The following is a 63,447-nucleotide window of genomic DNA, read 5'->3' as shown; positions in this document are numbered from 1 at the left end:
ATCTGCAGGCAAAGAGCAAAACCAATCAAGTGTAGGACCATCTAAAAAGGATGGAAAACAACGGCACAAAATAGGGTCAGATGCACCGTTAACGATCATAATAGATCGGAATTTTTTAATATGCTGCTTTGGATCTCCTAATCCATCATATGGAGTCAGAGTTGTTGGCAGGGTGAACTGTCTGGGAAGTTGAAAATTCATGATGTCGGCCGTAAACGGGCCGGCAGAATTGTCGCGCTCTTCTTCCTCAGCCTCTGGTTGGGCCTCTTCTGTTTGGTGGGCCTCCTCTTCTTCCCGTTGGGGTGTTTCAGAAACATGGGTTGGCATTGATCGACGTTCATGATTTTCCTCTCGGTTATGATGATCATTGTTGTGCTCCAGCCGAGCATTAACTAATTGCGCAATTTGATCTTGCATTCTTTGATTTTCCTCCGCCATTTGTTGATTTGCTTGTTGAAGCTCGGTCACCATCCGCAGGAGCTCGGATGGGGTAGGGGGAGGAGCATCAGCCATGGGTGTATTTTAAGGGTGTTTTGGGACCTTTGTGAATGGTATTTCAAAGTTATTCGGCCCCACGGTGGGCGCCAGATGTTCTTGCCTGATTCTCCCGAGGTATAGCTCGTCTTCTACTAAGGTCGGCCGACTTCCAAAGTGAAGCAAGGTATATGTCAGTGGTGAATGATCGGCGGGGGAGGGTACCTGCAAAGGCACTCCAACGCTCAAGTCAGAATCGGGTGAATAATAGATTGTACTTTGGAAAAGTGACATACCTCTTTTTGCTCTTTCGTCTGCTTTATATTAACGAAAAAGGTCGGCCGTTTCCCTTGAGGTATAACATCTAGGAAGAGGATTAATTGTGAATCCGATGTTATTGATTTAGGACCATTCATAGCCATTATGAAATCGTCGGTTATGATCGGTTCTCAAGTGTAACCGAGCTATAATGTGTAATCGATGTTTACTGGTCATATCAACCTCAATGAAAAGAGTTCATAAAAAAGGACATTGTCGCTATTGTGGTGAATCTGGTCACACAAAGAGGAACTGTCATAAGAGGGCCGTTGATGAAGAATCAGCTGCTGTGGCGGCGGCTGCTGCTGCTGCTAATTCTGATGCTAATGGAGGTGAGGTCAACAATTCTGCTCCAACTGCTGCTGTAAATGGTGGTGATGCCCCAGCTGTGTCACAGGATCAAGTTGAGATTTAGCTTGATCTTAGTCAGCCTATTATGTTAGAAACGGATGACTCGCAACAGGTGGGTAATATTATTTACCCATATATATACATGTATTGTGGTTATACATTAATTTTTCTTAGTCACATTAAATTTTTGGTGTTTCATACATAGGTGCAACAATCTCCTGTTCGGCCATCGAAACTGCCTCCTAAGAGAAAGTTATCCACACCCAGTGCTATCACCCAACCATCCAGCACCCCATCTGCAAGCACTCCATCTCTTCCATCTGCAAGTACTCCATCTGCAACTACTCCATCTGCAAGCATTCTCCCAACAAGTAGTCAGCCTGCAAGCACTGAAACAGCAACGAATCTACCAGCAATGCGATTTGTGCCTAATCCGGGATTCAAGCCACCCAGAACCAAGAATTAGTGACTTAGTTTTTTATATTTAGGGACAGTATGGTGTCTTTATTTCTCTGTTTTGCTGAAGTAATGTACTGTGTATGCTTTCTTGCTTACAATTCCAGTGTTGGAGATTGAAACTTATGACACTTATGTTTTGAAAACTCTGATATAGTTGGTGACTATTGTTCTGGCTTTATAATGCCTTATTTTGGATGTAATCACTACCATATGAAATACGAATTATGACTTTCTTGAAGAGATCTGTGACAAATTTTTGGTTTTATTTTGTACTCTCATATGCAATTAAGATGCTTTTCAAACACTATAAACTCCTATTATTCTGCTCCAACATATGCAAGCACACTAGTCTCAATCACTTTAATTTTCATTTCTTTCAAACAAACTGACAGGTACAACTACAGCAACAACATGCATAATTCATGTGTTTCTTCCCAGATACAATTGGCCAAACTACCTATCTAACTTTAAGACAAGAATAGCTACTGTAACCAGCAGCATAAATACAAACACCAAAACTCCACCTACTTTTAGAACCCTAACTTCAGACTCTAATCTTCCAAGTTTCCAAGCAAACTTCATCTTCCACTCTTCATTGTCAATTGAAGGGCTTGTTCTACCATCACATGTGATCACATCTTCTTCAAGAATTTTATCAATCCACATAAACAAACCACACCACTTCTTGCCTACAGTCTGCACCAAGGTAAAAGAATCAACCAAATTTATATCCAAAATTACAGCAAACAACAACAACAACAACCACTTACATTGTAGTTTGGGCAACCCACGAAGGGTCTCCCTGGATTAGAATCCGTCATTGACCATCGCAGCACTGGTCTCAAACCGCATCTGCACCATTCTGGCAAACGCGAATCCCTATTCCTGTTCATTCTTCTCATGATGCTTCCAAACGATCGTGGGTTGTTCGAGCTTCCAGCAGCATTGCTCGCGCTAGCCATTGTCGTCTGGGTATCAAGATGCTGCAGAGAAACCAACGGAAGAGACCAGAAGAGAAGAGAAGGGCACTGGAGGTTGATCTTCGGATTTAGGAATTAGGAATTTTAAACTTCGAATTAAGGACCAAATTGGGTCAATAAAATTCGTTCTTCCACCTCAGCTAGCCGTTATGATTGCCCGCGTGTCACCAAATTAGCCACATCAGCTTTCCGATGACGCCACCTCGAGGAAATGTGCTGGAAGGACAACACTGAGTCCCGGCGTCTAACTTCAGGTACCAATTTGGGTAATTAATAATTTTAGGGACTACTTTGAAGCACGAGTGTTCAATGATTCTGGAATAGGAAGAAAAAAAATGGAAAGAAAATGATTATTTTCTAATGTTTGGTTGAAAAAAAAATGGGAGATAAACGAAAAGGAATGAAAAAAAATAGTGAGATTTATCAATTTTTTTTCCAACATTGGTAGAAAGATGAGGAAAAAATTAATTCTCTCTTTATTTTTAATATTATTTTTTATTTTTTTATTAATATATTTTTTAAGATAATAATAAAATTATTTTTTATAATATTTTTTTATTTTTTTTATTTAAACACATTTAAAAAAAATAAAAATCTACTTAATTTTTTTCTATTTCTTTTTTCTCTGTTTATAATTGGGGATACGATTAAATGAGACATTCATAAAAACCGATATCATATTTGCATCTCCGTTTGCCAAGCATTAACGGAATGCGTCTCTAAGCCTTAAACCATACCAATTTTTATTTTTTTACCAAAGATATGAGATTTAAATTCGCAATCTCTTAATTAAGTATAAGAAGACTATGCCATTTGAACTATTATTCATTAGTTATTAATTTTTTATTAGAAATAAATATTTTAATATTTTTATTTTTATTTTTATCTTTATAATAATAGTACTAGTCAAGATAGTTAGAGTCGTGAATTAACTCGTGAAATTACACGAATTTACAATTTTATTCTCTTTTTTCGTCTTATTTATGTTCTTCAAGAGTTCAAGTAAAAGAGTGGCATTTGTACAAAATTACCCAAAAAAAATTTTAATATTGCCGAAATCGCACTTCTACAGACGAATCACATTTAAAAAAAGAAAAGTTAAATCCAAAAGAATATTTTATTGGCCTGTTACAAAGTCCAATCCAAACTAATGGGAGTGAAATCTCCAAAACCTTAGTCTTATTTCTTTAGTCTTTCCTTCTAAAGTTTTCATGTTGCGTTTGTTTTTTAACAAGTTTTATTTTTTTTTCTTCCATGGTCATTACTTATGGCATTCTCTTCTTTCATTTTCTGTCAACATTGATCATTTTTTTGTTCTTTTCTTTTTTCTTTTTCTTCTTATCTCATTGTTAGTGTTTTATTTTGTTCTATTTTTTATTTTTGCTATAATCCATTAATTAATTGGTTTAGAGTTAAATAATTTGATAAAGTAAAAGTATTATTAATTTATTATTAAGAAAAATAAGAAAAAAAATACTTAAATCACACAAGAAAAAAAAAAGATAAGAACATGAATAGGAAAATCTTAATTTTTGAATTTCGATTTTTTTTTAAAGGAGTTAGAAGAATTATTAGTATTGAATTTGTTTTGTTATATTTTAAAGGATAGTGTCTATTCTTTTCGTTTTCACAGTTACCGAATGGGTTAAGAAAAAACAAATAGAATCAAATTTAAATAGGAAAATTGTGATAGTTATTGATTTTTATTAATATTTTGGACAAAAATATCGGTTTGTTTCGGTGGAAATATTATATGTTCTAAGATGTTTTTAATAATAATTAGATAAGAAAAATAATATTTTTATTTTATAACATGTTATGATTTATATTTTTGCACAAATACTTATTAGATTAATTTCTACATATAAGTATTTTGCACTTATAAATTTTATAAGTCTGAAGAGAACGAAATTCCATTACAAGTTTTACAAGTTTGAAGGGAACGAAATCCCATAAACGCGCTGCTTATGTTATGAGCCTTTTTAACAGACTTTTAAATCAATCTAAATCAATTAATGCGTGAATATATAACTCCCATCTTACAAAAGATTTCGTTTCCTTTTTCGAGTTTCTTGCTAAATTTGTTCAATCTCTTTCGTGCATTCTCTTTTTGCCTTCGATCTCCTTTTATTTTTTTATTTTTATGGTTTCTGAAATCAAGTTTTGAAATTGTTTTGAAGATAATGAAAGTTCAGAAATACACCCAAACGATCACAGAAATACACCCAAAGGATTATAGAAATATACCCAAACGGTTTTAGAAATAAACCAAACGATTACAAAAATACACCCAAAGGATTACAGAAATACACCCAAAGGATTTAAGAAATACACTCAAAGGATTTAAGAAATACACCCAATATTAGAGGAGAGACAGTATATTTCTTCTTAAAATCTTTTAATGTTTTGCTGGTTAATGATGAGGCACATAACAGAGACAATCTAGAAAAAAAAATTTAGAAGAACAGTAAAACAGTACCTTGAATAATGTTTCTTTATTTTTTCTAGTGATTTTTTATGGAGATTTGTATCTTTTCTTCTTAATTTCTTCTACCCTTCACAGAATCGTAGTTTGTTTCAAATGTCGTTTGAATCTTGACGGTTTGCATTTTGATTGAGGAAGAAGAGGAAGAGTGCGGCATAATGAACGTGTTGTAAGGCGTGTGCGTTGGACGCTCAATTTAAAGGAGTGGTGCGCGTGTTTTTTTCTTGGACTATGACCAACTTGTATAGCTTGTAAGACAAAAATGCTTGTATGTGTACCAGGCCTCATATTTATTATAGATATAATTAATTTATCTATAATTTTACTTTCAAACTTGAAATGAAATGTGTAACAGACGCAAAACATCATATACCAATTGCTTTTCTAATGATATTAGTAAAATACTAGGTTGTCGATAAATTTTTATCAGCCTTTTAATATAAAATTTAGTGTAAAATTGACATGTTATTATTATAGTTATATATGTTCTTATTTTTTCATATCTCTTTTCTTATATTTCAAGAATATTATATATTTTAAACTGTTTTATTTGCATTTACCTTTGAATAAAGATAAAACAATATATTCAATACGTTTATTATATAATGATGACGAGAAATTTATGATAATAAAATATTATTTTTGATTTACCATGTCAAATTAAAATATAAACCCGTGCATCGCACGAATTTAACACTAATTTGACTTTGTACTGCTGAAAAGTTTAGCCTTATATTTAAAAGATAGCCCTCAAAAGAATGAAATGAATTTTCAAAATAATTCGTTTATATGGATCATTTAAAGTTGAGACCAAATATTAAAATAACATTTTCGAAATAAATGAGATAGTATCTCTATTTATTCATTAAAAAGACATCTTATTTAAAGTTGGAATAGAATTTTTTTATATCTAACATAATGAATCAAAAGATCTTTAAAAAGTGATAAGTTAGGCGAATCTTTAGAATTATTACTACCTTTCAATTCGTCTTTGATCATTAAATGAAATGTGAATAACTCGTCCCTCTTTAAAATAAGAGGTGTTTTTAGTTCTATATAGATATTTTTGATACATTTTTAATAATATTAAAGGTATTTTATTATTAATAAAAGTAAAAATTATTCATGATAGTGCCAAAATAATTTGGAGACATTTTGGTAGTTAATTCTAAATAAAAAATATAAAAAAGAAAAAGAGGAAAAAGGTTGAGTGACTAATCGTTCTCCAATAAAGATGTAAATCTATAAAGATTTACAGATATTCCTCTTTTGATAACAGTAACACAACACGTGTATACTTGTCTATTTTTGGAAAAGTATGTCACGCTAGGAGCCACTAATCCTTTCAGCTTGGCTAGCCAGTCAGTCTTATTAGTCACCGTTGATATAACATAGAGATGTGGCTACTGATTGGATGAATTTATTGTAGATTTTTTTAATTTTACGAAAATGGAGGTATTTTTTATTATGTGCCTCTAAGCGTACATATCCACTTGTTTACCTTTTACAACAACATATATTTAACCCTCTTTTTAAATGTCAAAAAAAAATCCCTCTTTTCATTTTAATGAATTTACAACATTTCAGAATATCAAAAATAAAAAATTTATTAAAAAATATTTATAAAAAAAAGTTTACATTTCTTTAATTTATAACGCTCTAATATTTCTAAATTAAGTTTAAACTTTATTTAATTTAAATTAGTTGTTGATATTTAAATTTTATGAAACTTTTAAAATAAATTTTTTATATAAAAATATTTATAAAAAATAGTAGATAACTAATTTTTATTTTTAAAAATCATTTGAAAATAATGAGAGTCTTGATCATTAGAATCAGAGACGAATCTATATATATTATAGTAGAGGTAACTTGTCTCTACTACAATTTAAAAAATTTTTTAGTAGTATATAATAATAATATTTATTTGTTTTCATTAAATTATTGAATTTGATCTCATAATAATTTTTTATTCAATTTTTTGTACTTAATAGTCAGTTTAAAAATTTCATATTAGATGTTTATTAGAATGATGAATTCTCAATTTAAATAAGATTAGTATTCTTTCTTAAAAATAAACTCAAAAATATTATTTATCTTTTTTTTAAATTAATTTTAGTTTTTTGGTAGCAATTATATTAATTGAAAAAATATTTTCAACTATAAATATCACTGTGAGTTGACTTTTAATTGTATGAGAAATGAATTTCTAAATAATTATTTAGTGATATATTATATATAAAAAAAAGAGACATTTCGATTGTATTACTTAAACAAAAAGATTACTCAATTTTTTAAAAATTATAAAATCTAAAAAATAGAATTATAAAATATATATTATTATTTAAATTATTATTTTAGTGTTTTAATTTATAAATTATATATTTTGAAGACTAATTATATTTTACAATAATAAAATATAATTATAACAATAATTATGTTATATGTACATAAAAAGTAACTACCGTATAAAATATATATTGAAATAGAAAATTCATATTGAAAATGAATTATATAATAAATATATTTATACACAAATACATAATGGTTAATGAACAATTTTATAGCTGATTTTTATGCAATATAATATTTTTATTATAAAAATTATTAGAGTTTATTTGTCTTGTGTCTTAAAGGTATATATTAAGATTACAAATTGAGAATATTTTTGTTGAAAATACAAAAAAATTAAGTTTTTAATGTATTTAATTTGCAGTTATTAAATAAAAAAAATTTAAAATCTTCCACTAATATTAAGTTTATGATATGTCATTAGGTATGTCTTTAGGACACATATTAGCTAAACCCAAATTATTATTATGTTATATATATTTTGTCCTCACTATCAAAATTTTTTGGATCCGTCACTGATTAGAGTCATTACTAATTAAAAAATATAAATAGACCTAGTGATACTAACATGAAAAATATGTATTCTAAATTATAAAGGTAAAAATAATGACAAACTTTATTCATATCAAATAATCATATAAAATAAAAATCAATTTATCTACATGGTGCCATTGTATCTATTTTCAACCACTCTAAATTTTAAAATAAAAAGTTTAATTAATCTATTTGGTCCTTATAGTTTCACCAAATTTACAATTAGGTTTTCATATTTTTTTTTATCTTTTCAATTGAGTCCCTTTGCTGCTTTTAATTTTGTAATTAGATCATTTTCATATTAAAAACGTTAAGATTAACAAAATATTTCTCTAAAAAAATATGTAGTCAATGATCTAATTAGATTTTTAATTTTGAATACCTTAAATTTGTGAATATTCTGTTAACTCTAACATTTTTTACATTATTAAAGACTTAATTACAAAATTAAAAGTAATAAAAAGACTCAATTGAAAAGAAAAAAGAAATATAAGGACCTAAATTTTTTTTGTTAACTCTAACATTTTTTACCTCTTTCCAAGTTGCTGTATTGATCTCTTCCGAGTCAACTCTTCGAGCTGTGTGCTTCCCAGACTTGTCATTTCACTGTCTTCAATTAACCCTCAAATTAGGAATTTTAACGTTGATCATTTTGCTTGACCGAAGACTTCAGATCAACAAAGAAAAATGTTTCAATGGTAATCCCAAATATGAATTCTTGAGCAAGTGCTTTGTTCCTAAGAAACAATTTTAGCCTTTTATTCCAGCAGTGATTATCAGAAAATACTTTTTTGTCTTAAAGGTATATATTAAGATTACAAATTGAGAATATTTTTGTTGAAAATACAAAAAAATTAAGTTTTTAATGTATTTAATTTGCAGTTATTAAATAAAAAAAATTTAAAATCTTCCACTAATATTAAGTTTATGATATGTCATTAGGTATGTCTTTAGGACACATATTAGCTAAACCCAAATTATTATTATGTTATATATATTTTGTCCTCACTATCAAAATTTTTTGGATCCGTCACTGATTAGAGTCATTACTAATTAAAAAATATAAATAGACCTAGTGATACTAACATGAAAAATATGTATTCTAAATTATAAAGGTAAAAATAATGACAAACTTTATTCATATCAAATAATCATATAAAATAAAAATCAATTTATCTACATGGTGCCATTGTATCTATTTTCAACCACTCTAAATTTTAAAATAAAAAGTTTAATTAATCTATTTGGTCCTTATAGTTTCACCAAATTTACAATTAGGTTTTCATATTTTTTTTTATCTTTTCAATTGAGTCCCTTTGCTGCTTTTAATTTTGTAATTAGATCATTTTCATATTAAAAACGTTAAGATTAACAAAATATTTCTCTAAAAAAATATGTAGTCAATGATCTAATTAGATTTTTAATTTTGAATACCTTAAATTTGTGAATATTCTGTTAACTCTAACATTTTTTACATTATTAAAGACTTAATTACAAAATTAAAAGTAATAAAAAGACTCAATTGAAAAGAAAAAAGAAATATAAGGACCTAAATTTTTTTTGTTAACTCTAACATTTTTTACCTCTTTCCAAGTTGCTGTATTGATCTCTTCCGAGTCAACTCTTCGAGCTGTGTGCTTCCCAGACTTGTCATTTCACTGTCTTCAATTAACCCTCAAATTAGGAATTTTAACGTTGATCATTTTGCTTGACCGAAGACTTCAGATCAACAAAGAAAAATGTTTCAATGGTAATCCCAAATATGAATTCTTGAGCAAGTGCTTTGTTCCTAAGAAACAATTTTAGCCTTTTATTCCCAGCAGTGATTATCAGAAAATACTTTTTTCATTTATCCCAAATTGGAGCTGCAGAGATTTAAAGGAGGAGTAAAGAAAGTAAATTACATATAAATGAAAATAAATCACCTTTATCCTCTGATTTAGCTTAGCTTGCTTTAATTTGGGTGATTATTATTTTTGGACTTTGTTAGCTAGAGAAGTCACTAACTATCTTTGTTTCAATTACTCTATCTCATTGGGCTGGTGTTGTTGTAAGTTTGGCTTGCAACATTAATCATAACAATTAAAAGCTAATTGGGTGTTTAACACATTAGATCAATATTTGTCATCATCAATTGAGTTAGTTAATTTCTTAACTCAACAATTTTTGTTAATAATTATTTTTATATTTTATTATTAATTTTCTAATATCAATATATTATTTTAATATTAAATAAAAAATCTTAGTAAGATTATTTTTTGATATCAATATATATTAATTGTTATATATATTAACAATGGTAAGATTTTTTATATTTAATGTTAAAATAATATATATTGATATTAAAAAATTAATAGTGAAATATAAAAATAATTGTTAATGAAAATTTTGGTAAAATTATAATTTAATAATTAAAAAATTATTGAAGGGTATCTTAGAAAAAATAATTTAATTATTAATTTATTTTAAAAATTTTGGTAAAAATACAATTTAATCAATAAAAAATAATTTATTAAAGAATATTTTGATAAGTAAAATTTAATGACAAAAAATAAAATTTTTGCTAAAGGGTGTTTTTATAAAAAATAATTTATTTTTTCTTGAAAAATGGATAAAGTTAATATTAGTTAACACAAAAAAATTAAAATGGATTAAAGAGGATATTTTTTAAAAGTTATAAGGGAAGATAATGTACATTTTACAAATAAAAAGAAGGAGAGTATTATTTTAGCATCTCTCAGAAAAAGGGAGTGAAATTTTCTCTCATTTATTTTTCAAAATTTTTTTAAATAATTTTTATATATGTGGTTACTTTTATTAATTAGGATAAAATACTAAATTGGTCATATACGTTTGGGCGTAATCCTATTTTGGTCCTTAAAGTTTAAAGTGTCCTATTTGAATCCCAAAAAAGTTTTATTTAGCTTCAATTTAGTCCCACCATGAGGTCAAAGTTAAATAATTAACAAAATGCCCTACATTACGGCAATATAAGAATAAGGTTGATAATTTAGAGAATAAGTACAAGTTCCAAAGGCACAAAATCAACCGTGTATGCATCAATACATTTATTTATCATTCTCCTTAGTTCTATAGAAAATATTTCATTTAAATTATAAAAAGAATGATAAATAAATGTATTGATGCATCCGAGGTTGATTTTGTGCCTCTGGAGCTTGTAATTGTTTTTTAGATTATCGACCTTGTTTTTATACTGCTGTAATGTAGGACATTCCGTTAATTATTTAACTTTAATCTCACGGTGAGACTAAATTAAAAGTAAATGAAACTTTTTTTGGATTCAAATAGGGCACTTTAAACCATAACCAAAATAGAATTACGCCCAAATATAGGGGACTAATTTAGTACTTTACCCTATTAATTATTAGTGATAATGATTCTTAATAAGATAAATAAAACTTTGATAAGTTTTTATTGAAATTTTATTTTTTCGATGCGTATTTTAGATCAAAATAAAAAAAAGTTATTTTAGTCAATTATATAATTCTCTCACTGCATTAACATAATATTAGTAAAAAAAAGTTATTTTTTAGGTGTTTGCTATGGTATGACGATAAATTTATACGTACCAGTACAATAAAAATATGGACAAATTAAAACACGACATGTGGATTATATTTTCCACGTCAATAATTATTATTATTTTTTTAAATACATATTATATCAATAATTTTACTAAATTACCCTTATACTTTAATAAAAATAAAAATAAAAATAAATTTAATTTAATTTTTAAAAAAAGACTTAAATATCTTTCTTTTAGTATTGGACAAAAACAACCCTAACTTTTTAATTTAATCAGAATTTCAATTAACTTTAGTTTTATAATTTTAAATTTAAATCAATTCAAAAATCAAAACCAAAATACATTTCATTATTCATATACACTATAAAATTATTTTGTTTATCATGAACCCTAAAATCCTAAATTCTCAACGCACTCCAATCCCACTCTCCTCTCCTCTCGAAAACTGAAAATTGAAAAGGGAACAAAGAACTCTAACACCCCCAACCTCCCGCAGCCCCGCAGCCACCGCAACCCCCGCAGTCACCGGAGGCCCCGTAGTCACCGCAGCTCCCGCAGCTCCCGCAGCCCCACTTCATTGTCATCGCGGAACCCTCCTCCGCTGGGAAGCTCCGTCGCCAAGGTAATTAATTTGTCACCAATTCCAACATGCATGCTTAAAGTTATATAATGTTATTGTTGGTTAATTGATGATTATATGATGAAGCAACTATAAGATGCGAGAGCAAGAAAAGTGTGGGTTCTAAGTACATTGCCATTGGGGTGCTTTACCAGGAGGTAGAACTGCAGCAGGAGGACCTTTAAGATTGTGTTCTGATATTGTCAATGGAGAAGCTCAATTATTCAATGGTCAATTAGCATCGACTATTAGTTCTTTGCAAGCCACACTTTCTGGTTCTACCTTTCAATTCATTGATTTCTATGTTGCACTGCTCAAGATCATACAAAATCCTTTTAGTTCAGGTTATGTGGCTCTCATGTGCTATTTAATTTGGTGGCAATTGATAATCACCATATCATGTATGTTTTAAGTTAATTAATCATTTCAGGGTCTATAAATGTTGCAAACGGATGTTGTGGGACTGGACTGGTAGGGATTGCAGAGACATATAACTCAGCCCTTTCAATTCATTGATTTCTATGCTGGAATCAATTGAGTTGTTTATGCCATGATTCTGATTTTGAATTGTTTATGCTGATTTTTCTTATTTGTTGATTTTGGTTGTTTATTTGTCTGATCTGAGTTGTTGAAGATACTGTGGTGCGGCGCTATGTTGGAATTTTTCTTTGTTTATTTTGATTTTTCTGATTGAGTTATTTATGCTGATGTTTCTTATTTTTATTTGTCATTTATGAGCATTTTGAGCCCGTGTAATTGAGGCCATGGCTTGTATCACAGAACAGGTTCTTTATAGATGCTTTTATTTTATGTATTCTAGTTCATAATCAATTTTCATACACTGGTTATTCATTATTTAATTTATTTTTCCTCACACATCTATGAATATGTTTTGAAGGACTACAAGATAGCTGAAAGAATAGAACAAGAAGGGAAAGGTTGTGTAATAGTTGTTAACAAGTGGGATACAATACCAAATAAGAACCAGCAGACTGCAACATACTATGAGCAAGATGTCAGAGAGAAGCTTCGAATACTTGACTGGGCTCCAATTGTTTATTCTACTGCAATAGCTGGCCATAGTGTTGACAAGTATGTTTTAGGTGAAATATTATTGATAAATTTAGTCTGCATCATATACGAATTGTTCATTCTGTGACTTACTCCATCTTTTCCTTAAAAACAGGTTCACCCTTCTACGGAGTTCATCTTTATAAATAAATATCAGCTTGAAATTGACATTGTGAATGAGCCCAACTTTTTATATTTTGTTGAAATTTAGGGTTTGCTATATAGGGATGGTGGAAGTTACATCATCTCCATTGCATAACTTGTCTATACTAGACTAGTGCTACCAAAACGATTTCATAAATTATTTATAGGGCTTGAGTTATGCTAATGGAAATGGACTCAGCTATTTCAAGCAAATTCTCTATTTCAGTTACAGCCTTACAGGCTTTCTTCTCCCCCTTATTATAGAGTGTAATTAATGTTTTAGATCAATTATAATGGTGGATAGGTTTCTTGGAGGTAGACAATAATTTAGTGCCATATTTGTCATGATATTATGACTTACTCAGGATTGAAATCTTTTATTGGAGTTGATCCTCTGAGAGAATTGCTGATTCCATATTGCTTTTTTGAACAAAGGATTATTGATGCTGCTAGTGAAGTTGAAAAGGAGAGATCAAGAAGACTTGGAACTTCTATACTAAATCAAGTAGTGCTGGAAGCAGTGGCTTTTAAGCCTCCTCCTAGGACACGAGCTGGTAAAAGAGGGCGTGTTTACTATTGTACACAGGTATGTTCATGTAATGATGCTTGTAATAGTTGCTATTGTATGCCTTTAGCTTAGATGTTTGTATGAATCCCTGTTTGTTGTCCTGTTGTCTTTATTTTTAATGCCGAAGTATTGCCCTTTGCATTTGTTAAGATGTTAAAATGAATAATGTATTTTACTGGTGAAAACTTTTACCAATGAGAGCATGAATGATATGATTAATGCCAACTGGATCAATCATGAGGTGGGTTGTTTCTGCTTGACATACTCACAAGTCATGCAATTTAATTACTTATTATCAAATACACTCTTGCTGGGTGTTGTTCCCTTGCAGGCTGCTATGTGGCTGGGGATTTCAAGTGTTTGGTTCATAGAACAAGTCAAGTGATTCTTGCATATCTGAAATAGTTTTAGTTGTTCTGTTCTTGGTTGGTTTTGTGTAGTGCAGTTCAAGCCTGAGGAAATTACTGCTATAATGAAATACAACTATTCATGTAATTCCAGTATTATATAATTCACATTCTACTATTCACTATTATATAATCAACTATTTAAATTAGGAAATTACTGCTATCATGAAATTACCTTGTTTTCAATTTGGCTCATTTTCTTTTGCAATTCTGAATTTGTGCACTATGTATAGGAAATGCTTGATTACAAGTAAAGCAAGTTGATTCTGTCTAGTTGGGGCAAAACATGCATCTTTTTTACCCTCATCAAGAGCTTCTTTTGGGCATTTCATTAGGGGAAGGGGAGCAGTGACAAATCTGGATTGAGTGCTATCTGGCAGCATCAAATTTGCACCAATAGGACTAACAAATATGCTCAATAATGGAGGTGTAATTCAAGAAGTGGAATATGTTGAGGGTGTTGCTATGCTCAAGGTTAAGGGTGATGGCCAATTTTTGGCTTACTCAAGTGAACCTCCAAAGAAGTTCCAAGTGAATGGTTCTGATGTGGATTTTGAGTGGCTTCCTAATGGCAAATTGATGGTTAACCTTTCTTGGATTCAAGAGGATCATGGTGTTTGTGATTTAGCAATTTTCTTCTAGTTTTTATTTTATAGGATTGTGGAGTGGAGTTTCTTATTTTGAAGTCCTAATTTTTCATTTTTAGTTTACGCTCAGTTTGGGTAAACAACTTAAATAAGCTCTTTTGGAAAAAGAGCTTAACGTATGAGGACTTTTATTAATAGCAGCTTATAAATTGTGTTTGGATTTTTAGTTATAAAAGTACTTATTTTAAAGTTGTAGCGTTTGGATAAATAACTCAATAACTTGTTATAACTAACTATAAAAATAATAGTAAGCTATACAAAAACAAAATCACATGTGAAAAAAATAAAATTAAAACTGAGATTTCATATGACATACAATGTTAAATACAAATTTAATAATAAAAATAGAGTGGTAAAATGATAAGAAAAATAATTGGAAGAAATATATGAAGTAGGTGATTCAGATGAAACATTGTTTTAAAATGGTGTTGGAAGGTCAATACTTTCATTAGATGAATCATCACGTGAAAGGTCAGAAGCATCTTCACAGAGTCAAAAATAAAAGTAGATATTTTATTTTAAATTTTAAAGTCAATTTTCCTAGGGAGATGATAGAATATGCAAAGCAAGATCTTCAGTTCCTCAACTTGTGTCACAGTGCAGTCTCCATGGATCAGGAAAATAATCAATTTTGCTCTCAGCATCAGACACTATAGCTGTTTTATCGAGGCACCTACATTGCATTTAAAACAAAAATCAATTGGAGTTATAGAAGGTGCTGAGCAGGAAAACCAGTTCTGAAGTTAATTGGCCTGTGAAAAATAAAAAGGGTAAAAAGGAAAAATTCTAAAGTAGCTTAGAACACTTGAGCCATTATCAATTGCATATCACTACGTCCCTACCAGATGAAATACCACACCGCCTCTTTTTAACTACTCTTTTTTCTTTCTGTTCTTAGCTAATCCAAAATCTCATACTAACTGTCAGATGAAATACCACATTAGCATTTTGGCCTTTTTCATGTTCATTTATGATTTACTATTATAACTTTTTCTTATTGACTTTAGAAGATTCATGAAAAGAATAAAGCCAGAGATAATATGGTGAGAGAAGTAAGAACTTCTTTGAGTCCAAATGAGACAAAAATAGAACAAGTAGAACAATCTTTGGTGATTGCAGCTTCTCATGTTAGGAAAAGTAAAGTGATCCTAAAAAATGATAAGCTCCTTTTGCCTATGGCTATGAAAAAGGCAGACATACATACATATACAAACAGTACATAATGAAAATAAGACATAGCAAAGTGTAGCTATATTTCAATTATCTTATTTGCTCTTATTATGAAGATACACTAATGTAAGAGTAATTTCATTTTTTTCTTTGGATCGGTTGTAGTATATTGCATACAGGAACTAGCCAATATCAACACATTGCACTATTGGACACTAAGCCCTTTGGAAAGGTAAGCATCTTCTTTATACAAAAGAATTAAATCTACCTTTATGAAGAGGAAACTAAGTTTATGTGGCTGTTACAGGCATTGGTAATTGATGAGAAGTTTCAAAGTGTTGAGACAGATGAATTCATCTACCATGAATGTCTTGTTCATCCAACCCTCCTTCACCATCCTAAATAACTCCCTCCTATATGCTCTTTAAGAATCTAATTTCATTCCCAATCCCATGTAATTTACCTAGAACTTTTATTCATTCAGCCCAAAGAATGTTTTTATTATGGGGGGAGGAGAGGGATCCACCGCAAGGGAATCGCTCAGGCATAATACCATTGATAAAGTTATAATGTGTGATATAGATGAGGTAAATTATATAACAGTAAGCATGCATGTTGGAATTGGTGACAAATTAATTACCTTGGCGACGGAGCTTCCCAGCGGAGGAGGGTTTCGCGATTACAACGAAGTGGGACTGCGGGAGCTGCGGTGACTGCGGGGCCTCCAGTGGCTCCGGGGGTTGCGGTGGCTGCAGGGCTGCGGGAGACTGGGGGTGCTAGAGTTCTTTGTTCCCTTTTCAATTTTCAGTTTCCGAGAGGAGAGGAGAGTGGGATTGGAGTACGTTGGGAATTTAGGATTTTAGGGTTCATGATAAACAAAATAATTTTGTAGTGTATATGAATAATAAAATACATATTTTGTAGTGTATATGAATAATGAAATGTATTTTGGTTTTGATTTTTGAATTGATTTAAATTTAAAATTATAAAACTAAAGTTAATTGAAATTCTGATTAAATTAAAGAGTTAGGGTTGTTTTTGTCCAATACTAAAAGAAGGATATTTAACTCTTTTTGTAAAAATTAAATTAAATTTATTTTTATTTTTATTAAAGTATAAGGGTAATTTAGTAAAATCATTGATATAATATGTATTTAAAAAAATAATAATTATTATTGACATGGAAAACATAATCCACATGTCGTATTTTAATTTGTCCATATTTTTATTGTACTAGTACGTATAAATTTATCGTCGTACCGTAACAAACATCTATTTTTTATTATGCTGAACCGTTATCAATTTTAAAATACTGAATATTTATATCGGCAAAACACCTATGTAATTCACCTCAAAATTTATAATCAAAATGACACTAAAAAAATCTACAAAACATATATGTAAGTCAAATTATTTTACCTAAGATGGTGCAACACCTATGCTAAACAATTCTTTTGTTGTTTAAAATATATAAAGAAAAATATTGTTACAAGGAGAGTTGAGTTTCGGGTCTACACTGTCTCCAATTTTTTTACCTCTTGTTACGAAAAATATCCAACCCATAGACACAAAGCCACTCGTTTCCCACACAATCCATCTCTAATTTCCAACAACGTCTAACACTACCTCTGCGAGCCGCCTCCAACTTTTCCTACACGTGTCTTATCCTAACGATTACAATAGAATCTCTTTATATCTGTACAATCTAACATCTGTACATTATAATTTTTCGTGAAATAATTATATTAGGTGAAACTCTTATGTCTTATCTAAGTCACTGTTACCTATATCTTCCTTCCAATTTCAACCTCCTTCCCCGCTCCAACTATTTTTTTAATACTCTTATAGTCTAGTCTTCTTATTTTATTAATTAATAATTAATTACTCTTTCCCTTTAACTTTAACTTTAATAATCAAAGATAAATAAAAAAACAGAACCATTAACCATTGCTTCATTCCTCTGTCTCTCTTTCTTTCTCTTAAATTAAGCTAAGCTTTGCGTTGGAAAAAAAAAATTTATCTGTCATCATCAGATTCATAATCACATTGCCAAATTTACTTCCTTTGTTGAAGAAATCAAATCTTCATTTCTGGAACCCAAAATAAAAATGCATTTCGCAAAGCTCGATGATTCCCCCATGTTCCGCCAGCAGGTTCTTCTTCTTACCATATCATATTCAATTTATTCAAACATCTATATCTATGTTGATTTTATCGTAATTCACGTCATGTTGAGCAGCACGAGGTGCCTCCTATGCAATCTCATAATTCATGCTTGATTTTTTTTTTTTTTGAGGATGTTTTAATATGGCGGAAAGAAAGCATTCTATAACAGAGTTTGCTTTTAAAAAATGGAATTTAACGAATGTGGTTGTGTATGATGGATGCATTTGCAGCTGCAGTGCTTGGAGGAAAGTGCAGAATCATTACGCATCAGATGCTGCAAATTTCACAAAGGATGTCGAAAATATACGTACGTTCACTCTTGGATTGGGATTATTCTCTGAATAAATATTTGATATTTTTTTAAATCTTTTCAGGGAAGGATTAGGAGAGGTATATGAAGGGGACGTGGCATTTGCTACTGCCCTTGAAGATTTTGGAAGTGGCCATAATGATCCTCATTTTGCTGCTTTAGGAGGTAAACCTCATCTTCTCTTTCTTTCTCTACTAAAATTAAATTAATATCTTTGGTTATTTTAGCCTTCAATTGATATGAAGGTTCAGGTTCAGCAGATCAGATGTGTACTCCAGTTGTTGCTATGTTTATTTACTCTTAGCTATGCTTTTAATTTCTTAACCTATGTGCTTCCGTTGACTATGAATAAGATTGCACTAAGGTTTATGTCTGTGCTGCTGACTCTGAAGAATTTTGCTTTGGTATTCCCAGAACCTGTGATGAGCAAATTTACTACTGCTTTGAGAGAAATCAGTACATACAAAGAACTTCTTCGGTCACAGGTAATGATTTGTTCCTAGTAAATCACAGGCTATTGTGCTTATTGGAATTCGTATTCTGTCCTGACTTATTGTGGTTTCTTAGGTAGAGCAGATGCTTACTGACCGGTTACAACACATTATGAATGTTGATATCCATGAAGTCAAGGTATGCTGTGACTTTGGTAGTAGATATTTACTCCTTTTTTTTTTAATGCATACACATAACAAAGTTGGTTATCATATGCTAAAACTATGGAATATTAGGATAATAGGATGTAATACTTGAAGATATGACTTATCTCCAGTGGATTATCAACAGTGGGAGAAGAGTTGAAATCATGATTTTGAAACAGTGATTAGAAGCTGTTTAGTGGAATTAAGACCGATCAATGTGAAAAATTAGTAATCTTTCACCATTTAATGTTCAACAATATATTCATATGTTCTTGCCTTTTTATGCAGGAAGCTCGGAAGCGTTTTGACAAAGCTTCTGCTGTATATGATCAGGTGCTTCTCATTTGTGTTGAGATTTAACTTTTATTTAGATCAGTAGAGGCAACAATGTGTGCCTGCGTGTCTGTAAAAATTTCAATTGCAGATCTCCTGATCATAACATGATAGCGATGTCCATTATATTATTTGCTACAGGCACGAGAAAAGTTTATGTCACTGAAAAAAAGCACAAAGCCTGATATTGCCACTACCATGGAAGAGGTAATTCTGGTAGCTTCTCTTTGGAATTTTTATTCATAACGTATTCCTGTTGCTTGTTGTGAGTTTGTATGATCTTTTAAATCTAATTTGGTATAGAGAAATTCCAGGAATTGCAGAATGCAAGAACCTCATTTGAAGAAGCACGTTTCAATCTGGTAATGTCAATTGCACATATATCTCACATTAATTTGAGCTTCTGAATTATAGCATGTATATCGTTATAATATAACAATAAAAGAAAATAAAATCCTCGTTATGTCTAAAACGAAAACATTTATCATCGGCTAGGTTGTTGCTCTCAATAATATTGAGGCCAAAAAGAGATTTGAGTTCTTAGAGGCTATCACTGGAATCATGGATGCTCATCTTCGATACTTTCAACAGGTATATGAAATACTCATTACATGGCTTTCTCATTATTATTATTATTATTATTATTACTATTATTTTATATTTTACTTTTTTCATATCTAGTATTTCACTTAATACATTTTTCAAGGTCCCTTCTGTTGCAGGGATATCAACTATTACATCAGATGCAACCTTTCTTTAGCGAGGTTTTGCTACTACTACTATAATTTTTTTTTCCATTTATGTGATTGCTCATGCCATACATAGTAGAGAGCGTACTTTTCCACAGATAAGCAGATGTAGTTTCTTGAATTTTCTAAACTTATAAACCAAGGGTGATCAAGCAGCATAAAAACACAGTTAATGATGTATAACATTCAATTACTGGATTAGGGAAACACATTTGACTGAATGGAAATTTTCTTTCATGTCTGAGGTGCCATTTCATTTCTTTTAGAAATACTATTCAGTATAGCACATTTAAAAATAGTATTCAACAGCATTGTCTAGAAATAATTACCAATTTAGTGGCTAAAATGAGAAACCTAAGGACATGATAGTCTTTCATGAGAGCCAGTTCGAAATATGGGAGCTTTCTTTCTTCAACTTGATGCTGAGAAGGAAAGGGCCAATTGCTGAAATATCTAACTCGACCATGTTGCAGATTTTGGATTATGTACAGCAATCAAGAGAAAGTTATGATGAAGAGCAGATTTCTCTTTATAAAAGAATGGAAGAGTACAAAAAACGAGTTTATCAAGAGAGTAGAATGTCTTTAAATGGCCCTTATGGTTCTCCTAATGGAGACTCTGTCCATCCCTTTTCTAGGATATCAAATGAAGTGGCTGATGTAGTGAAGGAATCTGCTGCAAATGGAAAGGTATTTTACAATTTACACTATGAATACGATATTCAATGTCGACAATGTATTTAATTTTAGCCTATCTTAATCTCAAAAGTGCATGGTTTATACATATAGGTTGAAATCATTAGACAAGGTTTTCTCTCAAAGCGATCCTCTAATTTAAGGGGTGACTGGAAAAGAAGGTATTTTGTTCTTGATAGTCGGGGAATGCTATACTACTATCGCAAACCATGGAATGGTGGCACTGAAAATGGTTCTGGGCTTCTAAGTCGATGGCTTTCTTCTCATTACCATGGAGGTGTCCATGATGAAAGATATGCAGCACGTCACACAGTAAACCTGCTGACATCCACAATTAAAGCTGATTCTGATCAGTCAGATTTAAGATTCTGCTTCAGGATTATCTCACCATCAAAGAACTATACATTGCAGGTACTTGGTTTTTACATTATTTAAATTTGTTCTTACTTCTAAATTCTGATGATGCAATGGAAAGCAATGCAGGCAGAAAATGCAGTGGACCAGATGGATTGGATGGAAAAGATAACCGGAGTCATTGCATCCTTGTTGAGCGTCCAGTCACTGGGAACGGTACATAGTAGAATTTTTTCTTTCAAATTCATTAATCCTCCAATGCTCATGTTATTTCTGATTAATATGATTATATAACATTTCTGTGACAGCCTCCCTGTGCTAAGCGAAAAACTGGAGACAGTGACACTGCTAAGAAGACTGATGTGCCAGAAAGTTCTCTAGATGATGGTCACACCGTGACCGACAAGTCTGAATCAAGGAAATACACTACTCCCGGTAGCCAATATCGTACATATAAGAGTTTGCAGTTGCAAAGACACAATATGAAAAGTGAAAAGCCAATTGAATTTCTAAGAAGGGTGAGTGGAAATGACAAGTGTGCAGATTGTGGTAAACCTGAACCAGATTGGGCATCCTTAAACCTTGGCATCCTTATATGCATTGAATGTTCCGGTGTTCATCGTAATCTTGGAGTACATATATCAAAAGTAAGTCAATAAGTTTGCAGTTTTAAGTTTACCTTCAATGTTATGTATGGTTCGTTCCTTTGTAAACTCAGTGATGGAAACAAAATCCTTTTCCTTTTACTACTCACTTCTGCAGCTAAGGTGAAAAACATTTTTGGCAGGTAAGATCATTGACACTTGATGTGAAAGTCTGGGACCCTTACGTCTTAGCCATGTTTAAGACACTGGGCAATTACTTTGCAAACTCAGTTTGGGAAGAGTTAGCTTCAAAGAGTACTTTGCAAACTGATGATAATGCATCTGTTGGGTAAGTATTGCTAACACTGATGAGAATAACTGTTCAGACATATGCTAACCAGCACCTGCTATGTAGTTCATCCAATGCCAGGGGAGACAAAGTAAAAAAACCGAAACCTGATGATTCTATTTCATTAAAGGAGAAGTTCATTCATGCAAAGGTAACCTTAAAAAGATTGAAATTACTAATTAATGCTATTCTTATGTAGAAAGATTGGGGGGGGGGGGGGTTCAATTTTGTGAATATCAATTTCTATTTTCTTTAGTTGGGCACCCCATATGTTGCACCAAACCTATTTGATATATAAGCCACTATAGCTGCAATTGATTCTACTTTGCATACTAGGTTAAAAACATAAAAAAAACGTAGGATTTCATTGCCTGAACATAATTTTTGCAGTACTCTGAGAAAATGTTCATTTGCCGAACAAAAGAAAGCCACTCTGTCCATTCTGTGGCAAAAAAAGTGTGGGAAAGCATTTGTGCCAATGACATGAAAGCAGCGTACCGGCATATTGTCAAGTCAGGTGTGGATGTCAATGCCATCACTGGCCACACATTATCTGGTATGTCTTATTACCCAAGAAATTGTTGTGGTTCTAAGACACAATTAGATTGCTTTCTTTAGAGAGATCTTTGTCCCCACACTTAATTACTATAGGATTGATGACAATATTCTCCTAAGATATAATGAAACCATTAAATTTTTTAGTTACCAATAATAAGACACTCTTAACTCTGTTGAACAAAGAACACTCTCCATAGTTAAATAAAATGTACACTTGGTATTTGTTATATATTTTCATACAGTGGGCAATTATCTTTTTATATATACAAAAGAAGTAACCAAAATACAAGCACAAAGCCAACCAAATCATAAGTCACGTATGAACTTAAAGGTTGTAACTTTTCATTGCATAATGGGTACAACAGTACATTGCAACCTTTCAATGCCAAAGATCATAACTCATGTATGACCGCTTAAATGAAAATTAAAGAAACGATTAATAAACCGTTTATTTCAATATTAATAAAATTAATATTAAATATTAAATCTGTAAATATCTTTTAAATCTGAGTCCCAAAAAAGTTTCTAGTGTGAATACCATTGTTTGGTGCTCTGCAGAAGGTTCTTGCAACATGACTTCATCAGATAAATCAAACATATCATCACCATCTCAACGTGAAAATCAGCTGATGAATGAGAACATACAACTTGGTTCTGGTGTGCTTCACCTGGCATGCATCACTGCTGATGCTGGTATGGTGGAGTTGCTCCTACAATATGGTGCAGACATTAATGCTTGCGATTCGAAAGGTCAGACACCACTTCATTACAGTATTACTGCAGGAAATACTGAAGCTGCAAAAGTGCTACTTATGAGGTAAATTAATTAACATTGCTGGATGGGTTTCTAAGACATATATTCCTAATAACGTTGCTTATCCTTGTATTCTTAGATAATTTCAAATTTCAGTTTAATGTTTACTTTTCCTACCGTCTTGTTATTTACAGGGGGGCCAATTCAAATGCTGCAGATAAAGAAGGCAACACTCCTATTAAGCTAGCATCACAGTCCAACTCCATTGACGCTGAAACCTTGGCTCTCTTGGCAAGAAGATGACATATATGACAACAAAAACTACCCTTAAGCAGTCATTGATTTTCCATGTCTCAAGATTAAATCAAACCTATAGTTTGAGTGCAATGGATAAAGGAGAAACGTAACTAGAACTAGCTAGCCATGCATATAAAGTGATGCAAAGGGGGCTGGAGTTGGACCACGATATATACTTGAAGGATGTGGGGCTACCACCATCTCGGTGTCGCAGGCTCTACTCTCTTTGAACTTTTGAAAATTGGATCATTATCATGATCGTGTAACCATGTCCATATGTATTCTAAACGGGGTATACGAAGAAGAGAGGCAGAAACTCACCTGCGTTGCTTCTGGATGGCTGACATGTGTTACTATATGGTTTAAAAAAAATCGGTTTATTTTATATAAATGGTTTATTTAAAAAAATTGGTTTGAATTGGACCAAGCAGTTACTTTTATTCTCTTCTTTTTCGTTTCGCACGTAAAATTCGTTCTCTTTCAATCCCTTTTTCAGAACTAATATGAAACTTTCAATTAGGTATGTTCCTTTTATTTATATTTCTTAATCAAATTTATTATTTCAAATGTATTTCTTAATTTATGTTTTTATTCATTCCTCTCTGAATGATGAAAATTATTTAATAAATATGTACATATTTATGTCATTACACCATTTTGATGTTCAGGATCATAAATGCCAAGATAATTCATGGCAATTTCATGTGATGGAAGACAAAAATGTAATTATGGTATAACGTAGACTAGTTGATAACATGAGCATTGTTGAAATTTTGGCATGATCTCTTTCATATTTGTTATATGTCTCTTTAGTTGGTGATGTTATAGTTTATTGTGATGATATGATGGTAGTTTAATTGTATGAGTTAGGTCCTTTTTATTTGGTTGAATTTTTTCTATGGCTATCCTATTCTTGATGGCAATGTCAAAATAAATATTTTCATTAGTTGTTCTTTTTTTTTCTCTATTTTTGAATCAATTTTATTTTGAAAAAATTTATTAAAATTTTTTGTTGTAGACAAAATTAATAATATTATGTTCAATTATTTATGTAAGTTATAGGAAACAAAACAAAACTCATCAAGAAAATAGAAATAGAGACACAAAAAAGGACAGATGATATCATTTATGCCATTCCTATAAAAAAAATCGTGAATTTTGTTTCTTTTTCAGAATACTAAATTTTATTTTTTTAAACAATTTGTATACATATATTTGACAAAAATTAAATAAAAAAAGTTTCAGATAAATTTAAAGAAAAATTGGTCAATATGAACGAAGAAAAAGAACATATCAAATTATTTAGGAATAACACGCAGAAAGAATTTAAATTATTTTAAAAGTAGTTATTTGATCTATTCAAACCGATTTTTTTAAATAAACCATTTGTATAAAATAAATAGTTTTTTTTAAACCATATAGTAACACGTGTCAACGATCCAGAAACAATTTCACCTGCAGTCGACTGCAGGTGAATTTCCACCATACGAAGAAGGGTTAACATATAGAGCATTAAAGTAAATTCTATAGAAAAATTACACAACTTTTATTGCAGTAAAAAAAATGATGAATTTAATTATCAAAAACGAAATTCAGGAGAAAATATGAAGGATGATAGTCGGAAAACGTGAATATTAATAAAGTTGTTGATTGTGAGAGTTGCTCCTTCAATGTTCCATCCTTTTTGAAGTTATAGATTAAAAAAAAATATTCTATCATTTTTTTATATATTTCTTTTATAATTTTGAGTTTAACTAATTTGTATTCTAAGGACGTATGTTAGAATTTTAAAATGAAAAAATTTTTATATACAAAATATTTAAAATTTCAATGCATTTATTTTATATTTATTAAAAAATATTTAAAAACTTTCACCAATAGTAATTTTATGGTGTGTCTTGATCTTAAATTTTATATCTTTTATATGATATAAAATTTTGTTGAGTCTGCAGCGGAATTTTGATTTCTAATAGCTACAAAGTAATATGAAATTGAACACTACTTACAATAATTCACTCGCTATATAATTACTAAAGAGAAAAAGAAATAAAATAAAATAATAATCTATTCTATTATATAAAAATCGGATGTATGCACTTAATGATGGAGCTGACGTGGCATGCTCCGGAGAGTGTTTCCCGATTTAATTATTTTAACTCATTCAATACAATTTATTACCATGACTTAATTATACCAACTAATTGATTTGATTAAATATTTAAATATTAATATAATTTATTATAATATATATTACTTAATTAAATTTACTACATTAATTGTAATTTGTTATATTAGTTAATTAATTTATTCAATTTATAAAATCTGAAATAAAATAAATAATTTATTGTTTATTCTAATTGAATTCATTAAATTTAATTATACATTATATACGAATTAATAATAATTTGTAAATCACTTTATATTATATATGTATTAACAAAATATTATATACGTCTTAATATGTTAATTAAATATTATATACGTACAGAAAAATAAATACAAAGATGATTTATATAATATTAATAATATTATATTAGCACAGTGTTTTTTTTTGTTTTGATATTATATAGTATTGATCATGATAATATTATTATATAGTATTATATAAACTTTTAATATTAGTATAAAAAATTAGAAAATTATTCCTTACGACAATCATTCTTAGTGGAATAGTGTATTTCTTATATAGTATTGATAATTGTTGTTTAATTTAAAGTAATTGTATGTTGGTATCTTAAATTTATTTTCAATAATGACCTAAATAGATAAATCTAATTGAATTGAATGATTATATAAAATATTTTATATTATTAATATACTAAAATTAAATTCATTTTTTGGTACCGAATTTTATAGGTAAATTTTATACAAGATTAAGTTATTTTTTTATTTGTTTTATCTATGTTACTTTATTTAATTTTAAGTAGCGTCATATTTACAATTACCGCTAGTATAATATTTTATAAAATATGAAAATCATTTTTTTTATAATTTAAATATCAATGTTTGAATAGAAGAACTTAACAGACGAGAGAGAGGAAAATTTACCTAGAGAAAAAAAAACTCGCATGAGAATGGTGGCGACGTGCTCAACAACAACGGTAATGGGATGAGCAGTGATGATGACATAAGTTGTGAACAGTGACGGACCCAGAAAAATTTAGTAATGGAGACAAAAATATAATAAAATTTAGGTCTAGATATTTTTTTTGCTTCCCACGATATTCAAAAGTTGAGGACTAATCCGTCATAAATTTGAATTCCATTTAAGATTCTACAATTGGCCGGCAACGAGTTGCTATACATACGAGACGGAATTCGAACTCTCAATACTTATTTAAGCTGACGACTAAGTCGATCACTTGATCAATCTAAATTGGTTTAGATATATTCAAAATTTAAAATTAAAACTATCTAATACATATTAATAAGAACTAGAAATATACACACAATTATTATTATAATATTTAAAATAATAAAAATATAACTTCATACGCATAATATAATATTTAAAATAACAAAAAATATTTATAAAGACCTTTTTTATTTTTAACATGATTAAATATTATTTTTTTATATATATTTTTAAACAATTATTTTACTTAATTGTCAAATCTACTTATTATAATTTTTATAGTATAAATAAATTTTTTAACCAAAATAATTACAGTATATTAATACATAGATACAGGGATGGACTTAGAGGGGGTGAGTGGTGGCCTCGGCCCCCAAAATTTTTAGAAACTATATTTATATATGAGATATATATTTAAAAAAATATATTATATAATTTAGTATTTTTATATGTATTATTTTTTATTATATGATAGATTTATGTCTTGATTGTTTAATTCACTAATATTTTTCACTTAATTAAATTAATATCATATCCTCAAGTCTGTGTAACTTTCAAATTAGTTTTTATATAATAATCTCTATATTTATTTAAAAAATCAATTGTTTATTTTATATTAACATATTAAAATTTATATTATTATATTAATAATAACTTACGTAGTTATATTTTGGTAATCACATTATATACTTTAGATATTCTTTTCTTATAAAAAATACTTATTTTTCTTCTAAATTTACGTTGTTGAAAGAAAAACTTTTATAAAAATATCTTATATCTTATATTCTATAAAGGTATTGTCTCTTTTAAATAATTAATAATTTATCATTTATTTTCAAATTTTTATAAAATTTTGAAAGAATTAATTTTAATTAATAAGATATGTGATTATTTTTAACTAAACGCGCTATAAATTATTGGTACTTTAGAATTTTATAATATAATATTGATATTGTTATATTTTTTTATGTAACTATCATAATAAAATTGTGAAAAGAATTTATAATTATATATATATATATATATATATTTGATAAATTTTTTGAAAAACTAACTCTAATAACTATATGTAATTATTTTTATGGAATGAAAAAAAATTTATCTAAAATTTGGCCCCTCCATACTAAATATTATGGATCCGTCCCTACATAGATAATATATTTTTATATCTTAAAATTTTTTTAAAAAAATCACTAATAATTTAAGTTGTATTTAATTAGAAAACTAAGTTTTAATTTAATTATTAATTAATTAACTAATATAATATAATTAATTATCACTAATTTTTGAGTGTATTTATTTATTTTTTATACTAAATCAAATTTAACAATATAATTATTATTATGTGTTAAGTTTAACAAAATATTTTTTAACAAAAAATACAAAAGAACTATTTATATTTTATTTTGAGACAAATCTATTCTATTATATACAAATTGGATGTCTGCAATTAATAATGGAGCTGACATGGCATGCTCTGGAGAGTGTTTCCCGATTTAATTATTTTAACTCATTCAATACAATTTATTACCATGACTTAATTATATCAGCTAATTGATTTGATTAGATATTTAAATATTAATATAATTTATTATAATATATATTACTTAATTAAATTTACTACATTAATTGTAATTTGTTATATTAGTTAATTAATTTATTCATTTATAAAGTCTGAAATAAAATAAATAATTTATTGTTTATTCTAATTGAATTCATTAAATTTAATTATACATTATATACGAATTAATAATAATTTGTAAATCACTTTATATTATATATGTATTAACAAAATATTATATACATCTTAATGTATTAATTAAATATTATATACGTACAGAAAAATAAAACAGAAATGATTTATATAATATTAATAATATTATATTAGCACGGTATTTTTTTTGTTTTAATATCATATAGTATTGATCATGATAATATTATTATATAGTGTTATATAAACTTTCTAACATCTATTCTATTATATAAAAATCGGATGTCTGTACTTAATGATGGAGCTGACGTGACATGCTCTGGAGAGTGTTTCTCGATTTAATTATTTTAACTCATTCAATATAATTTATTACCATGATTTAATTATATCAGCTAATTGATTTGATTAGATATTTAAATATTAATATAATTTATTATAATATATATTACTTAATTAAATTTACTACATTAATTGTAATTTGTTATATTAGTTAATTAATTTATTCATTTATAAAGTCTAAAATAAAATAAATAATTTATTATTTATTCTAATTGAATTCATTAAATTTAATTATACATTATATACGAATTAATAATAATTTATAAATCACTTTATATTTTATATGTATTAACAAAATATTATATACGTCTTAATGTGTTAATTAAATATTATATACGTACAGAAAAATAAATACAAAGATGATTTATATAATATTAATAATATTATATTAGCACGGTGTTTTTTTTGTTTTGATATCATATAGTATTGATCATGATAATATTATTATATAGTATTATATAAACTTTCTAATATTAGTATAGAAAATTGGAAAATTATTCCTTATGGCAATCATTCTTAGTGGAATAGTGTATTTCTTATATAGTATTGATAATTGTTGTTTAATTTAAAGTAATTGTATGTTGGTATCTTAAATTTATTTTCAATAATGACCTAAATAGATAAATCTAATTGAATTGAATGATTATATAAAATATTTTATATTATTAATATACTAAAATTAAATTCATTTTTTGGTACCGAATTTTATAGGTAAATTTTATACAAGATTAAGTTATTTTTTTATTTGTTTTATCTATGTTACTTTATTTAATTTTAAGTAGCGTCATATTTACAATTACTGCCAGTATGATATTTTATAAAATATGAAAATCATTTTTTTTATAATTTAAATATCAATGTTTGAATAGAAGAACTTAACAGACGAGAGAGAGGAAAATTTACCTAGAGAAAAAAAAACTCGCATGAGAATGGTGACGACGTGCTCAACAACAACGGTAACGGGATGAGCAGCGATGATGACATAAGTTGTGAACAGTGACGGACCCAAAAAAATTTAGTAATGGAGACAAAAATATAATAAAATTTAGGTCTAGATATTTTTTTTGCTTCCCACGATATTCAAAAGTTAAGGACTAATCCGTCATGAATTTGAATTCCATTTAAGAATCTACAATTGGCCGGCAACGAGTTGCTATACATACGAGACAGAATTCGAACCCTCAATACTTATTTAAGCTGACGACTAAGTCGATCACTTGATCAATCTAAATTGGTTTAAATATATTCAAAATTTAAAATTAGAACTATCTAATACATATTGATAAGAACTAGAAATATACACACAATCATTATTATAATATTTAAAATAATAAAAATATAATTTCATACGCATAATATAATATTTAAAATAACAAAAAAATATTTATAAAGACCTTTTTTTAATTTTTAACATGATTAAATATTATTTTTTTATATATATTTTTAAACAATTATTTTACTTAATTGTCAAATCTACTTATTATAATTTTTATAGTATAAATAAATTTTTTAACCAAAATAATTACAGTATATTAATACATAGATAATATATTTTTATATCTTAAACAATTTTAAAAAAATTACTAATAATTTAAGTTGTATTTAATTAGAAGAAGATTTTGGGTGAGGATGATTGAGTTTATCTTGCATGGCTATAGAGTATAGACTGAAGCTATGAATCATGTGTGATGTGAGACAAATCCTAATTCCTAAAAAATGTTTATATGTATATATTTGGAGCGGGTACACCTTAAGCCCGACGATACCTATCTTGACCAAAATTTGCCTCGACTTGAGTCAAGTTATTACCCTTTCATTCGAGTATGGACAGGTCGGGTACCTGCGTATTCGAAAACTCTTGCCAAGTCTAACCACGTATTGAGACTCCTTTTATTAAGGGTTTATCGATAACCAATGAATTGCTATATACACAAGGCGAGATTCTAACTCCTAATAGTTGTTTAAGCGGACGAGTGAGATGATCACTTAACAAACTCAAATTGATTAAGATAAATACTAATTATTTTTAATATTTTAATATTAAAAATTTTGAGAGTTTGATTTTAATTATAACTTTATAAAATATTTATAATAATAATTATTATATATATTATTTAATTTTTTAATATAATTTTATGTATTATCCCGTACAAGCTACGAGAACATACACTAGTAATAATATGAAAAGAAGATGTGAATGTAGTTGTTATTGTTGATGATGATTGAATTGAAATTCTACAAACGTTTATATAGTGGTTATATGCTATAATTTCAACGGATAGAAATAAAACTTTCCTATAATAACTCTTAGCCTTCCTTTTCTTAGCCTTCCTTTTCTTTCTCTCTCCCTCACAATTCTCCACCTCGTTCACAATTTGAAATCTACGCAAATTTTGGACGATCAAAGAATGGTATTCGTATTTGGTTGCATCATTTGACAATGACTGCCTAACATGCAATAATATTGAGCAATTTCAAACAGTGTTGGAACTTGCTTCCTGACACCACTTTAGTCAACATGTCAGCGGAATTTTCATCCGTGTGTACTTTTACAAGAGAAATGTCACCTTCTCCATAACATCACGCACGAAGTGATATCTAACATCAATATGCTTGGTAGAGCATGATGAACCTGATTTTTAGCCAAATGAATTGCACTTTGACTATCACAATTCAGATCCACGCAATCTTGCTTCAGCCCTAAATCATCTAGAAGACCCCTTAGTCACAGTGCTTCTTTCACCCCTTCTACTACTGCCATGTACTCAACCTCTGTAGTAGATAGTGCCACTGTAGCTTGTAACATCGATCACCAACTAACCGGAGCACCATGTATTTTATATAGATAACCAGTCGTAGAACGTCTTCTATCTAGATCACCAGCATAATCAGAATCAACAAAGCCGCTGATTTGACATGATTTTCCACTAAAGCATAAACCTGTGTCAATGGTGCCCTTCAAGTATCTTAATATCCACTTGACTGCTTCCCAGTGTGCCTTACCCGGGTTTGCCATGAACCTGCTAACAACACTTACTGCCTGTGAAATATCCGGGCGTGTACATACCATAGCATACATTAGGATACCGACTGCACTAGCATAATGTACATTTTCCATGTAAGACTTATCTTCTGCTGTTGTGGGAGATTATTTACCAGAGAGCCTAAAATGTGGAGCCAACGGCGTTACCACCGATTTAGCATTTTTCATTTCAAATCTTTCAATAACACGCTCAATATACCCGCTCTGGCTCAAGAACAATTTTCGGCTTGATCTCTCTCTTTTAATTTTCATGCCTAATATTTTCCGTGCAGCACCCAAATCTTTTGTTTCAAATTCTTTACCAAGTTGAACCTTTAACATATCTATCTCCACCTTGCTCTTAGAGGCAATAAGCATGTCATCCACATACAATAGAAGATAAATATAATCACCTCCAAACAACAATCATAATTACTTCTGGAAAAACCTTGTTTCAACATAAAGGAGTCAAATCGCTTATACCATTGCCGATGAGATTGTTTCAATCCATATAGTGATTTTCTCAAGCGACATACATGACTTTCTTTACCCTCAACCTTGAAACCCTCAGGTTGATACATGTAGATTTCTTCCTCTAAGTCACCGTGCAAGAACGCAGTCTTCACGTCTAGTTGTTCCAACTCAAGATCACCATGAGCAACAAGACTTAAAAGCACTCGTATGGAAGTGTGTTTCACCACATGAGAAAATATCTCGTTGTAATCAACACCTTCTTTCTGTGCAAATCCCTTCGCTACTAACCTAGCTTTGACTCTTATACCATCTGACTTAGTAGGATCTTCTTTTCTTTTATATACCCATTTACAACCAATTGCAGTCTTTCCCATGGGCAACGGGACCACCTCCCATGTCTTGTTCTTATGAAGAGATTGCATTTCTTCCACCATGGCGACCAACCAACTCTCTCTATCTTTGTCTTTGATAGCATGTTTGAAGGTGACCGGCTCATCATCCTCCACCGAGAGTGCATAATCTACCAAGTTTACCTGCCCATAATGTCTCAGAGGCTTGTCTTACCCGAACTTTTGAACGAATTTATAATTCCTCTTTGGCCTAGTAGATGTCAAAGAATCCTGCTGTTACTGTTGTAATGCATGCGCATTTTCTCACTAAATTTCCTCATGATCAAGTTCATCATCTGCGTCATCTCGAGTAGCATTAGGATGCTCCACCTGAACATTACTAGAATCTATTTGTTGGTATTTAGACTCTATCTCCACCACTTAGGTATTTGAAGTTTTTCCAACATCACCATCATCTGCCATCTTATCTTTTAGACAAAGCTACCATAGATCGTTCATCAAAGGTAACATCTCTGCTAATTACAAACTTAGAATCATTTATGCTCCAAAGACGATAGCCTTGAACCCCTCTTGGATATCCCAAAAAATTGCCTTCTTAGCTCTATCATCAAGCTTATTATCTTTGACATGATAATAGGCTGTGCATCCAAAGATTCTGAGTTTCTCGTAATCTACATGTTCACCTGACCACACCTTATAAGGTGTGTCTCCATCGAGAGAAGAATGTGGGGATCGGTTCACTATGTAGCAAGCTGTAGCAACCGACTCCGCCCACCATTCTCTGCCTAACCCGGAATTAGAGCACATACACCTTGCCTTCTCAAGTAGCGTACGATTTAGTCATTCAGCGACTCCATTCTGTTGTGGTGTTTCTCTAACTGTCCAGTGTCTTGCAATGCCTTCTCGATCACAGAACTCCTTGAAAGCTCCATCCGTGTACTCTGTGCCATTATCTAATCGTAGAGTTTTCAACTTCCTACCCGTTCGATTTTCAACCATTGCTCTCCACCGCTTAAAAGTGTCGAATACCTCATTCTTATGTTTGAGGAAGTAAATCCAAACATACCTGAAATAATCATCAACAAAAGTAACAAAATACCTGGAACCACCCTTGGAAGTAACTTTAGCCGGGCCCCAAACATCAGTATGCACGTAGTCTAACAACCCTCTACTTTTGTGCTTGCTTGTAGAAAACTTCACCCTATGTGCCTTTCCATACATGCAATGCTCACAAAATTCCATTTGTGGTTTCTTTATATTCTTCAGCAAACATTGTCCACAAAGCAATGATAGACCTTTCTCTGACATATGTCCAAGCCGCATGTGTCATATTCTCGTACAATCTGTTTGATCTCTACTTCCACCGATTCCAACTGCTAACTCACCTATAACTATTGTCCCCAAAAGAGAATAAAGATTACCGTGACAAACTCCTTTCATCACTACCAAAGAACCACGAACAACTTTCAGTACCCCATTTTTCGCAACTATTTTGCAACCATTTTTCTCCAACAAACTTATGGAGATAAGATTTTTCCGCAAGTCTGGAATATGTCTCACATCCTTTAAGGTTCTTACGACACCATCATGCATCTTGATTCTTACAGTACCCAACCCCACAGTTTTACAAGCATGATCATTGCCCATTAAAACTGTGCCACCATTTATGCTTTGATAGGTAGTAAACCACTTTCTATTTGGGCACATATAGTGAGATGCTCCTGAATCAAGAATCCACTTATTGAAGATTTCATAAGATTGTTCTGTCACAAAGTAACAATCTTCCTCATCATTTGAGATGTAGCTTGCTTCTTGCTTTTCTTTTGGTTGTCATTGTTCTGTTTCTTGAAAGTTATCCTTTTATTTGGACAATTTGCTTTGAAATGTCCAACCTCACCACATTTAAAGCATGTTCTCTCTGCGTGAGGTCTAAATTTTGGCCTAGACTTTCCACGCTTATTACCTTTTCCTCTTTCATTAGTCATTCCTCTAGCCGCGAACAATCCTTGTGCTTGATCATTATACTCTCTTCCATTTGAAGATGACATTACACTTGTAGCAACCTTACGTAGATCATCCGCTAAAAGTGATGCCCTCGTCTCATCCATGGTCAGAGTGTCACCCACCAGCATCAATGTCTGCACCAGATTTTCATAGGACTTTGGTAATGAAAGTAACAATATGAGTTCCTGATCTTCATCATCAACCTTGACATCTATATCCTTTAAGTTTGATATAATCCTATCAAACTTATTGATATATTCTTGGATTGAGGTGCCTTCCTCCATCTTGCATGTATACAATTTGGATTTTAAGTAGATCCTGTTAGTTAAGAGTCTTCGTCATGAAGTTACTCTTTAACTTTGTCCAGACGCCTGCTGCAGTTGCTTCTTCGTTCACCAAGAAAGCAACATCCCTATCAAGGCATAAGATTATTGCAGCCCGTGCCTCAAGATCTAATTCTTCCCAATCCTCATTTTTCATTTCTTCTAGCTTCTTCTCTTTTCCTGCCAGTGCCTTGTGTAACTTTTGTGATATAAGCAGATTTTTCATCTGCATCCTCCAATAGGAAAAATCATTTTTCCCATTGAACTTCTTGATTTCATATTTGCCTACTTTGACATTACCACTAGTAGAATTCATTATATTCAAAGTTGAATTTTACCACTAAAATAATGAATAATATAACGTTGGCTCTTGATACCAATTGTTGAGTCTGTAGCGAAATTTTGACTTCTAATAGCTACAAAGTAATATGAAATTGAACACTACTCACAATAATGCACTCGCTATATAAATACTAAAGAGAAAAGGAAATAAAATAAAATAATAATAATAATATGAAAAGAAGATGTGAATGTAGTTGTTATTGTTGATGATGATTGAATTGAAATTCTACAAACGTTTATATAGTGGTTATATGCTATAATTTCAACGGATAGAAATAAAACTTTCCTATAATAACTCTTAGCCTTCCTTTTCTTTTTCTCTCCCTCACAATTTTTTTTTCTTTTTTTATCAATTATTTTTAATATTAAAAATAAAAAATAAAAGAAATCTACGTAAAAATAGTATTAAAGTATTTTTCTATAAATAATATTGTCCATTTTTCTCATGAAATAATATTGTCCTTACATGGTAAGAATTAAAGGTCTCCCATCACTCCAGCCTTTCATGTAATTTTTTGTTGGGTTATCAAGTACTTTTTTTTATGTTTTTTGGTTTTTGGTTATCAAGTACTTTTGGTACATGCAGATAATAGATTATTGTTTAATGACAAATTTTGATGTTCAAGAACTGAACAAAAACAATAGCAGCAAAAAGATTAATTATTATTGTTGCCGGTAATCTATATTCTACAGATGTCAAAAACTACAATTTTTTCCGAAAAAAAATTAATAAAGAATCTAAAATATAATATAAAATAAATTTTTTATTCAGTCACATTCATTCTTTGAGATGATTATTTAGGTTGTTAATATAGGAAATACTTATTTTTATTTACTTATATTATATACATAATTAAATATATGTTATTTATCAAAATTAAATTCTTTAATAAATACTTAATTATTTTTTATTCTTTTCATTCAGTGTACGTCCTTGCTAATTGTGAAGAATTATGTGATGATAAACAATGCTTATCATTTAAGGAGTACATTGTGAGAGATCTAAGAGACCGAATTGAAACTTTGTAAATGAAAGTGTGCGCATGAAAAAACCATATATACCGTTGTTCTTACAAATTAAACAAGTGTCCATGCAACGTAACTGAAACTGAATATATGATATGATGGCGTGCTTAACTAACTTGTCATGACCAAAAAAAAAAAAACCTAACTTACTTATCCTTAGCTTAGAGCAAATAATTAACTGATTCTCGTCATTCTCACCAGTTACCACTTATTAACCCTAATTCATTGTTTACAGTAATGCATCTTTTCAAGTATTTATTAGTTGATTATTGCTATGATGCCTATAGAACTAAATGTCTAACACAAATATAAAAAAGTGGGTTTTACTTATATTTTCTCTTAAAAATAATTAAATAATATTCGTCTATCTCCCCAATCCCCGTGCGGCCATGCATTGATTCGCTGAATTTTGTTGTTTTCTATGTGTAGCATACAAGGGAGCATGGTGTGATTTTTGAAATCTCCCTCCTTATGTATGTGCTGTATTATTATATTCAAATAGGAAAAGTATAGGTAAACAATGAAAATATTAAACAATGTAAATAATAGATATATCAGATGTTCATTTTATTAGTGTATGGGTGGTTATTTTAATATTAAAATTTAGAGGATTAATTTAGAGGTATGATGTGTTTTAATTTAATTAGTGGTTGTTCATATTGTTCAACAAAATCATTGTCCTCCTAGCATTCCCCATTCAAATAATGTCATGGGTATTACACTTAAAGTTCATCATTATTCCGTGAAGGCCTAACTAGTGAAGAACGATTCAAACGCATGGGAAAAAACATGTAGCACGTCGTCTATGTGGGGGGTTTGAATTAGAAATGTGAATCATATCTGATAAGGGTAACAAAGTAATTACGCCAAACAAATCAGTTACAAGTTAGTTAGTGTGGTCTAAAGCATCCATGTTACTGATGTATGTAAAAGGAATTGTATGAAATGCTGAGTAATGATTAATATGTTTTGACATTCAATAACTTGTAAAACAAGTCATAACAGAATACATATTTTTCTTCTGTGATCCTTCATTCCTCTGCATCCTTTTCCATTTTCTCTTCTATCTCTCATTTTCGTCCTATACACAAACTCTTTCAATATATATATATATATATATATACCAACTTCGAATTCACTTTCCTAGTCAAATCTTTTTTCTCTCTTTTTATTAGAGGTATGCAAAGGAATAATTAAACGTTCCCACATTGTAAGTACCAATAACCTATAAATTAAAGTAAGGTAAAATTTTTTGTCAAAACATGACAAACAAGTTTAATTAAAAGGTTGATAACAGTGTATATATATATATATATATATATATATCTTCAAAATTGTAGGAGAACTTCATTTTTACGAATGAAAGGACTAAAGGAGGGGGAAAAGAAAGGATATTAAAGGAGATTAGAAAATACTATGTGGGAATATATAGATGGGAGACAGAAATAAGACACTTTAAAATTGTGTGTGCATAAGCCTACTTAATCATTATTCTCTTTAAAATATTGAATTCCAAAGTTGACCGCTCAATACATTCCAAGTTATTATTAGGTACGATCGTAAGCAAGCTTTGTTTTTAGTAGCGCACCACGCTATTGCAAACAAAAAGGAATATTAACATTTAATAGCAATAATAGGAACAGTTCGAACCTTATCATAACATACCTTCAAAGTTTAACTCTCTGTGTAAACACACATCGGATGCTAATTTATATAATTAGAAAGTTATATATGAAAACTAAACATAAATAAGTTGTTTCATATATATTAAAGAAGAATGTTAATTAGGGATGAATATTTTTTGTAAAAAAAAAAAGGAGAAAATTGGTTAATATTAATTTAAATTTTAGATAAAAATAAAGAAAAAAATATTGTTCACTTTTTTTTGGTAGTAAGTATATTTTCATATGTGACTAAAAAAAAATGCAGAGTTAAAATTTAGTTATTAATAAGAATAAGGATATAACAATATTGCCATGAAGTAGTGGTTAACGCAGTTTGCATTTGAATGAAAGAGCCACTTTATTCAATAATTCTATGGAAAAATATGGTTGGATTGGACCAAAAACAAGTGACAGCATATTGACTGCATATATTTAAATCTATATCTAAATCTGAATATATATGTAAGCTACTGAAGTTGATGTACGACTATTTAATTTTTAAACATGATGAGCATATTGAACATACATATTTTAATTGAAGTCTTGGTGGTCACAATAATTATGAGAGAAATTTGAGGGTCTATCGATATTAATTAATAATATTTTGGGTTAATATCATATTTTTATATTATTAAAATTTATAAATTTAAATTTTAGAATATATGATTTAGTTAATTTTATATTTTTTAGATATGTATAAAATTATATTTATTGACTAAATATTGACCTAAAATAACAAGTTTTGTTGGTAATATAACATTGTTCAAAAACATACAAGAGGACTTGCTTGCTTCTCTCTTTTGGAAAACAAATTAAAAAGGAATGCATATGGTTAGTTCAATTATTCAGCCGAAACCTTTATAGCTGGACAACATTGTCACCTGCTACCAAGGCCGGTAGTAATATTGTATTGCCACCACTCATCACATCTCAAAACTTTTTCTATTTTTCTATTCACTCGAAACGAAAATTCCACAGACGGTCGGTAGAAACAAAACATAGACGGAACCCTGGTGCATCACTAGCTACCAGGCCATCAAATTATTAAAAAAAATAATATGTGACCCTAGTCCTGCTGCATGTGCACGCCGCATACGCCATCTTCATATAAACTACTACTGTTATCCAAAACCTATATATTATATATGCTTACTGTAAAAAACTTCATTTGATTTATTAAAGAACTATACAAATAAAGAATTTCGTTTGTGGATTCACGGTGCACGATGTATCATATGTCATATGATAACCTCCACAATTAAGTGAAGGACTTGTATGTGTTATTTTTAGTTTTTCATTCTATAATAAAGTATTGATACTTTGATATATAGTCTTTATAATTAATCTTATGTTTTGAATTAACTCTGCTACAAATGGAGTTATGCCAACTAATTTTTAATGTAGCTAAGATTGAATCCATTGCTCCATTTATGTCTACTTAATTACTTTTATTTCACCATGCAAATAATTTTCTTCTCAACAAATTTATTTCTAATATCATATATTATATACAACGGCTTTTTTATTTATATAAATATAAAAATTAATTTTCTAAATACGCACCATACAAAAGTGTTAAGTAAAATGTGAGGGTTTACAATCCCAGTTTTAATGCCTTTGTCACACCCACTATAAGAAAAATGATAAGTACTTCAGATTCAGCGTTGCAGAGTAGCACTGAATTTATTGTCGGATTTAGTGGTGATAACGACATCAAATTCGTAAAGTTAAGCAATTACCATCGAATTCTATTTTCTAATGATAAATCCGACGGTAATATCTGGAGGAAAACTAAATCATTTTGGCGCGTCATTACCGGTTTACCGTCGGATTTCTCTGAAGATAACTCCAATTAGTGAAATGCTGCGTTTTGGTGTCCTGCAATGTGTTAAACCGTTGGAATTTTCGACGGTAAAAGAACGTAAATCACGAACCTTCTTCCCCCTCATTCGAAATTATCATCACCATCCCCCTCTCTCTTTCTGTAACACCCTACCATACAGAGTCTTATGCTTAAGTCATAATTCAGAGATGGCAAGGTATTACGACCTCTAAAATAAAAATTAGTACGTATTGTAATATGAATGATTGATTATAACTAGGAGCCTTTGTAGAAAAAGGGGTAAACAAAAATCGCAACTCAAAGCGCAACACTCCGATCGATAACGTAACGAACAAGGTTAACCAACGCGTGATTATATATATACAAAGGAATGTCAAAAACAGGAATATCAAGACTCAAAATCCGGCTGCGAAGATAACCGGTCCGAGCATAACAATATATACATATGATAAAAATAAGGAAAACCCCAAAGGAAACCCAAAGGGACACAAATACATAAACCTATTCTCCAAAATCTCCCATAAGAGGAGTCATCACAGTTTGTATTATTTAATGGAGATAAAAGTATCTAAGCAAAACATATAAACCAAAACATAGCCCCGAGAACAAAGGATCTTCGCAAATATAGAAGTCTCCAGCATGCATCAGCGGGAAACCTCACGTCCTGCATCTGAAAACCACAAAATCCGCATGGGTGAGAACCAGAGGTCCCCAGCATGGTAACAGCTTCCACATATATAATACATAATAATAGAGGAAAGCCGAAGGCAATCCTGGAACTTCCTCCAGATAGTATCAGAGCTTATAAACAAGCTAAACCATAAAAGGGCATCTGACTAAAGATACTTCAGTCTAACTAATACTTCCCTTTCCAATTCCTTCAAACCTCCCAACCACCAGCAGGAGTATAATGTAGCAAACACAGTTATATCAAGCAAGAAATATACAATTAGGAACAAGTAAGGCATTTAGACAATTAGCAAGTAATATGCAGTCAAATAGGCAATCTCAAACAATTCATATAGTATGCATATGATGAATGCCTGTCCCTAGTGGCTGATGATATCATCCTGTCGGTTATAGAGCCAACCCGACAAGTCCTGGTCGCTAACCATTGGATTGTCCCTCTGTCACGCATCCCCAACTCGAGTTATACTCGTCATAAACTTGATCATAATCATGATCTATATCCATCACATTCACTGGTGAATATTTACGGGGGCGAGCTCATCCGGGTCTTTCACAGTGCCCGACCACACTTATGACATAGGGTCAAAAGAGTATCAAGTCTCAACCTGGAGCACGTGGTGGCTAGCCACTGCTACTACCTAGGGAAACTCGTATCTCCGATAGTGGAAGTGCAAAATCACAATTATCAATAATTCAGCATAAACATGCATGAATTCTCATCCATGGATCAACATCCATATCAGCCATCCGGCTCACGGTTCAGTCCAGAACCAGCCAATTTATAAACAATTACGGCCCTTCGGCCAATGGCATAACCAGCACTTCCACCACCATCCTCCGCGTCTCACATAATCATGCTTGATCCTCAATGATCATTCATTTTTCCCTTGCTTCACTCGCAAGTTACCTCATTCACTAGCCCCTTTTTAATAGCTAGGCATGTCATAATGATTTAAGACATAAATGGTGAGATCGGAGGCTTAGAAGTATGAAATTTGGCTTTTAAAACTCAAAAATCAACTTTGGGATGAAAACAGGTCCACGCGCACGCGTGGATGGCCTCAAAACTCATCGACGCGCAAGCGTCATGCACGCTAGCGCGTGGGTTAAAAATTTGCCAATCGACGCGCACGCGTCAACCACGCGTACGCGTGGGTGTTCTCGTGCCCCAGGCACAAGACTAGCACAGTTCTGGCATAACTCTCTGGAAAATGACTGGGCATTGGGTGCAGCACCATCGGCGCGCCCGCGCACATCACGCGCACGCGTGGATGGCATTTTCGGGAAGAACGGCGCGCACGCGCCAAGTGCGCCCACGCGCAAGGGGTCATTCTGCTAAAAATTTTCTAAGTTAAAAGCTGCAGAATTCACCAATTTAAACCCCAATCTTCCAACGGACATAACTTTCTCATTTTAAATCGTTTTTCACCCGTTCTTCGAACGGCATGGACATCCCGGATCCAATTTCATTTCTAAACAGATTTGGCACAAAACAGAGATCCGTAGTCCAAGTTATGTCCCATCAAAGTATGCCCAAAAACCATATTTTTATAAAAACCATAAAGTGCCATTTTCAAACAAGCCATTTCCAACTCTTTTCAAAATCAATCTAAACATGCCATTTTCGTCCCTTTTCTTTGAAATCAATCAAAATATATCAATTTCAACATCAAGCCTCCTCAACTCACACATTGAGATTTTACCACAATATACATAATCACTATCTCACCATTCTAACCCACTTCACCCAAGTGGCTCAAACTCAAACATATTGACATATCATATACTATTCCTCATGACAATTCTCAACAACACCAATTCCAATAAATCATCATTGTACACAATCAATATCATACTCACCATCAACATGGTTCAACCCACAATTCAACCATAACCAATCATCAAACATATATCACAACATGCATATTTCTCATACATCATACCATCAAGGCATCATTAATCATCATCACATATATGACCACATCATATATCTCAATCATTCAACAACATCAACCATTCAATGCCTATCTTAGGGCCTCTAGCCTAAGTATTTCCTACCACATTACATATTAGATACGGGAAACCGAAACCATACCTTAGCCAATTTTCCCAAGCTCCACCGGAGCACTTCCAAACCACTTTTCCTCAAGCTCTCAAGGCCTCAACACCTCCAAGAATAGATTTTTCACCACCAAATCCCTTTTTCAAGCTTTTCAAAATCACCAATCAAGCTCCAATATTCACATATACACAACCTAAGCCACAATCATCATACCCATACACAACATCTCAATACCCAAACATCATAGAACAACAAAATACACTAGGGTTGAGAATCTTACCACACCCAAGGTCCAAGGAGACAAGATTAACCTTCTCCTTCAAGAGAGTTGGGTCCTATAACATCAAAGAACCCAAAATCTCAACATTTTACCCATGAAACTCGAAAATAAGGGCTGGAATTTCGAACAGTAACACGTGGCTTACCTCAAGATTGATTGTATGGGTTTTGTAGAGCTCTCCGCGGTGAACGCGTGGCCGCAAACGGAGCGGCAATCGGAGCTCTAGATCAAAAGTTATGGTGGTTTGAAGATCAACCAAGGGAGAGAACTTGAGAGAGTGTTCTTCTCCTCCCTCACTCTATTTCAGCTTGTGTGTGTAACAAATGAGGAGAGAGAGTGCTGAAAACTAGGGTTTTGGTTAAGTTATGTTGGGCCAAGGGCCCACTTTGGGTCCAATTGGCCCGGTTTGGCCCGTTCGGTCCAATCTTGGTCCGAATTCTATAAAATTGGTACCGAAATTCTCGTCTCAATCTCCTCTATCATATTTAGCCACAAAAATCACATTTTTGGGCTTTCAAGAATAAATTCTCATTTATGGGTTAATTAGCCGTTAATTAACCGGGTTTTACACTTTCTCCTTCCAGTCGCTATCACCACCATCTGCTGCCACCGCCGAGACCACCATCGTCGGCAACCCCTTTCTGTCGCCGAGAACCCATCGTCGACCCCTCATTCTTCTCCTTTTTTCCCTCCCTCTCTCTCCTTCCAGTGGCGCCATCACCACCATCTGCCACCACTGCAAGCCCCTACTCTTTCTTCTATTTTTTTCCTCTCAGGCTCAACTGTTGCCTCCTGCTCTCTCTGTCTCATTGACACAAAACCGAAGTTGTAGTAGTCCCCTTCATTCCAGCAAGCTTAGCTGTAACTTTGGTGACCACCACTGTAACATCCACCTCTTTCCTTATTTTTTACTATGTTCTTCATTACAGGTTCTTGAACAACTCTTTTTCAATTTCTTTAATTTTAGTTTAATTTAGTTTAGGTTTGATTAGAATTTCAATTTTAATTTTGTATCAGTTTCAAAATTAGTTCAATTTAGTTTTCTAATCTTAGTGGATTTAGGTTGATTAAGTTAGGTTAGATTCAATACATTAAGTTTTTGAGTTGTTATAGTGTTTGGAATTGTCTAATTGTATTAATTGCTGCATTGATGACTATTTTGTTGAGAAATTATTATTGAGATTGTTTGATAATTATTTGATTGTATGAAGATTCTCTATGTTATTGCAAGTTTTGATTGCGTTATTTCACTATTAAGGCTGTTTTGATTGATTTGCTGCTGAGTTCATGAGTTATATTGTTGGTTTGGTGTTATTGGTGCTGAGCTTTTGAATTGGTGCTCAGAGGATGCTTGTTAGTGTCATTTTATGCTGTTTACACTTTGGTATGCCAAGAGTTCGACAATATGCCTCAACGAGTTCTTAATAAAATTTTGGTTCAATACTTGGAAATCAATGCTTGCTTTCACATTCTTATTGTTATTATGCATTGATGAATGGATGTGAAATGCTTTTAATTGACTAAAATCTTAACTTTTGCATGATTGAGGTTTTTTGTCCAATAGTACAAGATTAATACAATTTTAAGCTCCTTGATTCTATATAATCCAAGTATGTTAATTTTGGATGTTTATTTGGTTTATATTAGGAACGCTTTTCAATTCTCGAAATTAACCATGTGCTATTGACTATAGGAAGTACATTAGTGTTGAACTTGTTCCTCATACTTGCACTTTATTTTTGACTTGTTGTACTAAATTTCTGTTAATTGGTACAGACATGACGACAGGTAGAGGTGCTGCTGGTTGTGGCTGTAGCCGTGGTCGGGGTAGAGGGATGGTTTCTTTCGGTACCTTCAGGACTTCTGGATCCTCTCCCTCTAGTCCGACCACCCCAATGATGCCATGAGTTACAGGTTTAGCAGATCAGATGTTCATCATGGTCCCTAACCCCAACTATGTGCCTCCGTCTACGGCGACACTGTCGCCTCCTACTGCTTAGTAGCCCGCATCCACGGCGACATCGTCTCCAGCGACGGATGCTGCGACCTCCGAGTTCAACCACAGAAGTAAGACAACTGATGCCCTTCCACCACCTCTGATCGTACGGTTGAAGATTTGGCTTGATGGCAGCACGAGGTAAGTATCACGTTGAGTCTCATGTATTTCCTGTTTATGGTTATCATTGAAAGTGCCTAAAAATTGATTCTAGTTTAGCGGATTTAGGTTTGAATGCCTGGTTGTTATTTTATGTTTTCTGTTTAGGTTTATTTGGTTGCTTGACTATTATTTCCTGTTTATTGATTATGGTTACTGCTAAAAGTTCATGAAAATTGATTTCTGTTTAATGTATTTTAGTTTATTTGGTTGACTGGTTATTATTTCCTGTTTACTGATTATGGTTATTGTTGAAAGTTCATAAAATTGATTCTTGTTTAGTGGATTTCGGTTTATTTGGTTGCATGGTTATTGTTTTCTGTTTCCTATTTATGGTTATTGCTCAAAGTTTTTGAAAAGTGATTCTTGTTTCCTATTTACTTGATTATGGTTATTGTTTCCTGTTTACTTGATTATGGTTATTGTGGGTTGTTGTTAGGTTTACATCGAACAACAAACCATGTACTCAGGAGATGACTAATGTCATCAAGATGATATATAACCAACCCTGGCCCAACTATACGAAAATTTCTGCTAAGACCAGGGAGCGATGGTTTCAGAAATGGGTGGTAATTACTTTTTCTTTTTCAATTTCAAACCTTTTTAGCTAGTTTATATCATCTATCTTGCTTAACTAATTTTAAAGGTTTTTTTTTGTTGCAGTTGCACTTTATATGGGACACTGAGCACGATTTTATCATCAAGAAGATATTCGACCATAGAATGGGTCGGCGACTCTAGTATATAATGGATGATGTTCGTCAGGGGAGGGATCATTGGATGTCTTGGCTTTGAGCGAAATAAAGAAGGATCTGTTTGTCATTGGGAGACTGATGAGGGATTCTCGCATTGACATCTCACCAACCGAGCTAATAGGACATTGGCTAAGTCGTCCAAGTACACCGGCGGCTCAACCACCTTCATGAGACTAAGGCCAGACTGGTATAAAGTGACTTTAATTTTGTTAATAACTTAGTTATATTCTTTTGCATATCATTACTAGGCATCCTAATCATATTGTTTCAATGCAACACATGTAGTCGAAGTTATTGGATTGCGAGGCGACATTGATGGAGACATTCAAGTACACCATAAGCTGAAGGAGAACAAAGAGAGATTTGCTTATCAATGGTCTCAGAACCATTATATGAGTAAATATATATATGATCTTCTGCTATAAAATTTTTAGATGAATCTCCTCTCTTACGTTTGCCAGTGGTAGCCTTTCCTTTTCCCTTTCTCTGGGAATCTGACATTCTGAAAAACAGAAAACCAGGATATAATAAGAAAAATAGCAAAACAAATAGGCAAATAGGTTGATGATGAGTCAGATAGAGATAGAAATGGCAAAAATTGGAATCAAACATCAACAATGCAATTTAAGAACCAGGAGATCAAAGAGAATAAGAATGCGTGCCCTGGCATTCATGGATTGGTTTGGTGAAAGCTAAAGAAAGCACAGTTGAAAATGCCAAAACCAAGACAAGAATGGAAACATTTTACAAAAATTGGGCAGCATTTTGGCTAAAATTGGACTATCCCGAAAAATAAACAGCAGCAGAATAGTTCATATAAATCAAAAATAAACATAGCTGCAATCACATATAAGGGGTATGAACATGAAAAAGGTAATGTAAAAAGCATCATGAAACAAGAAATCATAGCATATGAACAATAGCAATATCACAGAAATAGCAGAATTGCGAAAAGCATAAAGCAAGAAACACGAACAGTGCAATTATCATACCTAAATCCACTAACCACATCCTAGGCTACCAAACAACCTAGAATCCACTACAACATGCATATCTAACTAGCCTAAATATGAACAAAAACAGAAAAATATGAAGTAACTACGAATGGATAGAAGGGTGACGTGATGCGGAACCTGGTGTGGCAGTGGTGGCAGCTGTCGCGGCGGAGGAGGGAGACATGGTGGCGGTGGCGGCTGGTTAGGGGACAAGGGTTTCGGTAAGGTTAGGGGGGAATGGGGGGGAAGGTTTGGGACGGGGTTGAGGGTGGTGGTGGTAGGAGGTGGCGCTACTGGTGGCGGCGCGGTGGACGGCGATCGCGGAGAGGGCAGCGGCGGTGGAGGGAGAAGAGGAGAGAGGAGAAGAAGAAAGAGGGGGAAGGAGGAAGGGGGTTGCGTGGCGGTGGGTTCTGGGTGGTCGGCGGGGGCGGTGGCCGGTGGTGATGGCTGGGTGGTGGTTGGGTGGTGGAGAAGAAGAGAGGGGGAGAGGGTTTCGAGAGGGGGCGCGACTGATAGGGTTCGCGTGACAGTGGGGTTATAATTTGAATCCACGCGATCGCGTGGAGCACGCGGTCGCGTGGCTGGGGTGAAATGGGGTTGACGCGATCTCTTGGGTCGCGCGATCGCGTGGAATAGGTAAAAGAGGGAATGACGCAATCGCATGAGGCATGCGATCGCGTGGCTGGAAATTGTGCTAAACGCACGATTCCAGCGTCGTGTCAGCGCAACTCTTTGTCGCCTTTTGGGTGGTGTGCAATCCTCGCGACGCGATCGCATCGCTCACGCTGTCGCGTGGGATTTATGTTTGTGCATGTGACGCGATCGCGTTAGGGAGGCGATCGCGTGGGTGTTTTGTGCGAAACACACAATGGCCGCACGATTCCAGCCCAACTTTCTGGGCGTTGGATCTTTTACGCCGATTTCCAGGTCACGCGACCGCGTGGATGACGCAGACGCGTGGGGGTGTTTTATCGTAACCGACGCGATCGCATGAGTGATGCGATCGCGTCCCACACCCTCTCTTTTTTTTATGCAGGTATGCAAAATGCAATGCCAATATGAATGTTATGCAAAACTCCAGGTTCAATATAATAAAATAAAATGAAACTTGAAAACAAATAAAAATGAGGAAAGAACGATCATACCATGGTGGGTTGTCTCCCACCTAGCACTTTTAGTTAAAGTCCTTAAGTTGGACATTTGATGAGCTTCCTGTTATGGCGGCTTATGTTTAAATTCATCCAAAAATCTCCACCAATGCTTCGAATGCCAATAGCCTCCGGGGTCCCAAACTAGGCATGTGAAGCTTCTGAGCAGCTTTAGATAGATTTTCAGACTCCTGGGGTGGTGAATATCAGAGTATTTTCCAGGATCCCAAACTTTGGTTCCAAATCCGCCTTTGTTTTGATCTATACTTTTCTATTCGGGCGGTTTGGAAATTAGATTCTCACTAAGATGACCAAACGTTTTTTGAGATCCTATCAAGTGAGCTTGACACCAACTTCTGCACCTCAAATTGAAGTGCGAAACCTCATTGGATCTTGCATACTAGCACTGAGTGCGAGTCATTTCCCTTTTTCTCTTAAAGCCGCAAAGAGCTCTAAGCTGGCCATCTGTTTCAAGCAAACCATATTCAAGTGAAAAATTGAAGATAAAGGTCAAGGATTTTACCCACTTGAAGTTTGTGTTGAGTGGTAGTGGCTTTGGGGTCAGTGTTTCCAGTGGTTCTGCAAGCTCTACTCTCTTGTGGTCTTCTGTGAATTCTTCCACTTCCTTGCAAATTTTTTCAACTTCACCCATGTCTTGATCAAAGTCATTGATATCTTCCTTATCACTCAAGTCATAATTGGGAGGTTGAGAAAAGTCGACCTCTGCATCATCTTCGTATTCACTTGGGGAAGATTCTTCTGTCTCAAAGAATTCACTTGCGGATGCAAGTTCATTACTAAGAGAACTCGGCTTGTGATCATCATCATCAAGGAAACTTGTACCTTGGGTTATTCCGTCCAGTTCTTCATAAGATATCTGCATTGGAGGCTGCGCAACATCCTCTGTAGCATCAATTGTAACATCCTTGATGGAATTTTCCACAACTCTGGATTCAGGTGGCGGTTCGGCATCTCCTAAATCTTCAACCAACTCTTCTTCTTCTACAATGACAGCGTCCTCGACTTGTTCCAGTACGAAGTTATGCTTTATGCTGTCCACTGGAGTCTCTTGTGTCTTCTTCATAATACATTCTTCATTAGATTCTCCACATGAAGCCATGGGGGTCTGTTGAGTAGCTGAACGTCTAGAAGATAGTTGATTTATTGCCCGCTCCAGTTGATGAAGGGTTGTATTGAATTGGTTTATTGATTCTTCGAGGCGAACCTGTGATTCTGGCTTTGATGGATGTGAACATGGTGTATAAGGTAGTGGTGGTTCTTGGGAGTAATTGGATTGGTGTTGAGGTGGATAAGGATCATATGGTGGTGAATGGTGAAAAGAAGCTTGTGAGTGTGGTGGTTCGAAATTATGTCGAAAGGATGGTCTCTGAGCACAGGGTGGGGCTTGTTGGTAGTTACAAGGTTGTCCACCATATCTTTCAGCTGGGTATGCATTGTAGAATAGTCGTTGTCCATGATATCTTGGAGGGTGTTGTTGCCTAAAGGGTTGATTAGATCCTCTTGGCTCCATCCATCCTTGATTGGTCTGACCTTGATGCTTATTCCTGCTGTAGTTTCTATTTCCTTCAACAAAGTTAGAACCAAACTCAAAGCGAGAGGGGTGAGAATTCATAGTAGTTATCAGAAATAAGGGGAAAAAGGAGAAAACAAATAAACAAGTAAAAGAATATATATATATATATATTTTTTTTTTTTTTGAAAAATATTTACAATAACCAATAATAAGGCACACTTTTGCAATTCCCCGGCAACGGCGCCATTTTGACGTTAGGATTTTTGCTAGTAAAGAATTTTATAAAAATAGTCACGTTGTAGATATAGATTCTAAACCAACAGAAATCCCTTCGTACAAACGTTTTGGTTGTCACAAGTAACAAACCCCTTTAAAATTGATAACCGAGTATTTAAACCTCGGGTCATCTTCTCAAGGAATTGCAGGGAATTATGTTCTTATTATTGGTTATGAAAAAGGTAAAATTGGGGGTTTTGGAATTAAGGAAGAAGTATGACAAGTAACTTAAATGACAATTAAAATAAATAAACAACTGTAAAGCAAACTTTTGGCAAGGTATGAGAAATTGGAAGTCCAGACTTAGTTATTCTTATCACTAATAATGAAAGTTGAATCTTAATTCCACTTAGTTAACCTTTGCTAAGGCAAAGGAAAGTCAAGGGACTAATTAGTTGACCTTCGAATCCTATTTATTTCCTAAGAAAAGGTTGGGATTATTGAAGTTCAGTCCAATTGGCAAAGATAACAGTTATCAATTATGTTGAGCTAAGATAACTCTTGAGTTATTGATTTCTTAACCAAGACCAAAAGGAAAGGAAATTAAATCTACTGGAATAAAATGTCTTCAGATTGGGAATACTCAATAACACAAACAAAAGAAAGCAATATAAAACTGAAATACCTCAAATATCATTAAACAGGGAAATCATCATGAATGTGGCATAAGCCAAATAGGCAACATAACTAATACAAGCATTAAAGTATCTGAAAATAAGAAATAAATATAAAGTAAAAGAACATTGAACCTGGGATTGAGAGTCGCTCCTAAAACTAAGAGAAGTCCTAAATCCTAATCCTAAAGAGAGAGAGGAGAGAACCTCTCTCAAAACTAAATCTAAATCATGGAAAGTGACTAAAAATTCCCAGAGTCTTTGAATGGATGCATTCTCACATTTCATAACCTCTGGTATATGCCTTCTGGACTTGGATTTGGGCCAAAAAGGGCTTTAGAATCTACTATGGGCATTTTCTGCAATTTCTGGTGCGTGGCCTCTGTCACGTGTTCGCGTGGGTCATGCGGTCGCGTCGATTGGAGTTTTCTTTGTCGCGCGGTCGCGTCAGTCATGCGGTCGCGTCATAGGTGTTCTTCTTTAGGCGCGCGGTCACGTCAGTCATGCAGCCGCGTCGCTGCTTCTTCGTGCTTGGCACGCGGCCGCGTCGTCTATGCGGTCGCGTGGATGCCAGTTTCTCCAAAACTCTGTTATACGCTTTCCTTCCATTTTTGTATGTTTCCTTTTCCATCCTTTAAGTCATTCCTGCCTTAGAAGATCTGAAACTACTCAACACACTAATCACGACATCGAATGGAAATAAAGGTAATTAAAATAATTAATCTTAAAGCATAGGAAACATGTTTTTCACATACATCACATAATAAGGAAGGGAAAGTAAAACCATGTAATTAATATGAATAAGTGGGTGAAGGATTGAATAAATCACTTAAACTAAGCACAAAATATGTCACAAAATATGGGTTTATCAACTTTCCTCCTAACTTAAGACAATGCATTTAATTAAAATACAAAATCTAATTTCCCATTAACTGTGTTTTCCATATATTCATGCATCCTAAATTTGAGTTCAGTACATATGTATTGATACCAACACTTACTTTGGGGCATTTTGTCCCCTTTTATTATTTGCTTTTTTTTTTCTTCAATGCATATGATTAAAGTATTGAATGCAATAATATGTTCTCAACTATTATTTTGCACATTTTCACTAAAATATACAACACCCAATTAGTCAAACCAAATATTTTCAAATCCAACTTCCCCACACTTAAATCATGAGCACGTTTACTAGTTTAAGCTAATCAAGGATTCAAATTAAGAACATTATTATTTTTCACTTAGAGTTAGTAATGAGCTAAAGTAAAGAACAAATGGGTGAAATAGGCTCAAATTGGTTTGCAAAAGATAATGGAAGGGTAAGGCCATATGGGTATGTAAGCTTAGTCAAACAAGGAGTAACTAACCCATGGAGATCGGTATCGACCTCCCCACACTTAAAGATTGCACCATCCTCGGTGCATGCTAAGATGTGCAAGTGGATGGGAGTTGTTCCAACTGATGCTTTTCTTCAAAGATTGAGCAGATGAACTTGTTTGTCTTCCCAGTAAGAAGCTTTTCCTCTCCCTTCGTGGTGGCCATCCTGAAAGAAGAGGGAAAAGAAGAAAAGTAACCCAAAAATAAAGATGGAAAACAAATAGAATATGGGTGTTAATGCCAAATAATAAGGGTCTCAAGTACATGGTAGCTACAACATGTGCGTGAGAAAGCAATAGAAGCACATGGCATACCAATGGTGCAAAAATTGCAACAATGGGGAAGAGAGTGTGGGTAAAGAAAGACAATATAAATTCATGTCAATGCAAAATTAATACAAGTATTATAAAAGATTAGCATTGACTTAAATAATATTACCCAACCAGAACAAGTTACTAAGCACCCAAAATAATTCAAAAGAAGATGCAACAGTTAAATAAGAAAATTAACACCAAAGGAAAAATAATGAATTTAGAAAAGAAAAGAAAAATATGCACTAAATTAAAATGCAATGAATGAAATATGCAAATAAATAAAATGAAAGATAAGAAGAATGAGAAGGGAATGAAGGGAAGAAAGAAGTAAGGAAGAAGGGAGGGAGGAAAAATTAGGATTGGGGAAGAAAAGATAAGATATTTTGGCAATGTAGGGTAAGCTGTGCGGCGCAAGCGACGCGGACGCGTCAAGGACGCGGTCGCGCGACTTGCGATTAAATTAATCGACGCGGATGCATAATGCATTTTGTGCTACTGGCGCGAGGGCAGCCTCGCGTTCGCACAACTCTCTGTTCAAAATTCATTATTGCAAAATTCCAAGGTGACGCGGTCGCGTGGTCGACACGATCGCGTGAGTGGCCATTATAGGGATCTGACGCGGACGCGTCAGCCATTCGTCCGCATGGTACGGATTGTGCTTCTAGCACGAGTCCAACCATGATCCAGCTCAACTTTCGGCCATACATCCTTTTTACGTCGATTTACAGGGCACGCGTTCGCGTGGGTGACGCGGACGCGTGGGAGGCATTTTTCCCACATGACGCGGACGTGTCAGCGACGCGGTCGCGTGGATTAATTTGTGCTAAAGGCACGCCTCCAGCCACGCTTTCGCGTGACTCTCTGTTCACTTTTCTTTTCTCCCTAATGCACCTACGATGCGGTCGCGTCGCGTGCGAATATTTTTTTATTTTTTTTATTTTTTAATTTTTTTATGCAGTATGTAGAATGCAGAATGCAATGAATGTCATGCAAAAATTCCAGGTTCAAATAAAATTCAAAAACAGAGTAAAATAGAGAAGGAACGATTATACCATGGTGGCTTGTCTCCCGCCTAGCACTTTTAGTTAAAGTCCTTAAGTTGGACATTTGATGAGCTTCCTGCTATGGTGGCTTGTGGTTGAATTCGTCCAGAAATCTCCACCAGTGTTTGAAATGCCAGCATCCTCTGGGGTCCCAAACAAGGTATGTAAAGCCCTTACGTGATTTCAAAAAGGCTTCAAGGCTCCCGGAGTGTTGAATGTCGGGATAGATTCCAGGATCCCAAACTCTACTTTTACACCCATTTTTATCTTGATCTACATTTTTCAGTCGGGTGACAAGTAATTTGAATTCTCACTGCAGTGACCAAACAGCTTCTGAGATCCTTTCAATTGAGCTTGATACCAATCCTTGCACCTCAAATTGATGTGTGAAACCTCATTGAAACTTGCGTACCAGTGCTGAGTGCGAGTAATTTCCCTTTTTCTCTTAAAGCCGCAAAGAGCTCTAAGCTGGCCATCTGTCTCAAGCAAACCATATTCAAGTGGAAAAGTAAAGATGAAAGTCAAGGATTTTACCCACTTGAGGTTTGTATTGGGTGGTAGTGGCCTTGGGATAGGTGTTTTCAATGGTTCTGCAAGCTTTACTCCCTTGTGGTCTTCAGTGAATTCCTCCACTTCTTTGCAAATTTTTTTCATGTCAACCATGTCTTGATCAAAGTCACTGATATCTTCCTCGTCACTGGAGTCATAAATTGGAGGTTGAGAAAAGTCGACCTCTGCATCATCTTCGTATTCACTTGGGGAAGATTCTTCTGTCTCAAAGAATTCACTTGCGGATGCAAGTTCATTACTAGGAAGACTTGACTGGTGACTATCATCATCAAGAAAACATGCGTCTTGGGTTATTCCGTTTAGTTCTTCATAAGATATCTGCATTGGAGGCTGTGCAAAATCCTCCTTAGCATCAACTGTAACGTCTTCGACGGAATTCTCCACAACTCTGGATTCCTGTGGAGGTTCAGCATCTCCTAAATCTTCAACCAACTCTTCTTCTTCTACAATGACAGCATCCTCTACTTGTTCTTGTATGAAGTTATGCTCTATGCTGTCCACTGAAGTTTCTAGCGTCTCCTTTGTACTGCGTTCTTCATTAGATTCTCCACATGAAGCCATGGGAGTCTGTTGAGTGACTGAACGTCTGAAAGATAATTGATTTGTTGCTTGCTCCAGTTGATGAAGGGTTGCATTAAATTGGTTTACTGATTCTTCGAAGCGAACCTGTGATTCTTGGCTTGATGGATATGGACATGGTGCATGGGGGAGTGGTGGTTCTTGGGAGTGATTGGATTGGCGTTGGGGCGGATAAGGATCATGTGGTAGTGAATGGTGAAAAGAAGCTTGTGAGTGTGGTGGGTAGAGGTTGTGTTGAAAGGATGGTCTCTGAGCACAGGGTGGGGCTTGTTGGTAGCTACAAGGCGGTCCACCATATCTATCAGCTTGGTATGCATTGTAGAATGGTCTCTGTCCATGATATCTAGGAGGATGTTGTTGCCTAAAGGGGTGATCAGATCCTCGTGGTTCCATCCATCTTTGATTGCTTAGACCTTGATGCATAGTCCTGTTATAGCTTCAATTCCTTGCAACAAAATTAGAACCAAACTCAAAGCGAGAGGGGTGAGAATTCATAGTAGTTATCAGAAATAAAGGGGGAAGAGAGAAAACAAATAAACAAGTAAAAGAAAAAAATATTTTTTTTTGAAAAATATTTACAATAACCAATAATAAGGCACACGTTTGTAATTCCCCGGCAACGGCGCCATTTTAAAGAACTGAAGATTGATGGTTTATAAGTTATAGTAAACTCTCGTTGTAAGTATAGTTACTAAACCAAGCAATCAACCTTTCTTACAAACGTTTTGGTTGTCACAAGTAACAAACCCCTAAATAAATTGATAACCGAAGTATTTAAACCTCGGGTCGTCTTCTCAAGGAATTGCAGGGAGGTGTTCTTATTATTGGTTATGAGTTTTGTAAATTGGGGGTTTTGGAATTTGGGCAATGGGCACAAATATAAAGGAAAATAAATTAATAATTATAAAATCTCTTGGCAAGGTATGAGAATTGGAAGTCCTATCCTTATCAATTGTGGTGAGAATTGAATTTTAATCCCACTTTGTTAACCTCTAACTATGAAGGTAATTCAAGTGGATTAATTAGCTTGATCCTTAGGTCCTAGTCAATTCCTATGAAAAGACTAGAGTTATTGGAACAACTCCCTATTTCGACCACTGTTTTATTTGACAGCTCAAGCGTTACCAATTACTTAACCCAAGCCAAAAGGGAGAAAATTCTAAATTAAATTAAAAGCATTCATGTAAATAAAGCAATCATAAATCTGAAACATATCAAATTACGTCTAAACATAAATTCAAGTCATAACATGGAAAGGTTATAAGCCAAATTGAAAAGATAAATATTAATTAAAGTAATAAAATAAAAATAGAAAATAAACTAAAGGAACATTGAACCTGTGATTAAAGGAGATGAATTCCTAATTTCTAAAAATCCTAATTCTAATCCTAATCCTAAGAGAGAGGAGAGAACATCTCTCTCTAAAAACTACATCTAAAATATGAAAAGTGAATTATGAATAGCATCTTGAGTCTCTGCATGTTTTCTGACTTTAATTTGTGTTTCTGGGCCGAAAACTGGGTTGAAATGCGGCCCAGAATCTCTGTCAGTGACTTTTGTAATTCTGCAGATCGCGCATGTCACGCGTCCGCGTCGTCCATGCGATCGCATCACTCAGTGTTTTTTGTATCACGCGTGCGCGTCGTCCACGCATTCGCGTCGTTCGTGCAGCTTCCAATCCGCGCGGTTGCGTCAGGCACGCGAACGCGTCACTCTGATTTCTTCCATTTCGCGCGGTCGCGTGAGCCATGCGACCGCGTGACTTCTCGCTGGTCATCTCCTCAATTCCTTGTGTTCCTTCCATTTTTGCACGCTTCCTCTTTATTCTCTAAGCCATTCCTGTCCTATGAAGCCTGAAACACTTAACACACAGATCAAGGCATCGAATGGTAATAAGAGAGGATTAAGATTAGCTAAATTAAGACCAAAGAAGCATGTTTTCAATCATAGAACTAAACTAGGAAGGAATTGTAAAATCATGTAAATCCTATGAATAAGTGGGTGAGAAGCTTGATAAAACCACTCAATTAAATACAATATAAACCAGTGCTCCCATTGCGAAATGGCATGATCTATTCTCTCTTGAGACCACAGATGGGGTTTATATTATCATAAGGGGTTTCTTATTTGGTTTTTCTCAAAACTGGGAAAGCTACGTAGCAGATTTGATTAGGGATGAATCAACTATTGGCACTGATTTGGGTAGTGTTGTTCCTAAAAATGTATTATATTTGATCCTGAGATCTTTTCTGCTGGTAAATATTTGGACAACATTGCATGATTTGGTTCTATGATTATTTGCATTCACACGACTTATAGTTTCTTTGATATTTTATCATTTCGTATCTCCAAGATCTTTTTTTATCTAGCTTGATGTTTTAAGTGTTACAGCTCAAGAATAATCTATCCTGTCTTCTTCGAAATCTTTAAAGGAAGCATTTGGAGCTCATGGGAAGCCACATGCTGAAGGTGAATGGCATGATTATAACGCTACATGTGGGGTTAATTCCACTCAAGGTAGTTGCAGCGTTAGACGTGTTACCAGGTATCAAAACATGAAAGTCTATCAGCAGAAGCAGCCAGCTTCTGGAATTACTCTAAAACATCCAGAGGAACTGAACAGTCCACTAAAACCAGCTCAGTTGCAATCTCTGGAAAAAGTAACTACAGAAAAAGTAAATACACCATCTAAACATCGCGATGAAAGCTCTACATCTAGAGTTTCTAGAACTTTTTTTGAAAATAAAGAAGGCTGTTCTAGGAGAAAGAAAGCTACAAGTGAAAAAAGTTAGATCACGTGTGAAAGAAAAAGGACTAAATCTGCCACTGCAACCAAATATCCACAAAAAAGTGGTTTAAGCACCTCGATCATTGGTGAGAAAGAGAAGATATCCCCAGTGTCTGCTCTATCAAGTTTCAAAAAGTCCAGATCAGGTAAGTATTCCCTGTTAGTTATTTCGTAGTTCTCATTCATAAAAGCTAAATCTTGTTTGGCCTAGAGATACTTGATGCACTGGTGCACTTTTCATACACTTACTAATATCTTCGCTCGATGTTACTATTAATCTTCTTGAAATTTTTGCTCGAATCATATTGCGGGAAGGTTGCTTCTACCATCCTTAGAGTTTTGGCGTAACCAGATACCGATTTACAATGCAGTATGTGATATCTTTCGTTGATTTTACAGCTTTCAATTAGCCTTTTTTTTACCGCAGTATTTTCTTTACTTTTATTTATGAAATGTATATGTCAGATTTGGTTAGCACAGAAGTTTCGTTACTACTACATATTTTCCACGATTTTATTGTTTTATGTTACCATCTAGTACCACGAGGTTACAGAAATTCAGGGAGGTGCATCTTTGGTTCAATAGATAAAGGTTCTTCAGCATCATTGAGTCGGTACTTCTTTTCTTGAAGATTCAATTTTTTCTTGTGTAGATGCTTTGTTGTTTACATTTGTCATTTTTTTATAGACTCATTCCTACTATGTTGCATGATCAGTGGTTACTCTTATACTGTAGCTCATGATATTTAGCAAGTGCAGGTCAATCTGTGCTAAAGTTAATGTAAAACTAAGATGTTAACTATTACTAATTTGAAGATAATTACAAAATTTTCTCGGAGAAATTGACATATTTTAGAGGTAAATTGGAATATAATTGAAAATTTGGGTCTTTATACTAAAACATTGTTGTAGTACTTCTGTTCATCTAGGTTTGTGGTACAAAACGGATGTAGGGTGCTTGATGGGACTGTTTGTTGGTAGTTTGTTTAACTTCACAGAATTAAACAAAATAAACAACAAAAATAAGTGTGGAATCTAAACTTTTTTTGAAAACTGAGCATAAAAGGATAAGTATTTTCCTTGGATGAAAAAACAATGCAATTAAACAAGTTTCATCAACAACACAAAAGACATGGGAAGAGGGATCTAATTGGAGAAATAGACAGTCAGGAATACATTGCAATAATGCAATGCATGGACTCTAGATTATTGTTTCTTGTTGAAAATAGTTCATGTTGTTTGGAAGAGTCTATGCTTCTCTGCTCTGCGGTACATAAAACCTAATAACAGACAAATAGCATATTTTAGTTTTAGACTTATTGAGTTATAGTTCTTACTTATCACTCCTTATCAGGTCAACAAAACCCTCAAATAACTTTATCCTTAGGTCAACTGAAATTTATAGAAACTTTAAATGATAGAAATAAGATTTATTACATTTAAATTGGGAGTATGCATTTTATTAGTTCAAGTCACTTGTCAAATAAAATACCTTGGCATTTAATTGATGCTATCTGTGAAATGCTTTAAATTTGTTATATACAGACATGTTTTCTTCTTTTTGATTAGTTAAACCTTGCACCTGTCATTATATCGGCAATCGCGACAGAAAATTTCTTTGCTTGTTACAATTATAACACTACACATACTTTCCTAAAACACAAGCATGCCTATTTTTATCTTTCAAGGCCCCATTTTTTGTCATTTCTATTCAAACCACAAACCATGCCAGATTTACTTAAATTGACACATTTAATTAAGCAAAGTCATGCTAGACAATCATCAATATACAAAATTTAGATAACCTAGCCATCATATCATTCAAGCATTACATTTCTAACACGGCCATCTAAAAGCTCAAAAAAATTTATAAATTTTCATATTTCAAAATGTAAACGCATAGTGAAAGAGACCCCATTCACGGAAAATACAAGCTCCATGCTTAAAGCCTCTTTACACATCATGAACCTGCAAAATTAAGAAACTATTTCAAATCAATAAGGTTATATTAATATGGTCTACATTCAGAATCTCAATCCATCGGAAGAATATGAGTTCCACAACAACAATATAGAAGTCTCCATAGGGTTTTCCTTGAAATTTCTCAGACATATTCGAAGCTATATGAGGATCATCATGCGATAACCAATTGAACTACATAAATTAATGCAAGGATTACATTACCGACAACATAACTACAGAGAAAAAATTCAACAATAAAGAAAACTCTCAACTTACATCATCAACAAATAGACTGTCCAATGTTTAACAGTGTCATAGCAATCGACTTTTAGCATAGTAATTCTACGCTTTTTTTTTCTATCCACTTGTCAAAAAAAGGAGCGGCAATAAATTTTTGTGTACACTAATAATTAAAAAGCGGATACCCTATGAAAAAACCATGCCATGTTAAGACCATACCTCGTATCTAATGGGAAAGGTGTAAGACGTCCTGACATTTGGTGACAAAAAACTCTATAGTATATCCGGGACATCAGCAATGTATGGCAACCACCTATACCCTCAACATTATAATTGGTTGCTAAGCACATGGCTTGATATAACCAACAAAGAATAATACTACCCTAATGATACCTGCTTATGGCATCATAATTGTCCAACAGTGAAAGATATTGCATGTGCATGGTATTGTTAACCTTATCTGGTAGTAGAGTGTCATTTAACAAATACATAATATAACAATGGACGTATTGCATGAGGGCATTATCACGGCAATTAATGGCATCTCTTAAGGTCGTGTCCTTAGCCACTTCAATTTTATGTTGAACTTCGTGGTCCTAACATGCCCATCTGGAACATCCCCAAAAAGTTATTCACATCTTTGCCATATATCTCTCTGGTGGAACTTGCTCCATAACCTCAATATACCATTTATAGATTTTCCATCATTGGATAACTCTAATTGCAATGCCATGTCCTCCAAAGAAATGGTACACTTACCCTAAAGGAGGTAAAAAGTGTGAGTCTGGGCACCATCTTTTAACAAGTACACTAATCAATAGGTTGTTATCAATGATGCATAATAAAATCCTACACATTATAAGTAGGGTTCAAGCCTTTGTTGCCTAATCTCAGTCCCCTCACCCACACGTATGGCACCACCTTTCCTTCTCAGTCCTCTCTCTGTCTCTCACCAGCCACCGTCACCACTCACCTGCTTCAAAGTCATCTTGGCCCACGCCGAAGCTCCTCTATTCGATTGCTTCTCTCACCTTCACAGCCATCGTGCTGCATTGCTTCTCAGTGACGACGACACCACCAGTGGCTGCGAAGTTTGACAGCACTTCTTTACTCTATTTTCCTGGGGCTGCTGTCTCCGGTTGTCTTTTTCTTCTCTATCACCATTAGTCAGCCATTAGAAGCCCCGACAAAGAGTAACAGGGATTTCACTGTTTTCCACGTTTCCCACTTATGGTTGAGCTTACTTCAATAGTTCAACTCCATCCAATTATAAAAATGCCAATTTTTCTTGTATCCAACCAACGGTTACTTATGCTTTTCCTCATTCTCTTTCCAATTTATTTGTTCACCTAAGTATTTTTCCTCTTTTCATTTCTTCGTAGTTTTGATTTTTCTGTGTTTTTCGTATGCGAAGGTTTGCTTGCATGAATGGTGTCTAGTTAAAGCTAAACATGGATTCGAAGGAAAGCAGTTAGCCATTGGAGGCATTGCATCAAAAAGGTAAGAAACTTAGCTTGATTTTGTATTAGGATTTTTCGTGACCTTGTTTTACCTCCTTTGATGTATTTTGGTGATTTGCTGAAATTGATTTGGAGTAATGTTTTCCTTGAAATATCTAATCTGGTAATTGCATAACTTGATTCCATGAATCAGGGAAGAAGTAGTGCGTGTCTTCACCAGTGCTCCCATTGCGAAACGGCATGATCTGATCTCTCTTGAGACCACAGATGGGGTTTATATTATCATAAGGGGTTTCATTGACGAGCAGCGCACCATTGATAATGGTTTCCATCATGAGGTTTGTAGCCATTACTCATTGGTTTATTCTCTCTCTACTTCTCTACTTGATTAATTACGTATGCAAATTGATTCATTACATGGTGGTTTGGAAACTTCATATGGCATCAATATGCATATTTTGTCTTGGAAGAGATTTATATATGCATCTACCCATGAATTCCCTCATCATTAAGCAGTTTATCTGGTTGTCAAACTTTTAAATGATAGGTCAGCAGTAGATTGGATGGAAACTATTATGTTTTGGTTTGCGAACAAGCATAAAAAGAATGTACAATTTGTATGTCTTTTCAGTTTGATTTTTCACCCGTTTTTTATGTTGCTAGGTTTCCAGTCATTTCTTATTTGGTTTTCCTCAAAACTAGAAAAGCTATGCAGCAGATTTGATTAGGGATAAATTAACTATTGGCACTGATTTGGGTATTGTTGTTCCTAAAAATGTATCATATTTGATCTTGAGATCTTCTCTGCTGGTAAATATTTGGATGACATTGCATTATTTCTTTCAATGATGCTAAAGAACCTTTATCTATTTAACCACAAATGCACCTCCCTGAATTTCTGTAACCTCATGGTCTTAGATGGTAACATAAAAAAAATAAAACAGTGAAAAATATATAGTAGTAACGAAACTTCTGTGCTAACCAAATCTGACATATATATTTCATAAATAAAAGTAAAGGAAATACTGGGGTCAGAAAAAAAAGGCTAATTGAAAGCTGTAAAATCAACCAAAGATATCACATACCGCATTGTAAATCGGTATCTGGTTACGCCAAAACTCTAAGGGTGGTAGAAGCAACCTTCTTGCAATATGATTTAAGCATAAAATTCATCAAAATTAACAGTAATATCGAGCGAAAATATTAGTAAGTGCATGAAAAGTGCACTAGTGCATCAAGTATCTCTAGGCCAAATAAGATTTAGCTTTTATGAATGAGATCTGGGAAATAACTAACAGATAATAGTTACCTGATTTGGACTTTTTGAAACTTGATAAAGTAGACACTGAGGATATCTTCTCTTTCTCACCAATGATCGAGGGACTTAAACCCCTTTTTCGTGGATATTTGGTTGCAGTGGCAGATCTAGTCTTTTTTCTTTCACACGTGATCTGACTTTTTTCACTTGTAGCTTTCTTTCTCCTAGAACTACTTTCTTTATTTTCAAATAAAGTTCTAGAAACTTTAGATGTAAAACTTTCATCGAGATGCTCAGATGGTGTATTTACTTTTTCTGTAGTTACTTTTTCCAGAGATTGCAACTGAGCTGGTGTTACTGGACTGTTCAGTTCCTCTGGATGTTTCAGAGTAATTCCAGAAGCTGGCTGCTTTTGCTGACAGATTTTCATGTTATGATACTTGGTAACACGTCTATTGCTGCCACTACCTTGAGCAGCATTAACCCCACATGTAGCGCTAGAATCATGCCATTCACATTCCGCATGTGGCTTCTTATGAGCTTCAAAAGCTTCCTTTAAAGGCTTCGAAGAAGATAGAATAGATTTTTCTTGACCTGTAACACTTAAAACATCAAGCTAGAAAACAAAAGATCTTGGAGATACGAAAAGATAAAATATTAAAGAATCTATAAGTCATGTGAATGCAAATAATCATAGAACTAAATCATGCAACGTCATCCAAATATTTACCAGCAGAGAAGATCTCAGGATCAATTGATGATACATTTTTAGGAACAGCACTACCCTAATCAGTGTCAATAGTTGATTCATCCTTAATCAAATCTGCTGCATAGCTTTCCCTATTTTGAGGAAAACCAAATAAAAAATTACTGAAGACCTAGCAACATAGAAAATGGGTGAAAAATCAAACTGGAAAGACATACAAATTCTACATTGTTTTTATGCTTGTTCGCAAACCAAAACTTAATAGTTTCCATCCAA

At 33.1% G+C, this 63,447-nt stretch overlaps 2 protein-coding genes and 1 long non-coding RNA gene across 3 annotated transcripts; 2 read left to right on the top strand and 1 right to left on the bottom strand.

Annotated features, from left to right (window-relative positions):
* Window positions 1-2,793: 2,793 nt before the first annotated feature.
* Window positions 2,794-15,145, top strand: LOC112779860 (uncharacterized). Its single transcript, XM_072231999.1, has 6 exons — window positions 2,794-2,836; window positions 12,248-12,463; window positions 12,550-12,590; window positions 13,018-13,211; window positions 13,770-13,920; window positions 14,645-15,145. Exons 1-6 carry the CDS (start codon window positions 2,794-2,796, stop codon window positions 14,729-14,731), a joined length of 732 nt encoding a protein of 243 aa, XP_072088100.1. The 3' UTR covers window positions 14,732-15,145.
* A 90-nt stretch (window positions 15,146-15,235) lies between these two features.
* Window positions 15,236-17,037, bottom strand: LOC140183835 (uncharacterized). Its single transcript, XR_011880145.1, has 2 exons — window positions 16,767-17,037; window positions 15,236-15,629 (listed from the first exon to the last, which is right to left on the bottom strand). It is a non-coding gene; the product is annotated as an uncharacterized lncRNA (long non-coding RNA).
* A 607-nt stretch (window positions 17,038-17,644) lies between these two features.
* On the top strand, window positions 17,645-24,581 carry LOC112790998 (ADP-ribosylation factor GTPase-activating protein AGD1). Its single transcript, XM_025833647.3, has 19 exons — window positions 17,645-18,279; window positions 18,523-18,599; window positions 18,667-18,767; window positions 19,017-19,087; window positions 19,170-19,232; window positions 19,529-19,573; window positions 19,715-19,780; window positions 19,888-19,935; window positions 20,069-20,164; window positions 20,296-20,337; window positions 20,796-21,011; window positions 21,111-21,428; window positions 21,501-21,587; window positions 21,680-22,018; window positions 22,159-22,304; window positions 22,371-22,455; window positions 22,695-22,860; window positions 23,421-23,679; window positions 23,811-24,581. Exons 1-19 carry the CDS (start codon window positions 18,235-18,237, stop codon window positions 23,917-23,919), a joined length of 2,379 nt encoding a protein of 792 aa, XP_025689432.1. The 5' UTR covers window positions 17,645-18,234; the 3' UTR covers window positions 23,920-24,581.
* Window positions 24,582-63,447: the final 38,866 nt, after the last annotated feature.

The sequence above is a fragment of the Arachis hypogaea genome, chromosome 3, assembly GCF_003086295.3.
Source record: "Arachis hypogaea cultivar Tifrunner chromosome 3, arahy.Tifrunner.gnm2.J5K5, whole genome shotgun sequence".
Classification (NCBI taxonomy): domain Eukaryota; kingdom Viridiplantae; phylum Streptophyta; class Magnoliopsida; order Fabales; family Fabaceae; genus Arachis; species Arachis hypogaea.
Note: the sequence above shows the minus strand (reverse complement) of the source record. Positions and strands in the feature narration are given on the sequence as shown.

Bases quoted from the DNA above. Each gene is read 5' to 3' on its own strand.
- LOC112790998 (XM_025833647.3), top strand. From the start codon at position 18,235: ATGCATTTCGCAAAGCTCGATGATTCCCCCATGTTCCGCCAGCAG. The intron at 19,088-19,169 runs GTAATGATTTGT...GTGGTTTCTTAG, and splicing joins AAGAACTTCTTCGGTCACAG to GTAGAGCAGATGCTTACTGA. The intron at 19,936-20,068 runs GTAATGTCAATT...ATCATCGGCTAG, and splicing joins AAGAAGCACGTTTCAATCTG to GTTGTTGCTCTCAATAATAT.
- LOC112779860 (XM_072231999.1), top strand. From the start codon at position 2,794: ATGTGCTGGAAGGACAACACTGAGTCCCGGCGTCTAACTTCAG. The intron at 2,837-12,247 runs GTACCAATTTGG...GTGGGTTCTAAG, and splicing joins GTCCCGGCGTCTAACTTCAG to TACATTGCCATTGGGGTGCT. The intron at 13,212-13,769 runs GTATGTTTTAGG...TTTTGAACAAAG, and splicing joins GCTGGCCATAGTGTTGACAA to GATTATTGATGCTGCTAGTG.